Here is a 72,089-nt window from a genome sequence, read left to right on the forward strand (position 1 = left end):
TAGGTTCAAAGCTTTTTGCTACTAAGAAGGGTATATATTCCCCCTTTTTAAGGGGTTATCCCCTTAAAAACTTTTACACCTGTAACTTATCGCTCAGTAAATAACAAGATCGTGTTGGATAATTCAGTTGGCAATCTTACATGATATATATGGCAATCCATATCTGTTGTAACTATTACGTCAATCAAAAGTAGAGATATAAATATGATGTTCAAAGGTCTCCTCTAGACGTTTTAGTGCGATTTCAGCTTGTACAATGTAGTGGAATGAAACTTCTATTATTCATACATTTACCTCTGATTGTTCCATGATACGTGAACAAAGTTCGATTTCTTTACCGAGAATATTACAACGTGATCCGTGCCTTAAAGAATAAACATATCAAATATTGGACCACTTTATCCTTGGCGTTGGGATCTAAGGCAGAGTAAACAGATTCGAACATGAAACACAATATTTACAACCGCTACATAACAACGAATAAGCTCTTACGCACAACGCACGTTATCCTATTACACGTTGCCCACAATAAACATCTAATTCTTTCCTGCGCGCCTCTGCACCTTCTCCCGTCTCGCTCGTGCGAATACATCTCTGTCCGGCAGAGTTCGGGTTCGAGGCTCACTATTCCCTAGTTCATTCCGCGAGCTCGCGGTGGTCGGACGTTTGTGATGCTCTCTCTCGTCCCTGGTAACGTGCGACCCGGGCGTGTTTTTACCGGTATCTTAATGAAAAATTGATGAAAACGCGGGTTTAACGATCCCTACGCGGTAAGGGTGTATTCATACTGTGCTCGGACTGATATCACTGTGAGACATTGGAAAAGGTGAGATGATACCAGATGCAGTTCGTTCGGTGAGTGTAACGTAACACCAATTACAGGTGGATAAGTTTTGCTGAAAATTGTCAGAGACCGAGGAGGCGGAGCGATAATGCGCCGCGAAGCGACAAGTGCGTATTGGTATCAAAATTAAATGTCACTATTTATAAATAGTGACGTTTAATTTCAATATCATAGCACAGTAATATATATTTAAAAATACGAAATTTTAATTCGTCATAAACTTTGTAAAAATTTTTATTCCTTATATATTTAAATATGTGTGTATTATCTCTTTTTGTTAGAATCAAATTGAGCTCCTCATAATGACCACATTATTTAAAACTGCAAGGGTTCTAAACACACCTTGACCTAGAAGTCCACAACAAACTCAGACGAGTGTTTTTTTTTTGTGATCACTTTAAGAATATCATTAATGATTTTAATTTCAAATAACATCTGCTACTGGCGGAGTATTTGTGAGAGAGAGAATTTTACTATCACGCTAAATAATGTCTTGAAAATAAAATATCTACGTTTATTAAAGTTTTATTCTACACATTGAGTTGCACATTACAAACTCAGACGTCGTTTTATTTTACTCACTTTTACAATATCCATATTACAGAATCCTCAATTCTTTAACTATGTATTTAATATTAACAATTGTTTCAATTATATTTCTATTAATTTAGCCGTTATATGACCATTCGCCTTCATTGATAGAATTTAATAGGCTATTACTAATGCGTTTTCAGATAGTCCATAACTATTTTACCTCAAGTGGGTTTATGGATCGACCTATTAAATAAAAGGAGCGATGAAATATTAATTAATTAAACGTATTTTCCAGTTGATCGGTCGCTAGCTCGATATGTACGCGCTCGTGTAACAAGGGCTTCTAAATTCGAAAGTTTATGTCAGTAAACACGTCGAAATTGTTTTTACCGACAGCTAAGTAACCATTATGACCCAACAGATTTGCAAGTTGAAGTGGCAGTAACCAGACTGTATAGAGATGCAAAGAACAGATGACTGATGGTACTTTTAGTTTTTGGTTTTTTAGACCACGGAATGAATAATCAAGTGTAAGAGATCCTTCCACGTGGTGGACAGATGCTGTTGAGGTTGTCGAAAGACACTGGATACTGGCCGCCTCCCACGTATCCTATTGTAAATCTATTGGGAAGACCTATGGCCAACAGTGGGCAAAGATAAATATAAAATTCGTACAGTCAACATTAAAACTTTCAATAGAACTCTTGTTGAATGTCAACTTATATTTTTTTTTTTTTTGATTATACTCCGCTTCATAAAGTTTTAGCTATGGAAAAGAAGCAGAAATAAACTTTACAATAACACATCTTTTATTAAAGTTTAATACAAATTTATACATATATACTTTATCAGATATATCCTAAATAAAATCGAAATAATTAGGCGACCTCACTGCCAAGAATTTTTTCAGTTTAAATATTCACTTATTATAACATGCGCTATAAATAAGTGAATATTAGTAAAAGTACTAATAAAAGGTTCTGTGATATATTCGGGACCTTTTATTACTATGTTATGTACATCATTTAATATACAAACAATATATAATGTTTATACGTATTATATGTATATTATTTAATATACATTTTATATATGTATAAAACCTTGGCGGCGCAATAGTAAAGGACTGAGACTTGTAATTGTAGGTTGTGAGTTCGATTTCTGAGATACTCTGGGATATCTATGTATATTATATAATTCATAAGTTACCAGAGGATGAGCAGCAGCGTCCTCTAAACATCATAATGCCACAATCCGATCGCCAACTCGCCTGCCAAACGTGGCCTTTATGGTATATCTCCACATAGATATCTTAGAAGGAGATATATGCCCAGTGGGCGTCGATGGGCTACAACGACGACTATTAGTGTATTTGTGAAATAAACGGTTTCAATAATTATAAAACTATATTAATAACCTCTTTTGTGTATTTATTATACTAAATAAATACACGGGTGCTTATTTTCAAGGTTTTTTTTTTAATAACTACGACATGTTTATAACAAACGGGTAAAATTGTATGTACTAGTAATAAATTTCGAACCGAATACAGTATAAATTTATTGACACAGATACTTAAAAATTCTTCATACATATATTTTATTAAATGAAACTTTTTCAACGGAAACGATAGATAATATTACTGGAAACGTAGTATCATCTAGTATTCAAAAGTGACTGCGCGTCTAGAAATTTCTTATCGAAAACCGTGTACAGTTGATTGAAATGAATCTTCCATTTATAACGGTCAAAATAAGTCGTTTCCATATTTAAAACAATTTATTTTAATTTCGTATATATGAAAATACCTTAACCACTTCACGAAACTTTAACTAAATAAGAAATTAGCTTTCAACTAAAGCTAAAATTTATTTAAAATGTTATTTGTTTAAAATGAGAGGATATTTATGTATCTCATCTAGCCGGTAGCTGTGTTGGTTTTAAACTGTGTTATAATTGACAACGTGCTTCTTAAAAGCAAAATAATTGAATGAGACATTTATATGTACTAATTAAACAATAAATATTTTATAATCAAGTTAAAAATTGTCTTACTATACAAGGAAAAAATATTTATGTATCCGTTAAAAACGATTATGAGATTAATGTTAGGAAAACCATAAATTATTAATAAAAAATGAGTCCAAAGAGATGTCCCGAAATCACAAAAATACCTGTTAAAAATATGGTTATTTAAAAATCATAAATATAATTAATAATAACGACAAGATATTAAAGAAACCATAGTTTGATCAGAAAATACATTTGTATAGTGAAAGCAATTTTTTTTCGTTGTATTCTGTCATATATTCAATGCTCTATGGTTTAGTGACTTATGCTTGTCTGTCAACATTAAAAAATATAATTAAAAATTATAATTCGTCAAACATAAATATTTACAAGTTTAATTTTCAGTGAAATATATGTAATTATTATTATAAAATTTCATCAGTTCTAAGAAAGTATTCGAATTCACATTAGTGCTGTCGCTATGCAAATAAAAACAATACGCGTACAGGGCGATTACTTATTGATGTAAAAGCTATAAATTGGTAAATATATATCTCATTTTTATGCAAAAAGCTTTTTTACACCTTTTAATAATCTACGGGACAGATAATAAAAATAATTAATTTTAATATATGGAAGTTCGAATTTTGAAAATGATTTTCAAGCCTTATTAATCCCTACGTTATTAATTATTTCTGAAACCACTGATTTGCGTATAGGGTGTTCCATTTATTATTTGATAGCACAAGTGCACACGATTATTTCACGTTAAACGATATTTGTTAAAAACATCAATAATAAGTATTAGGAGGACCTGAAAGGAATGTCGTTTCTGTCGACATATTTTACAGAATTTTTTACAGATTGACTTTTACTGCTCCGGCATTGAAAATTTGTATACTAGATGGCAAAAGGTTGTTGATAATGAAGGTGAATATATTGTTGATTAGAAATAAAAACTTGTTAAAATTATAGTCGTGTGAATTTAACTCAAGAAAGCGACATTACTTTCCAGTCCCGCTAATATTTTAATTAACTACGTAATTTAAACATCAATAATTGATGGTACTGATATTTACGTGTATTATAATTTTATTTTTAATGTTACGATTTGATAAGATTTATTATCATTGTGTATTTCATTAAATTTGACGCCGGAATCAAACTCTGACTCGTGTAAGGAAATTTATTGCACGCAATCGACCGGGTCCACCGCGTTACATTGGAGTGTAAATTATAAATGAAATCCGTCGGGATTGAGCCTCAATAATTAATTGGCTATCGGATTAAAAATTTGTAACTCGATTTCTCATAGAAAGTCTTTTTTTGATTGAAAACAAATATCTCTTGGATCGTACTTTACTTTTCAAAGATGTTACAAGGTTAAACTCATTTTATAACAATGCAACTGAACTAAATTAGAACAAATGATATAAGAACAAAAGTATAACAGAATCCGAAATGTTTTGAATTAATTTGAATTTAGAACACCCAGATCAAAATGACATATCTTTGACCTTAAAGTACAATAACAAAATAAGTACTTAATGTTGAAACGTGGTCTATCGCTTCGAGTGTTACTTGGGTTAATGTGTTCCTTATTAGAGATTTTTCTACGAGATCGGATCAGGAATGAGAACATCCTTATGCAAACGAAAGCAATCTATAGCCCTGTAGATTGGTGAGCTGGAGCGGCAATCGACAGGCTACATAGCGTGCAGAACTGATGGCGTCTGGTACCTTATGGTTCTGAGGTGGTAGACTATGATCCGGCAAACGTAATGGCTGATGTCCACTATTGGAAATCTATGGAGATGTCTATACGAGTAGATGCTCTATGGTTTAAATGATAGCATTGATGAAATTATTTTTAAATTTCAAAACATTTCGTCGGATTTATTTCTCGTTATATATTACTTTATGCTCCGAATGATCTTTTAATAGCTGTTGAAAGCCTGACACGTTCTGCAAAAAAAATTATAAAATTCTATACATCGTGTGTTTTATAAAGCTTCTCAGTACGTCTTTATGATGGCAGCGAAACTAACTAGGTCGTCTTTTTGTATAACCATAATTATCTTTTATTTAGTAATGTGGTATAATAAAAGAGTCATGCGAAATTCTGTTAAATATATTCATTTTTGACGTATCAAAATCATACCGGAAAAATAATGATTATATTTATTGTGAAACTAATATTTAGAGTTTGTTTAGACACGATCTTTTTGCTATTATTTATTTATATAAAAGGCTCACAGAAACAACTAATTGTACAAAGCAATCATCATCGTTGTAATTTCAGTTGTAACGTCCACAGCTGGTAGAGAAATCCCTTTAAAAATGTTTTTTTTACTTTCACTTAAAGTGTTATCTAGGATTATCATAGATTTTAAGTAGTATAGTAAGTAAGTATAATAAATATGAAGTACTACAATATACATCTCCACCCCACCAACATCCAAAAAACTGTGTTGGAGGCATCCACCATTATTCATCCATCCCCTATTTTACAAAAAAGAATGTTACCCAAAATATTTTTTTTACAATCTAGCGATTTTACAGTCTGGTCGCGAAACGTGTTTCCAAAGGAAAAGTAAAAAAATATTGAATTTTTGTTACAAAAAAAATAATAATTATTAAAATAAAAAAAATAAACATTTTTTTTATTAATAATAGTCAAAATAATTTTAAGATAACTTGTGCGATTTATATTTAAATTCACTCTTCACGTAATTTTATTACTATTTTAAAATTTTCACATTTAATTTAGAAGTTTTCAAAACATGTTTGCGTATAACGGAACGGGAAAATAGAATCAATGTTTCGTGATCGATTATTCAGACTCCTTCTATTCGTGAACTTTTCATGGCTGTTAACTATATCTGAAAAGTAAAAAAAAAACAAATGAATATACATTACTTTACAATGGTTGCATTTTAGATCATTTAAGTGAACACTTATGTACATGAGAAGAATGCGCTCAATGTATCAACTAGAACTTCACTATAATGGCATCCTTCAACTTTAAGTTACGATAGTTCCTAACGTGCTCTGGTCTGAGAACTGCCTACAACTAACTTAGACGAGTTTTTCATCATAATCAAGATTAACCTTTTTATCGTTTATAGGTAAAGAATTCGACCTTGATACTATAGCCTTTTTGTAGGGATTTTGCAGACTAAACGCGCGACAACATCGCTACTAACACGTGTTAGTCGTATTTGCAACGCGCTACTGTATTTCGACGGTTAGAGAACGGAGGTTACTGAATTGCGTTTATATCTCGACAGTATCGTGTTTGCATACCGACTGAATCATGGGAGACGTACTACTATCGACCGCTTCACAACTGTATAGATACGCGCGACAAAAAGTAGCCGTGGGCAAGCCTTAAACCAATTCTTTCCCAGCTTATATTTACTTAAAAACTCTTTACATCAGTATTTATTAACTTTTTATGTGCCATAGCCTTTATAAAAAAATTCTTACGCTCCCCTATGTAACATACATAATGAAAAGGTTAAACTCGTGTCGAGTCCACTTTCGAATTGCCCCCTTAGCAATCGAATTGCCCCGCTGTAGATAATGGGTCTCATATTGGGAAACACTGCTTTACAAAGTTCACGATATTTAAGAAGCTTTTGTGTAATAAAGTTTGAAATATGTAAATCGGAAGCTATTTAAATAATTTGCAGTTAAAAACTTTTCTTAAAAACCATGTAAACATCGGTACTGCTATGCATAAAAAATAGTTGTCTTCGACTATCCTATATCTGTCATATCAACAGGTTTCAGCTTGACTTTTATTTACGAAAATACCTCTACATATATATCATTGATAAGTAATCCCAATAAATAAATATTGATATAAACTTTACCTCTTTTATGGTATTATGCTACGTCAAAATCAGCAATGGTAGTCCAGTGGTAGAAGTGGAGTCTTGCGAACGTAGATCGTGAATATGATATCCGGTGTATATAGGATTTCTGTGACTTATAATTGAGTTTCCAGAGGATGAGCAACAGCATTCTCTGCGTACCATAACACCACACTGCAATCACCAATGCCAGGCGTGGTGTTTATAGTGTGTCCTCCCACATTTATATTTGGTAAAGGCCTATTTCGCCTATTTTGGAAATTTTGTTTGTTGTAATGTCACTGTTTTGGTAGTTCAATATATAGCACGGTCTTGTGGAAACTATTAGTCAATATTCAGGTCAGGTCATCTGACCTGAATATACTTTTTGGAGAGACCTATGCTTGACAGCAGGCGTCTATGGGCTGAAACAACAACAATACGTCAAACTGGTGCAATAAACAAAAAGTTACTGGGATTTTTTTACAGATTTTGAATGTCCGATTAAAGACAACGCTACGCTAATGATTTAAAATAAGTGATGTGTATAAGAAACTTTTCTTCGATTACTCAATATAATAGTCGAACTATTTTTACATGGGTAACACTATGGTAAAGAAGTAGAATACAAATGTAAGAAATACATTTCAATTATTAGTAAAACCTGCTTAATTTCTGTAAGCAATGGTCGAATTGCTAACGATAAACTTTAGATAAAAACGGACAGTACTCGCAAGTATTACGTCACGTCTGAGAAAAGCCATAAAGCGCTTTTCGTTGAAAATTGAAAGTGACTTCGGCTGTAAAACGCGGACGGATACGCCGAGCTTAGATATCAATTTATAAATTCAGAGCTTACGGTGTCGTGAAATTTTTATGTTTTTTTCTTACAATTTCTCGTAACATTGTCACGCATGCTCGCTTTACTGTGTTTATTTCATTTAAAATTGAATTTTAACTGTTTTCATTAAGTAATATAATTGAATAATGGATTTTAATTTCTCAGTATTAAACTTCGCCTATCTTCACTTTACATCTTGTCCTTCCAAGTGTAGCTTTGGACATCCACCATCAACATGTAGAGTGGAAGAAAACTGATTCGGAGCAGTCCTGTAAGAAATATGGGTCAGTATTACGTCCAGCCGTAGACGTCATTCTGCTATAAAGATGATAATAATTGTTATATATAATTAACCTCTGCAATTGGTTTTTCATATTAATAAATATTTAAATATTGTTAAAAACGACAAAACTAAAAAAAATTGGAAAAATTACTTTTACAATAAAGATATCACTTGGTTCTCCAGATGTCATATATCATAAATGATGACAATGATGATTTGCAGTACTGGTACGAGTATGATTTAAAATTTGTACAAAATATTTTTTATTTTGATAAATAAATTAGAACAGAGTATAATAAAAAATAAATAAAGAGAATACATCGATGTAGAGAAAACTATAAGATGCAATATAGAGATAAGTTTAGCAAGGAAACCAGGGCCGGACTCAAACGCTGTGAATAATGTGAGGTGGATCGGAAACGGGGTTGATGGTGCGCTCGACTGATTTACATCCTCCCTGGCTCTGACTTATAAGGATAATTTTTTTCCGGCACCATTTTTGTCGCTCCCTTCCTTTGCGCGATTACCCCCAATGTTGGGTAGTTTTGACGTCGTACCTAGTAACAACTTTATCCGGTTATCGTTATATTGTTACGAAAATTTCATCTCCATAGTCAATTTTCTTCGTACATGACATTTTGATTTGCTTATTATTTTCATACATCGTCAAATTATGTTACTATTACACAAGTTTTGCAAAATACCAAAAGAATATCCTTCATAAATTACTTAAGAAATTACCTTGAATAACTTAGGACGCCGATGCTTAACAGTGAATATTCGCCATTTTGTAGTTACAGAGCTGCCAGCATTCACACTTTTATCTACAAACTATTAGATGGTGATACCATCTCATAAGCTAATAATATGCTAAAAACAATATTTAAAACTCTTATTTTTTAATACTTTGTATCAAAGTGGCCAACTACTGGCGCATGGCCATTTACTAGCACTTCTACCTTATAAGAGAATTGTACAACACCCCTGCTGATTGGTGAATACGCTACCTGATTAATTATACCTGATTCGTAAAACTTGTTAAAGTTTATTGTAAGTAATAAGTAGGTAGTATAGGTATGGAATCGATCTCGCAAAGTTTTAAAGCATACCTAAGTTCATAAACACAAAGTTCACAGTGAATAATACATATACAAGGTGTCTGATTGTAGGTGTAAAATTTTTTAAACGGGGGAATGTATAGCGTATTTGTTAGCAAAAAGCTTTGAAGTTTATACACCTATTTCCAAAACCCTTATCTGAAAAATATATTCGTCGACAGCCTTACAAACTCGGATTAAGTTAATTTTAATACATATTAATGAGATTTAAAAAAAAAAAATTACTTTATTATCATTACTCTATTTATTATTTCTTAAATCGTAGATATTTAGATACGGTGTTTCATACATTAATTGACAGCAAATGCTTTTACCCTTATAACATCTATAATAGGTATAACATATAGTGGTATAATACTCTGGACTTCGTGTTCATGAACCGTGGTTTGCATTTTGCGAGATCGACCTCGTACAAATGCGAACTGTGGAAACCAAAAGGTCTTAAATTTGTTCCCTCGTTATGACTGCGAAGCTATACATTCACTCCTAACACGCTTTTATACCTAAAACAATCGTCCCATAGATATATTAAAAATGCTTGTATTTTAATCTACTTATTGTATCAATAAACAAACTATAGTCTCATTTATTTATTAATAAGGCTTTGTTTTATGGGCTGAAAGTAAGTACAATAGCATCAGGTTTTGTTTTTTTAGTCATGTTGACTAGTGAAGCCATCCCGGGCATGTGCCGCAAACTGTTCTTAAATTAAATTCACACGTTACTTAAGTTTCACAAGTTGAGATCTAAGCATAAAGTTTATTTTTAAAGTTAATAAGGCGTTTAAAAATCTTTTCGTTATTTTTTTTTTCAATAACATGTTGCAGGTAACTATATAAGTATATTATGTTAGTCTAATTTATAATTAAAATTGTTCTTAGTATGATTATTGAAAACTAATAATCAATGCAGATATTATGTATATAATGAAATAAACGGATTCACGACATCCGTACACGGTTGAAATTCATTCCACTCGCACTGAGCGTTTCGGCAAGGTGTAGAACAACCTACCGGCGTCATTTTTTTCCAGCCATTTATAACTTAGGAGTCTTTAAGACAAGAGTGAATAGGTTCCTTCTAGACAAGCATTTTCCATCGTAGACATCAACATCGCTTAAAATCAGGCATGACAGAGGTCAAAAGCTTCGCATATAAACAATAAAAATCGAAGTTGAAAATTATATATTGTTTATTTAATTTTTAATTTTATGGAAATTTATTGTAATAATAATTTTTAAAAGCTATAGAAAGTATAGTTATAGCCATGACTTGTTATTTTTTTCTTTATTATTTTTTTTAACTTCGTTCCCCTTGCCTTGTGTGAGACAGGGTCGTTAAAAATTCTCATTACATCCTCCTTCGTCCTTCGCGTTATCTTTCATTAATTCATTTTATGCTTAACGTGATCTGTCATTTTTCGCTTGCAGATCTTCTTTCTTGCACATTCCTAAATCACAGTTAATTATCACAGATTATTTTTTAACACAACCTCTTTATATTTATTTTATTAATTTACATTTATATTTATTGTTACTTTATGTGAAGCTCGTTAAACAATTTTAAAAAACAAATTCTTCACTAGATTCAAAAGATTGCTCACTTATTTAAGCCCTAATTAATATTAAATTAACATTAACTTTGTACTTTGCTATTGTTTTTCTATTTATTTTATACCATTTCTAACTTTCCTATTTATTTTTTACAAATTTAATCAGCGGAGCCAGATGTTCCGGTAGCGGCCATTATGAATAAAAGAATAACTATTATTGAAATATCAATTATAATTGAAAATTTAATGGTCACTTTAGGCTTCGAAAGTAAACAGTAATAAAGCAAAGATAATTGAATATTATTTTTAATTTTAAAGCTTTGATTTGTACTCTTAAAACTTCCCGTTTGGAGGTTACAAGTTATAACTATATCATTTCTGTTAGTTATTTATAAATAAATAAGCATCGCTAAGTGCGAATAACAAAAGAAATGTATATACATTTTTGTTATTCTACTTTTGGCACTATGTCACTACTTTTTTTCTAAAAACCTTACTCTTAAAACTTTTTTCCCTACGCTTTATATACTCTATTTTAATTTTATTTTCTTGACTTTTGCAAGTCTGACTTGATTAGATTGGTGATCGACTACGTGGTCTTTTATTAATTTTTTCATACAACTACGCTATTTATCTTCGAGAGAAGTGACGAAAGTAACGTAATACATGAGTTTTTTTGGTTTAAAAGAGTAACTTTTTATTGTATTACAAAATGACATGGGTAAATCTGAATAAATTATTTCCGTCAATATGATAAAACAGTTCATGAAAATTCTTTGAAAGCGACACCATCATCACTACACGCATCGATAGTTCGATGTTATCATCAAAGCAAAACAAACGTTAAAATCCACCGTCCATTTTGCCGCCGGACAGAAATAGACGCAAAATAGGTCATTGCACGTTGTCATCGGTCGAACGGCGCTCCGTAATATATTTGGCATATGACTGTCACTCCCGTATAACAATGTACCCTAACGGATATTTCCTTCGACCATTATTATTTAAGACCGAAATGGGTCGGACGTCATTAATCTATTTACGTCCTTCGTTTATTTTTTTAATTAACTTTCCACGGGTTATTTAAAACTTTACATCGTCACCTTAAATAAATTAGTACTAGAAAAATGTTTTTATATATATTATGAGTAATAAAAATATGTAAAAATTATTTATAATAAAATAACGTGTTTAGTTTTTTTAATTTTATATATAGTCGCCACACACCTTTACCATTAAATGGCAAAGAATTTGCACTATCTCATTAAAAGTTGTTTTTGTTTTGTAATTATTTACAATATCAAATTACTTAACTTTAGTACTTATATCATAATCATGTATGTGTGGCATCTATTAGTCTAATACAGGGATGATCAAGCCCTTTAAACTTGCGGCCCGCTTAGCATTTCGAAAATTGAATTTATTGTATCAACTCTCTTTTTTATTATAGTGTTAGTATATACTAAACCATTGTAGTTTATTTGTGACAAGCTATTCGCACAGCTACTTGTTCAAACATGCAATACGAACACGACGCTTTTACGCGATTTTTTGTACCGATTTTATATATGAAAACTTTACTCTTATAAATTCAACATTTACTTAATGTAATATTTATTATAAACAAAGATTTGTTTATTATTGTTAAGTGTTACTTAATGAGAAGCCCTCTAAACAATTTTAAAATATAAATTAGTCCTTTGATTAAAAAGGTTGCTCACCTCTGATCTAATAGATGGCATTTATCATGATGGTATAGCTTGTTTGTTTTTTGTTTCACTTATCTACACCTATTTAATTTAGTTTTAATTGATTTAAACTCTATTTAATATAAAATGAAAATTTGCTTTATACCTTGTTATTTTTTTTTCTATTTATTGTATAGTATTTCTAACTTTCCTTATTATTATAAATAATCAGCGGCGTCTAATGATCCGGCAGCGGCCAATGTAATTTAAAGAAAAACTATTATTAAAATATCCTCCTTTTTAGGCTTTACAAGTAATCGGTAATAGATCAAAGAAAATTGAATATTATTTTTAATTTTAAAGATTTGATTTGAACTCTTAAAACTTCCCGTCTGAAGGTTACAAGCTGTAACTATATAATTTCTGTTGGTTATTCATAAATAAATAAGCATCGCTTAAAACGAATTAAGACATAGAAAAAAATCCAATTTATGCGTTTTATTTGTAAAGCATGTCTGTTCCAAAGAATTACTATTTTCTATAACATAAATAGAAAATTAACTTTGATTTATCGTCGTCCTTTCAGCCCTTAGGTACCCACTGCCTCATTGGCTTTGGTCATGGGGTCATACACAATCGTCACGCTTAACAGGCGGGTTTGGCGATTTCCGTATCGTATTATGGTACGCAGAATACACTGCTGCCTTTCCTCTGGAAATTTGTTTATGAGCAGTGGCAATTCTATATAAATAATGCACAAAGTGTAAATTATACAGATCTCTATCCCGGAAATCAAAGGTGAGACCTATGATCGCGAGTCTTGGTCGTCTACCGCTGGGATACCACTGTTCGACTACTTTGATTACAAAAAAATATTACATAACAATTAATATTTAGTGTCATAATTTGAGTGTTAATTTTAAATGCTCGAGTCATATATATATAATAAAAGCACTTATCTACTTTTGCCTCAGTAGTGTTTTTATTTTTAATACAATTGCATTGGTGAATTTATTAGAACTCTTGTTAAAGGTTTTTCTTTATCGATAATAATCTACATTTACAGTAGGTTTTAACGTTATATTAAACCCAGCATGACTGCAGACTTACTGTGATATATCGCTATCTTAAGATTGTACATAATTACACATTCTGGAGAAGTACATTTAGACCATTACACATTCAAGAGAAGTACATTTAGACCATTACACATTCTATTGAAGTAATAAAGGCAATGTATTTATTATAAATCTGCCTATCGCATTGGTATCTTTGTCTATATATATACTCGTATATATATAGACAAAGATACCAATGCCGAATGTATATATATATATATATTCATTCGGCAATGAGGCGGGAAAAGGCGACTACTGCATGTTGAACGCTGTCACGTAATAAACTTTTAAAGCACTCGTTGCATGCTCTTATTACAATTTACCACAGAATACAACGCATCATGAGCAAATTTTTTTGATCGTCTAATTTTCCAAGAACGTGTTGAATTAAAGTATTTCAAATTTTAAAAATGAACGTTAGCTTACTTTAATTATTCTACCAATGCGCTATTCGGATCTCGTTATTGAAATGCTCTACAGTTCTACATTCTTGAGCAGGTTATAGAGAGATGTCACTGTTATACCCCATTCTCTTTCGAATATGTTTTTTCTCTTCTGATTTTCAGCCAATGTACGCCTACTGCAAAGCACAGACCTCCCCCAAACAAACGCAACGATGACGGGTCCTGAGCTACGCGTATCGTATTATGAATTTATTCCTAGCCGTTTCTTTGGCTAGTTCGTAGAATATGTTCATCTTAGATGTGTGATCTTTCGGTATATTTGTTGCAGAGATAAAAGTAGGTTCCACGCGTTTAAATGTTCTAATAAAATTTGGTCCATAAGACAGTCGACATGTCTTCAGAGATTCCATATCGTTTCTCTCTTGTATAAATGATCACATAACGTTCGATTTTTAAATTTTATATCTTGACATAAAATCGTTTATTAAAAAAGCACGGATCAATAACAAGAGGCAATATCGACGGCGAAACAATAAGCTAATCGAATAATCGCCCTCTGAGGGAGAGGACGTCGGTAAAAACAAAGAGGAGGCGAATTGGGACGAGACACGGAGATGTTTACAAGGGCCCGTGAATGGTCGGTGTTTTATCACCGGCACGGGAATTGCGGGAAGCTTGGAAATAGGTTAACGTTAAGATTTAAAGTTTCCGCCGAAATGTATTTCCGTTAAATACTAAACTAGAATTGTCATTTCTTTTTACCAGAAAGTAAACACGTGTAGGGTTGTCAAATAGAATCAACCCTTTTCAACCTCTTTTTTTTAACGATGTTGAAATTCGTTGTCATTCAATCATTAAGAATAAAAATAATTTCATGCACTAAGTTTCTGTTCTAGCTAATATTTTTGATATCTATATGGAGGGCATGAAAACGTCGATGTATATGTATTTTATGTAGCTGGTTATCAAAAATTATTTTAACAGCCCTTAACAAAAAATCAACAGAAGCTGTGAGCAACGTTTTTCAAACATTACTAGTACAGTTCGTAATAAACGTGGAAGCTTATTATCAAGTGCTGATATATAGTTACAATATTGATTTTCAATCATAAATACGATTCGTATATTTTTATGCATTTTGTAGTTAGGAATGAAATTTTCACTAATTTAATTATTCTTTGTAATGAGCATAAATAGTTTTTGATATATAAAGTTTTCACGATTTTTTTAAATGATCGTATATCACAAGTTTATTTTACATGAATTTCATACGTTTCATACGAATTTGAAAGGTATGTATCTAGCATGTAAAAAGAGAGATTGAAATAGAGATGAGTAGGGTATACAATATCACACAATGATATACGGAGTAAAATAGTCAGCAGATGGTATCCCAAGGATCGTAAAAAGAAGAAGGGTAGACCACAAAAACGGTGGGATAATGACATCAGACAAGTGGCAAGAGTGTCCTGAAATAGAGTGGCTCAAAACAGGATGTAATAGAAGCGGTTGGAGGCTATTGCCCACAGGCCAACAGACCTCAGAAAAGTTCATAAATAAGAAAATTTAAGAGATATAATAGATTTACAATACAATAGATTTTAATTATAGTTATTAAGTTCATGAAATATTACTTTTGAAAGATTTAAATAAAGGAGCTTTCAATTATAAAAATATTTATGGCGATGATAATGATTATTATTATTATATGATATTATTAATATGTCTTATAAATCAACGTCAAACAAATGGACAGATTGTAAATATCAATTGATTCACTTCGAAATTTATTCATGATAAAAAAAAATATTTATTCAGATGTTATACAATAAAACCCAAAACTGACAAGTCTTTTTTGCTTTACACGAAAACGTTATGGACTTATATTTTGAAAGGATAACCGCCCTTTTATTAAAGTCATGTAAATATCTCATTCAATAAGATTGAAACGCCTTTAGTGAGACTCTGCGTAACGGTGTGCTAACTCCTTGGTTTTGCATAAGCTATTGGCTATTCGACCATTGAAATCCTTTGATTTCTTATAAATGTCAATTTCGTATAATATTTCGATTGATATTTCTGAAATTTCTTTTATTAAAACTCTTGTCACTCAAATATGATTTTTGATAAATTTGCAAATAGATTTAACATTAGCTTTTCCGTGGTGTGTTTCTTTTGTATTAGTATTGAGCAGTACAGGGTGATTGTTTATGGATGTATGCTTTAAAGAGTTGAATTTGTTTATGACTATATAGGTCACAGTTCAGCATAAAACTTTTGTACCTTTTTCCAATTAATATGTATAAAGTGATCGCTAATGAATACATAAATAGTATGTTTGAATTTTGATAATTATTTTACATGTTATCATTAATTTATTATTTCTAAAACAATTGATTTAATGGCAATAACTTAGCTATATATGCACCACAGTAAAGCCTTTACATCTGTCACCAATGATCTTCTATATTTGCATTATTGATGGTAAAATAAATGCTGTAATGTTTGCCTTCACAACCTGCAAACATTGCAGATCCGGTTTCCACTCTTCCATTTAATTTAAATCTACTTTTACCGTACAGAAAATTTGTCATTATTACTTAATTCTAACGTTATATTAATTTCAAAATTCTTCATTTATTTAATTGCTACCGGTTACTTGATAAATGTAAACATAATTATTAAAACTTCTCATTAAATTAGTAAACAATGTACGCTTTTTGGAATAAACTATTTCGTAGTGAATAGAATATCATAAATTTGAAAAGTATTTAATAATACACATATATTTATGTGTGTGTGTGTGCTTGTGCGTATGCGTGTGTGTGTGCGTGTGCGCATGCGCATGCGCGTGCGTGTGCGTGTATGTGTGTGTGTGTGTGTGTGTGTGTTTGGGTAAAATAATCATATTACTGTGTATTGCTGTATATTTTTAATTTATGCAGATTAAGAATAAGTAGCTTAAACTACTATATTAGAAAGTTTGTGAGTTCTCCGATCGGGTAGCTTGGGAATCAACGTTATTTTAAGCAAATACGAGTATATGTCAAACTAGCCTCATCTGGTATTTTTATCTAGACGTAAATAATAACTATGTACGATTGAAAAATATAAAGTGGATAAATTAGTCAATAACATACAATATTTAAAAAAATATAAAAAAAATTATTCAACGGATAGATGACTAAGTAATTAGTTTTCTAATTGTTTAAATAAAGAACAAGCCGTGCCGGTTTTGGATCGGTAATAAAAGTATACACATTTTAGGCTTTAAAGGCAACCCTTATTAATCCCATAATGCCTCGCTGACACGAAATGAAAAAAACTACGGCCTGGAGTGGAAAACGTTAAATATATTTTGTTAATCTTAAAACAATCCCGGCTTTGTTCAAGTTTGGGCAAATATTTTAAGAAGGATATATTATATATTATATTACATCTCTCGGAAAAGATTTATTCAATGCGTAACATTATTTAAATTCAAGACAAAAAGTCGTTGTTCAACATACGATGGATTACGTCTCTTTTTTACCTCATCAGTTCAACAGTCAGGGTCAACAGTCGAAAGAAATTCAGAGGGAATATACGTTTAAAAAATGTAAATAATATAACATGTTTAATATGTATTTGAAAAGCCTCGAAGCAAACAGATTGTTCCCAATGTAAGCTTTGTATCTTGTACGAAGTCATTTACAGTGGAATATCACACAAGATAATTCTCGATGTTAATTTACTTTTTTCTTTTTTTTTTTTAAATAGCGTTCACATTCCTCATAAAGCGCAGAGTTGGAAGTAAACACTACTAACGAAATAAAGAACAAATTGGTTTTACGCCATTTTCCCGGTGGAGTAAACTGGAAGGCCTATTGCTGTAATTGGATCCACCGTTTCTTCCGCTCATTCGTTAAGATAGAAAAAAGATCGTGATATTTTCATATGAGGATCATATCGCATTGGGAAATTATTTTATTATATATTTTTTCTCATAACCGTATTTGTAGAGAAGTAAATACAATGCGTAAAAATCATTATCACGGTTAACATATCCGTCTTTCTTACCTTGGTAGAAACATTACACTAAATAAACCATATAATTCATTCTAATTTTTTTTTTCAAAGATAAGGTAATGAAAACAAATTACTGTAAATTTCGTATTTGTGTGTCTTCTTTTAACGAGCAAAGGTTTGTTTTGATTTCCCGCGTATGTTTATTATTATGTACTTTGTATAATAGATATGTATGTACATACTGTGATCAAAACTAAGGTGATTTTTTAATGAAATGTAAACTCTTTATTTATTCTTCTAAATCAATTTCACCCCTTCAAAGTAATCCCCTGTCGATAAAACGCACTTTTGCTAACACTTTTTCCAGTGATCAAGCAGTCGGAGAAGTCTGTTTCCGATATACTCTTCAAGACTTTTTTCGATTCGGTTTTTATATCCTTAATCGTGTCAAATGGGCTTCTTCTCATTGTACATCGTCCCTCAGGTGAATACGATGGTTGCGGAAGGATATAAGTCGAGTTTTTGACGCTTTTTTCCAAAAATTGAGCGATTTTAGCACCAATCGAGACTTGACGCGTTTCAGACACAAAACATCATCAAAATAGTTAGGGCTGAGTTAAATAATATTTCAAATTTTGACAAACAGACGCTTGTCAAATGTTATAGACAGTCCCACTAACCTAGAAAATAAAAGCATTTAAAAGACTTTTAAGTTAAACGGTTTTTTGATACTCAAATTCTGGTAGTTGTGGAAAAATATGTACCTAGTCAGCCATATTGGAACGGTGTCCATCTTGAATTTTAAATTTTGACATAATCATCGTGTTTTACTAGTGTAGCCCTTTCATTTGATACCCATATTGAAGGGGTTAAGGAAAAATATGTAATCCGCCATTTTGTATCGGCGGCCATCTTAGATTTATAATGTTATTGATTTTATTATATTGTATTGTCATCTAAATTAAATGTGTGTACCAAATTTCAGATCAATCTGACAACGGGAAGGTGCTTAAAATTCAATTTCTAATTTTGACCCAAATAAACAAATTCTGTACGGGTCGAACTAAATAAAACCGTTTAATAAAAAAGCATCTGTCTTTCTAATGCCCCGGGAGTTTTAAATGACAATTTCACTTTCCTTTTTGTTAGTTGAGGTTCAAGAGGGGAGACTAGAGACCGGCAGACGTTGAATGCATTATGATGCAGCAGTGAGTGTCTTACGGCTGGAATTAAAATGATATATTTAACTTAATACTAAAATGTTTCAGTCTTATTTCTAACTATTCCTTTGAGTCAATAATAGGAAAGAATCGCTACTGAATTTTTATTTTATTTTACAAAGCTTCATTTCATGAAACTAAATGATCATCGTAGATTAAATACGAAAATATAACAGAAAAATATCAACATTAGTTTCATTTATGAAAAAAAAATTGAAGATCACATTTTTAATAGAACAGACAAGTTACAATTTTCTCATTAGAGACACGAATTATTGTGGCTGTCATAGTATGGCGTAAGTCCAAGATATTATTAAAGCGGGCATGCTAAACCCATTAATAATTATATACTGTTGGTTGGGACGCGAATAGAAGTATTTTGATGTAGATAACGCGATATTTTCTCGGACATTCAGAAACCTTTAGTTCTCTAAATAAACTCAAGTTTCTTTCACATTTGCATCAGACTTCTCACACGTTTGAGTATATTTATAATTTAACATAACAATAATTTTAAATCAATTTTTAATCAGTCAATGTAATCAAAATGAGTGCTTATATTTTTCATGTAATTATGTTAAGGCTAATAAACGAAAACTAATATTCATTGAGTCTCACATTGATTCTCCTGCGGCGAAGCTTTGTGCTGCAGCTTATGTCCTTAGTAAAATAGAACGTTACTCTGATATTAATACTGCTAGGATAGTGTATTTTAGTTATTTCCACAGCATTATGTCATATGGATTAATGCTTTGGGGTAGAAGTGTAGATATTGAAAATATATTCGAGAGACATTTACGGCTTAGGGCTACGAATCACCCTGAGAAATCGGTTTAAAGAGGACAATATTCTTATAGTGGTCTCACAATATATTTATGATAATATTTTGTACGTTTGTAATAATTATAATAATATCAATATAATAGGGGATGTCCATAGTGTATTTACAAGACACCGCGAAAAGCTGTTTGTACCAGAGTTTTGACTGCAAAAGTCTCAAATTCATTTGTAACAAACTTTTATTCACAATTCATTTGTAGCAAAACATTATTGGACTACCGTGTACAAATTCAAAATGCATATTAAATATAAATTGACGATAAAATCTTAGTATAGAATAAACGAATATTTAAATGATAGAAACCCATAGCAGTAATGTAGGCGACATTATTCATTACTGATTTTAAAAGATGTGGACTATCTTCCTGCTTCCTATCTACAACTATAATACGTTACGTAGCAGAATAGAGAGATAAAATAGATTGAAAATAAATAGATAATAATTTGACAATCAATAAAAGACCTGTTAAAAATATCAATGTTAAATAAACGAATTTTATCTCTATCTTTATTACTAGATTTAAAATAAATGTATGAAAAAACGTTTCTTGGCTAAGAGTTACAATAATGTCAATGACCTCATAGATGATTAGACATTTTGGATAAAAAATATTCGCTTCCAGGCTATTTCGATGTTTATTAAATGCGTAGTTTTGTATTACTTAAAAAAATATATTTAGTCTCGCTGAATTTCTTGTATGTTGTTCTCAAGTATGTGATATTTATCATCCAGTAAACTTAACTTGACGTAAATAAAAGATGTAATTTAATGTTAATTTGAATTACTCCTTGTTTTTTACACAAAGCCATAATACCAGCAATATATCTGGTAAAAGTATAAAAACTATAATGACAACAAATTTGTACAATTAAATTAAAAAGGTTTTTGCACCGTTCTACTTCTGTCTTCTCATTTCGTCTTTTCGTTGCTTGTAGTTCATCTTCTTTTTATTATTATTACATACAAGAATATTGTTGTAATTATTGTGTTGTTATCGTCCTTAATTTTTAAATTTCTTTTTATATAATTGATGTTCTTTTTTAAATACTAATATTTTAATCGTAATCTATGTAAAATAATTTATTCCTCTAAATTATTTTAATTATTTAGATTTATTCAATTTATTCATTAAATCGATGTCGAACTATACGGATTAACATCCATTGGGATCTTATGGTCATAGAAAAGACAAGTCTTGATGTACCAAAATAATACAGAACTTTCTGGAATTTCTCTTGAGAATAGCAGCGATGATTTAAGCGAATCGGAATCCAAGCGTTTGTACTTCTTAGTCTGAACTATGCGTTGACTCTCCAGCATGTTTATGAATAATAACTTAAATTTTAGAGACTGTCCCGATTTAACACCAGAGTGTTAATTTTTAACGCATTCGTAGGTCGCCCACTTCTAGGTATAGGCTTCTCCTATAGGTTTCCCATAAGACTGGTTGGTAACAGCCAATATACAGAGTTTCTGATGATCTTAACAAAGACATATGTCCATCTTCTGGGCTCAAGTAAACAAGGTGAAAATATCAAAAACTTTTGTTAAATGATAAAATTTACATTTTGTAATTATATGGTGACTATAATACTAGAAAGCCACAGGAAAGTTCACAAATGCAATGTAAGAATAACATATTGACGGTGGGAAGCGATTGAACCCTCACTGACCATAAACAAAGAAAAGTGAAGAGAAATGAACATGGAAATTAATTGTATAGAAGAGGAACGCTAAAAAGAAAAAAAAAAGATTTATAATTCGAAGCGTTCATGTGATAAATATCACTGGCCACTATGGTAACAATACTTTTAGGAATTGATTTATGATTGTTGGTTTGAATTTAAATTCGAACACCGATTTGAATTCGGGCGCTGGCAGTGAAATAGATACTATCGTTGCGTTTGGGTCAATCATGATTGTAAATATCATCTGTAATATACACAATTACTTAGATCAAAAATGTCTTTTATTTTCTTCGCTAATGAAGAATAAAAAAATATTTTCACGAGTGGTTTCGTTATAAATTCACGATTCACTTAAAATTGAATTACGTAAAGTACATTACTCGCTGTATATGGACATACAAAGTGATAAATCTACTTTAAACGCTTTGTATCTTTACTTTAAGATAACGACCAACCTTGAGAGGTTGAAGCTAACACATTCTGGTCACGAGTGCTGGCTTTCGCTCGAAATCCCTAAAGTAATTGAATGGTTCGCTTATAAAGCGTATTGGGAGTCGATTGCCTATACAGCCTTCGGAATAGTCCCGCCTGTACTATTTCGTTGAAAAGTTTAACCGGCTTCCATGTTAAGGTATTAGGAGTTCAGTTAACAGTTTAGATAATGATCCCATACAGTAAGGACAGTAAAGTTTAACGTTCCGTACGTATCACGCTTGGGAAATAAAACGTATTAGTTCGTTATAAAGTGAATTGGAATGTGAATGCTGAATGTAGTGTGGTGCAATTTCTGTAATTAGAAACTATAGCTCCATTTAAACGATCTAATAATTGTTTACGAAAGAAATTTATACAAAAGTGTACTTCTGTATGTTAAACCAATTACAGTTTATTTTATAGCCCGTAAGTAATGCAAGGAGTTTATTTTTTATAAGGTTTATAATTGTTCCAGATTTTGTTTTATTTTTCGTCTCTCATACTTTTCATTTTCTTTCACACTTTTATTTTTAAATTTGTTTATTAACAATTTTTTGTACGCCATAGATAAAAATTAAAAAAAAACATTTCACGGCTTCTATTATTATCTATTTATTGACAGATATGTTACTACTGTCGTCTCATATCCTTCTCCACAATTTGTATAATATCACAAATATAATACAATTTACTTATTTTCATTTTATTTGGTTTACTTATGTACATCACAATACAATTGTCTCTTTTATGTTGTTTATTTAACTTCATCTATATTAGTTAGAGTATTGTTAAGTTATTTATAATAAGGTTTACTTGGGTACAAAAAAATATTAATAAGTTAGAAGAGAATTCGCATGTGATTTGGCACGTCGATAAATATTGTTATAATTAGCCATAGAGCGCGCAAAGCAGATGACCTAGTTCGTCGGAAGACGTAAGATATATGCAGCTTCCATTGAGTCTTATTGGAAGTCCGTTGGTAAGTCCAGCAGTGGACATTCTTCTTCTTTGTCGTTGCCTCATAACTCAGGGTCGTGACCAAGTATCTCAGTTTCTGCTACTATCTTTTACCAGGCTATTTTGTTACTAGGAGTCGTGAACGGTGGTGCTGCACGCTTTTGAAATTGCGTAAGTCCAGTGAGTACGTGACTGTTCTCTGTCTCTTTTTCCCATTGCCGACAACTGATCTCAAAGTGGTTGAAGTAATAGACTAGTCTAAGCAAGCAGATTGTGGATAGTCGCATCTTTATTCTAAACTATTTAATGACGGAAAAAATTAGGGCGGCTCGATACAGAAATTAAAATTTTATAATTTAAAGTTAAATATACAAATAACGATGTACTATCGCGCAAATAGTTTTGTTTTTACGAGACGAAACTATATTTAATTATAAAATATAACCTTTAAATAATCTGTCACTTTATAGTTTATAAAACAAATGTACAAAAGACTAATGTAGCATACTTTATAACAGACGCCGATGTAACTGTTTTAAAATATTCAAACGATTCCTCATTCTACTTCTACGCCGACACATGCGTCAACAGTCCGTTGAGTTAATTTAACTGACATCGCACCTCAAAGGAACTTAAATAGATGAGGTCGTTGTCCCGTCTCACGTGGATTGGTCGGAGCGAACCCAGCATCCATTCATAAGTCTTATAAGATAAAAAAAGCTTTGAAAACTAACTGTGGCGTTAAACCAAAATGATAATTACATCAGGAACTTTAGGTCGGAATTGAAAAAAAATAATTTGAAATTAGATCTTAGATCGTCTTTTAATTTCAGACAATTTTTGAGTGTCAAGATGAGTTCCGGTATGTTGTAGAAATTCAACAGAACTATGTATTTTATAGAGAATATATATATATTTAATTAAGTATTTAATGGAATCAGACGTTACCTTGCGGAAGTCGATCCTAAGTAAGAAAAGGACCAATATTTAGCCACTTCCGCACATGCAGTGGTAGTTGTGCAACAAAGAGACTCTGTGTTTCTCTCTGTGTTTGGCACTAATCGGTGTAACATAACTCCTGAAGATGCCCCGTGGAGGGGTGAAACACGTGTTGAGTAATTTTGCGGTGGCGGTTGTGTGATTCGCATTGTTTGTCGTATACGCATTTATAAGCGAACAGGCGGGCGGTGCACTTTGTTGCACGACTACCACTGCATGTCCGGAAGTGGCTAAATATTGGTCCTTTTCTTACTATTTAATTAAGATTGAAATAGTCCGTCGATTTAAAACAAGTAGTAACTATGGACATGCTTTGAAAATATTTTTAAATTTAGCAGAAAGAGTTTTCTACTATTACGTAGTTACTAGTAAGATCTACTAATCCGATGAAGTCAAATATCAAGAATTCTTGAAATATATTTCGAAAATAGTTTAAAATTTGTTTATATACTCAACGTTGATATTTCTGTTTTGTCATGAACAAATGGTGTTTGCGCATTGGCTTTTACAGCAGAGCGTTAAATTAAGTCCGATGGCTCCCTCAGGAATATCCGCTATGAAACATTACAGTAATTATTTTATTCGAATTGGAAGTCGCAAAGATTTTCAGTCGTTTCATAGTACGTCCCACGGTATAACTTGGCGCGTTAGCACTAAAGACTTTGACTTGATCTATCACTTGAATCGCATTGAGCAAAAAAAATATAAAATTGAATAAGCTTGAAACAAAGACATATTTATTTAATGGAATCAGGCGTTACCTTGCGGAAGTTCATCCTAAGTAAAGGACCAATATTTAGCCACTTCCGCACAAGTAGTGGCAGTCGTGCAACAAAGTGCACCGCCCGCCAGCCCGCGGATAAATGCGTATGCGGCAAACAATGCGAATTACACTACTGCCACCGTTAAATCACTCAACACGTGTTTCACCCCTCCAAGGGGTATCTTCAGGAGCTATGTTACATAGATTAGTGTGACTCTGTGTTTGGCACTAATCGGTGTAACATAACTCCTGAAGACATATTTTACTAATAATTATATACCCAAACTTTTTAATTTTATTTACCAGCTATGGCTATCTGGTCACAGAGACGGTTATGCTTGGGGTTGCTATGAAATGGGCTATATGTATATATATGTTTGGGATTTCTTTACAAGATCGCATTAATAATGACGAGATTCATAAACAAACGTATGACGAAGTGACAGTTGGATGCTTTAATATCCTATAATAGATATAGCAAGACCAGCAAGCGTAAAGTATGATGTCCTCCAACAAGATGGTTAGATCACATTCTTAAAGTCGTTAAATAAAATTATTTTTATGTATGTATTGATCTTAGACATTCTTTTTTTTATGGCTCCTGCTATTGGCTCTCATACCCCCTATCTAGTTCGGGACAGGGACTTCATTTACACATAATTTTTTTCAGAGTTTTATCTTTACTTGACACTTTCATACTTCTCAATTCCTTTCCTTTTATCCTTCACAATATCTTGCAATTTTTGGTCTTTCATTCCTTATTGCTTTCATCGCCTTCCTTTCCTCATCTTTTTCACTCTTAGGTGGCTAGGTACATTTTTATTTTCCAATCTTTATCTTTATTTTTTGACATCACAGATTTCTTTGGATTTAAACTTTTTAATACATTGCTAGACTTGTCTTATATTTTATTATTATTTGATAAGTTCGTTTACATGTGTATTTATTTCATTATTGGTTCCAGTTTTTCTATTTGGTTTTGTTCCTTTTAATAGCATTACTTGTCGCCCATCGTTAAAGCGATGCTTCCCACATCTACTTTCAGTTTAGTCGACGTTTCCAGGACACTGCGTTCCCTGCATATGCCCACGATCTAAGACATTCACCCAGAGAGCAATAAAGAGGTCTATAGGCGGAGCTTCACTGCGAGATCACATCAGAAATGAGATCGGGGGAAGAACCAAGGGTATTGACGTAGCTCGAAAAAATTCTAACTTGAGGTAGTAGTGAGCGAGGCACATGACTCGAGTAGTGGACAACCACTGGGGTTCTCGAAGTCCGACCACAACTTGTTATACGCGGTGAGGGTAGGCCGCCCACTAGATGGATCGACGATATATTCTATCTACAGGGGTGATAATAATCACAAAATTATTATTTGTGATACATTTTTGCATACATATTAGATGTTTATCTATTTTTTGAAAAAATACGACCGTAAATGTGAGTAAAGTACATATTTATATTCAATTTGTCTCATCTTCGCTTCATTTTTATTTCTTTGCAAATATAATTTAAAACTTGTACTTTGATATCTGAAACGTATTTACTTCGTAAGCATGTTCATGAATAAAATATTACGGAGCACATTAAGAAGACATAATGTAAACGTAAATTCTTTCAAACTTATTAATAGCATTATACAGACACGTTTCGATATTAAAATATTTAAACGAGATGAATGTATTTTGTTAAAAATATTTTTAAAGAACTTTCTAGATTAATAATAACAACAGATTCAAATTAATGTATGTCTTTAAATGTACTATCGTGAGGACGAATACTTACTTATACCACAAAATATATATTTTTAATTAATTTTTCAAAAAAAATTCAAACCGAAATATAGAAATATGTACAAATATAAAATTGAATGACCCGTATTTGTGGACAAATATAACTGACGTAAGCCACCATTGGCAAGATGTAAAGGCAGTATGTACGCCTCATAGCTCGCAGAACAACACTGGGGTCTTAATATTCTGAAGTGGAGATCATGGACTAGTGAGTCCAGCGAAAGACGTTTACCCACAAGGTGGACAGATGATTTTGGTAAGGTTGAAGACAATATATCTTAGTCAATCAATCCTATTGGAATTGTACGCGGGAGATCCATGTCCAGCAGTGGAGTTCTTTTTGGATGGCTTAAACGTTACGTAATGATCGTATGGTTTTCAGTCATTGATTTATTCATATATTGATTATCTTGAGATTCTCTAAGGGAAAGGCAACCTTCGCACGGCTCCGTTCTGTATGGCAATCACGGAAGCTGACTAGGAGAGTTAAGCTCAAAATATTCCAGTGCAATGTGAAAACCGTTTTGCTTTATGGATGCAAGACTAGAAGGTTACCAAAGATATCACGCGTCGGCTCCAAGTCTTCGTTAACAACTGTCTTCGACGTATTCTCGGTATATACTGGCCTGAGAAAGTCTCCAACGTTGACCTCTGGAAACGCTGCGGTGAGATACCGATCGACCAGCAGATCAAACACCTCAAGTGGAACTGCGTAGGCCACACGCTTTGAAGGGACCCTAATCACATACCGAGGCAAGCCCTAGAATGGTATCGTCAAGGGAAGCAAAGACGTGGCCGTCCAAAGCAAACCTGGCGGCGGACGATCACTGCAGAAGTGAAGGCAGTTGGAATGACGTGGAGCGAAGTAAAGCGCAAGGCTCAAGACCGCTCGGGATGGCGACGTACTGTGGACAGTTTCTGCCCCATCTTGGAGTCATATTAATAAATGAATTATGAATGATATTGAATATACTTGAATATAATTTTGGTTTGCGTTTTTGAGCTGTACAAAAATGGTGTTTATCCTTTGGCATTTACCGCTTCTCTGGTTTTGGCATAGCACAAAAATTTTAGTACTTAAACTTGACAAAAATAATAATATTTGATTATTACAATATTGTAACTGTTTGTCTATGTCTTGTTACAGATATTCCGGGAACGACTGAAATGATCTTCAATTCTAGATAATGCTAGACGATACTTAGTATCTCGCCAATCATGTTGATCGAGAAGATGACGTTACTAGCGCTATTGCTGATCCCGATGGTTGCGACCGCGGCACTTCCAGGGGACACGGATGCCTGCAACCCGGACAAGATGACTGTATACCGGATGGTTTTACACACGTACTGGACTAGGGAGAAGTTTCCTAAACATTACCCGGATTGGAGACCTCCTGCGCAGTGGTCAAAAATATATGGTAAGTTGTTTTTAAATACTTTAATGTTATGCATAATTTATACTAACATCAAGGCACAAAGCTTTACCTCAATGAATGTTTCTTCACGGCGCAGTAAACTGAAATATATCGATGCCATATAAATGTGAAGAAAAATGTTTTGGGTCATTGACTTAGCACCACATAATAGCGCTACTGAAACTGCTGTACAACGTCTTATATGCGATACTGAGTATAGATCACTCCGTTTCGACACTCCGCCGTCAATACTTGCGGCGAAGCTTACACTTATTTTTTCTTGTCCCCCACCTCGCCGCCCTCCAAGACGCGGTACAGCGGTTTCGGTTGCATTACAATGTCCCTTCAAATTCATAAAATAGAGTTACTCCTCCCGACAATTGTTTGCTTTAGATTTTTGATATGCCTTTGCCTAAGTGGCAATACGTCTCTAGAGAGACTTGTTGTCCAAGTTGCGAATGGCTAAAGATTCATAAGAAGCCTCATTACACCATCAATGAATTAAAAACCTCCATGACATTAATTTCTTCGACAAGTTGACTTGATATTTCTCAGTGTGTTCCTATATAGGTTCACACATAACATAGCTTCAGTAAATTACTAGTTGTTCCTCGCCTTCTTCCCTTGGTCTACACTGCCGTTTGTGAGTGTATTTTCGTTAAATCTATTCTTGCTAATTTATATTCGAAAATATATGTTATAGCCAAGTTATATCTACAACAGCTAGAGTTAAAAAAATTCATTCCGTCAACACCCCTTGCGGTTGAAAATTCGTAATATCCATTTTAACTGTCGTAGATTCGACATAAGAAATATTCGTACTAAATTTCATGTCTCTTAGCATTGCAGTTCAACAAATATCGTGATGAGTCACTACATAGTATATCTCCCTTTATCTTTCTTTATATATAAGTTTAAGTATATATAGATAAACAGATGGCACGTGAGCTCATTAAACTAGGGCACAAATTTGTAATACTTCTAAATTAAATAAACTTTTTATTGAAAACCTTTTCATTTACGGTAAGATTTGTGCTCCAGGCGTCTGAACCGAGATACAAAATCCAATATAACGTGAGTTTCTTAGACAATTATTACAATATAGTTCAACGAACGTCATGATGGCTGAAATGAATATTTTCATTAATAAAAGTCAAAAAATACTTTCGACTAAGGAAGCGGCCAAATAAAATAACTCAACAACAACATCGGCGTACAAAGAGATGTCTTAAGAGATTAGCTATTGTTTTCGATGCCCACGCCGAGTTGAACTGGGTCGGATTCGTCAAGCGATCCGCTCTCGACGTCAAAGGGAAAATTGTAAATTGAAGGCATTAAGGAATCTTGAGGAGGACAATTTCGGCGCTATGCGATACGTTTATGTGAGTCTCGGCTTTGTTGTGGTTTTATAAAGAATTTATTTTGGCTGATAAAGCTTTGTTAACGACAACGCGGTGGAGCGGGGCTTAAATGAAAAATATACAACGAATAATTCGACGTCGGAAACTCAGGATTTACAAAGTAAAGTTTACATCAAAGATTTCTAAACTATTTGAGAGAGTGTATATCCTCAGATTCTAATAACTTTATTGTTGTTCGTATTGATATTGATTTTAGTTACTTTTGTTTATCCACGGATCTCCTCATTTTTTATTTAAATCCGTAAACAAATGCCAGGATTTTGATTGATCCCTACATAACCCGTTGTGTGAATTTACCAATAAGGTTCAGAGTGAGAGACTATCTCTCTGTGCATTAAATCATCACAGGTAACACACATGGTTTGTAGACTTAGTGTTAAGACACTAAGGTTAGTTGAAAGTAAGAGACATAGCCTAGTGGATTGGTATGTTCTAGTAGCAGTGAGTAGACCACATAGTACACAGAATAGATAGATGCTGGTACCGTAATGTTCTTAAGTGGAGATCAAAGACCGGCAAGCGCAGCTTAATACATCCGCCCAAAAAGTTGAACCCAGACCGCTTTATACCGGTCCTAATGTCAATAAAAAATACTTACCATTTCAAAAACATTGCGATTGGTTGATTTAACTTAACATTATTATTTCAACAAAATATTTAAATATTCGTCAAAAGTCCATAATTATTTAAATAAGGTAGTCTATTTTACAATTATAAAATATCAAAAATAATATTTCTTACTAAAATATTGGTAATTTTTATAACAAATTGGTTCCCGTAATATAAATTCTATAAGATAAGAAAAAGACTAATATATAGCTACTACCGATATGTAGCAGTAGTCGTGCAATAAAGTGCACCGCCCCCCAAGCAAAGCGTGGAAGAAGATGAATGAAGATGTAAATGAGGAAAAGTAGATCTTGTGAAGTAAAAAAGAAAATGTGAAGAAAGGAAGAAGGATGTGGAATAAATACAATAAATATTGAAAACTTATTCACCCGAAACTTTAACATCCCTGCCCAAAACATCGCAGGGAGAACGAGATATCCCTTAAAAGGGGAGGGCCATAAAAAAAACATAACTTGTACTTGTATAATATCACCAAAGTTTCAAATTAAAATTTTACGTTGATTAATAGAGGTAAATTTTTAGACTGTTGACTCTCAAATTCAGTTTTCGGTTAAGTCGTCCCCTGGGAAGCCGATTCGAAGGGGTCGACATTGACTTTTGGAATATTTGGTTTTCACAGTAGACTTTTGGTGAAATATTGCTACTTTAGTTCACAAATCACGAGATCGATTTTAACTATAAAGTAATCAGGACATTACGAAAGTATCCGTTCGAGTGTATTGAGGGCTCATACTTTAAGTGGGTTTGGAATTCTTGTAGCTCTATGTTGAAATATACTATTATAATGGAGTTCAATTGTTACATTGTTTCTAAGAAATTGGGCCCTTTTGGTACACTTCTCATGACAACATAAGATGTCACTGTAAATGATAAATGAGAGACGTTACTGCTCACCAACAATAATTAAAATCAAACCTCATAAATACGGTATATCCTGCCACCAAAAATCCTAAACAGGTGTGTATATTTACCAATCGCACTGTATGGTCTATTACGGCCTGTGTATATTAGAATTCTTATATCCCTTCAATAGACATATACTCTTACATAGACCTAAGCAAATATAGCATAAAAATTAAGACTAGCATTAACTTGTTTTTATATTATATAAGAAAGCATACTCCTTAGAAAATTCTACATCCCTTTCTTTAGTATGATATAATTCTATAAACCTAAGTAAATATAGAAAAAGATTAAAACTGTAATAAATATAAGGTATGACATAAAGAATGACAAAAGCTCTATTAAAGAAATGAAAAGCCAGACAATAATAAAGTATGACAGATTTTGTGACGAATGAAAGAAGAGTGCAAGATCAGATGACGTATAAAATAAGAAATAAATGTGTAAAAATGAAAAAAATATTTTTCCTGTAATATTGTAACGCCCTGCCTTTAACCGCGATAGAGGACACGAGAAGCCTCCAATAACAGAGGTAAAAAGTCAATAGACGGATATAAACATTAGTTTGGCTAATGGTTATTACTAGAGACTGGGAAATTTAGTCTACAGTGTCGAGACTCATAGGCAAAACCACAGTAGCTCAACTAGTCATGGAAATAGATATCCAATTAGGCATATTGAGGATTAGTAACAGCGGCAGAGGAATGAGATTTGCATTCGTAGGTTGCGGGTTCAATTCTCAGGATGTAGTTTCATATACAATTCATTTCGTGAATTAAATTTATAAGATAGCTTCACTGACAAATTTCAAGTAGATAAGAAGCAGCGTCTTATGCGTACGATAATATTACATTGCGATCAACAACCATCATGCTAATCGTGGCGATTATCTTTGGGAGAGTCCTATGTCTTCTGTAGATGTACGAAAGTAAAATAGACCAGCGAATTAGCAATTTAAAGTAGCAGTAGGCTAGGTCACATAGCGCGCAGAGCAGATTGCAGCTGGGTTCTTTAAACTCTGGAGTCGATACTACGAACCGGCATGCAGGGCATAATACATTCACCGACAGGGATGACAGATGACCTTAAGGTCAACGGAAGACTTATGATGTAGACCCACACCCAATCAGTTATTTCAGAAATATATGAGAGAAGCAGTGGTCGCTCTTCGGCTTAGATGATGATAAAGATCATACATACGTAAATGGGATGCATGTGTTTTCTTCACTGTATGATCAATGCCTATGTTATTACATTTAAAGCAACTTACACGCCTGCTAAGCGACATATAATAATAAAACGCAGTTATAACTTATGCCAACAGACACAAGATATATAAAAAATTAAAATAAACTCGTAACGCCAAAATTTCGTATTCAATAAGTTAACAAATCCTTCACGTGTCTGTGTGTACGCATATATTATAAAGTATCATGTAAATGCCCAATTGAAAAAAAGATGTTTTAAATTGTGAAATTAAGCATAATAATCCTTAAACATATTATTATGTAAAACTACGTAATTGCATTACGTACATACACAGAACGGTACGAGTATCGTTGTCAGGAATTCATAATAACAACTATGGAATGGAGTATATTATAACTGTATTACAACTGATAACTTAATAGCATTCCCACTAACCACTTGATTACGTTAAATTCAGATTAATAGCTTAATATAATTATCCGATCGCGTTGTAAGTTGTAATATGTAAGTATGACCGTATTGATTGTCAAAAATTAATCGTTGATGGTAGAAGTCTTGTTGGTGGGTATTAACTTACCATCGACACAGACAGACGGTGGTCACTTAAACCACCAGTGCGTTCGTATATCTTACAACATTTTTACTCTGATAGTCCAATATAAAATTTTCTGAAACTGTATTGTAATGTAAATTTTAAAATATAATATAAATATACATTAATGACATTTTCCAATGGCCAATTATAACTATAAAGTTTACATGTTTACAAAGATTATTTGAGATTTAGGTTAGGTTAACGCGATTTTAATATGAATCCTATCTATATTATTATTTGAATACTCTGATTTATTTGATTTCTGTAATTGCTCTAACGTTCTACTGTTTATTTTTAACAGAGACGCGATCGTAGGTCGCTGATTCGATTACCGAGATACAATCCTATGTAATTCATTATTATTTTAATTTCTTATACAATTCACAGTTTGTGTACGATTCTGTATATTTTCTCTTATTTTACTTTCCTTTATAATTCACAGTTTGTGTATTAATTATATAAGATTGCTCATAAACAAGTTTTAGTAAGGGAGGAAACTTGACTTAGTTTCGGTTGAAGTTGATGCTGTTAGCCCTGGCCTTTACAACTTAATCGGAACTGAGTTCACAGAGCGAAAGGGTGATTTTAAAAGGATGGAAAGCAAAGTCCTCTGCGGAACACAATATCAACTGCGATCGCCAATCTGCCTGCCTAGCGTGGCGATTATAGTATTTTCCCTAAAATAACTTTGGAAGAGGCTTCTACCTTGCAGTGGACATCTATGAAACAAATTACCATATCTATATTATAAAATGTTACATACAAAATGTCAAATAAGTCTGGGTATATACATACTTAGTCTTATTTGATATTTAGTTTGTAATATTTTCGTAAACTATTGTTAGTATGGTATGGATAAATTTATAAAAAAAATAGATAAGCTTCTACACAGCCGCAAGAACCTTATGTTCATAGAAATTCTATTATTATAAACACGTTTTTTTTTAAATATAGCTTATAATCTATAATCAATTCAAAAGTTACGATGACAGCTTTCAAAGTGTTACAAGAATCACATGAAGCACAACGTCGATTTAGCAATAAGCTTTAGCAATAAATAAACATTTCTCTTTCATCGTGTCGGTTGCTCGCGGCCTGAAAGGGATTTCGTTAAATGTACCAATACATAAGGGAAACGTTTTATAGAACGATAAAATATAACGCGATGTGTATTTTGGGCATACTTTACTGCCGTCTCTACCATGTTTTTATAACATCCATGCGCGCCGCCTATAAATCTTTTAAAATATTAAACTCGAATTGGACACAGATATTTCGATGATGGAGCCATAGATGTACTCGTAGGGCATGCTCATAAAAATATTCTATAATATACATCAGTTAATTAGTTTTTAAAAGGTGTTCCACTTTTAAACTAACACAATATTTTTAAAGTTACAATAATAAACTTCATAAAAAAAATAATGTAACTTTAAAAACTTACGTAAACGTAAATATTGATGATATCATCTTTTAAGGCATAGAACGTTAATATAGGCCTTCTCTATAGACTTTTATTAAGACCAGTAAAAACCGTGAAACCGGTATCTAAATATGACCTTTAATTAAGTCCTCTGTCCATTTTGTTCATGGACGCTCTACGCTGCGCATGTCCTTGGTCTCCAATTCAGATCTTTAAGGCACTAGAGGCTGTTCTTCATGTTCTAGAACCTCCCCGCTGGCACTTCAAATTGCCAATCGACTGCGTTATTCGGTACTTTTCATTCATCTACCTTCTACTTATACTTTTATGCTACTATCTACAGATAAAACTTATCGGCATTTCTATAAGGTCTTATTATATTCCGTCTTCAGCCACGTAATCACAATTGTGATGAAGAGAACAATGGAAGAAGAAGAGGAATCCAGTAGCAGACGAATGTAGTGATATCTTCTCGTCGATTTTTATTTATTTTTTTACTTTATAACGAAAAATAGACACGTCTGAAGTGAAATTTAGCCAGTGATATGCCCAAGTGATGTGTCACTGGGGAGACCGATTGATTACTCACTCCATCTTGGCTCGGGTTCAAATCCCGAGCAGCCGTTTCTGGTACAACCGCCGGCCCATTCTATCGCTACAGTATGACTAATTTATTTTTGACCCAGAGCTATATTTTTCGGACGTGCATTCTATTTTAAAAATATATTCTAACGTTTAAAACATTTTTATATGGACGCTCCATTTCGCTTTTATATTCGAATACGTTTTGATACGCTATTATTTAGTATTAGATGGAAATATTTTTAGTCTATTCCAGTTAAGTCAACAGACACACTGCAGTAGTATTTTTACTTATAGTCTATAGTTTTTTTAAAACGATATAATCATTATATTTGTAAAGAGATCTTAATGATAAATCTGGAACGTTGTCACGTTTTTTATTTATTTTAATTTACGATGATCACCCGTCTATTCATGCGGTTCTGTGCTAAATATAAAAAAGCGATTTTTGCTTAAAAAACATTTTCTCTAATATACTATTATTTATATTCTCGTGTTTATATCTCACGTCTAGATTGTAACCACTTGAATTAAAGCCGAAATGCTATATCGTGAATATTAATAAAGAGTAACAAATATAATCTGACTTCGCAGTTAACAATTACTAATGTTGTTCAAAATTAACACCATCTCTACAGTGCACAAACCGAAGATCTTCTTGGTAGAGTTTATTTTATTTTATTTAATATTCTTTATTGTACACGTTAAGATACATTTAATAAGTTTTACAATAATATACACAAAGTACAATAGGCGGTCTTATCACACAAGGCAATCTCTTACAGACAACCATAGTATGGAAAAGGTAAAAGTACTAATAAAGGGTATTTTACGTGTACAAAAAAATACATAGACATACATACTTAAACATACATACATACGTATATAACATATATACTTATAATAAATAAGGTTTAATACATATTATAAATATAATACAATAATAAATAAAAGCATCTAACTGACTTCGATCAGTATTGGTTCAGAGTTTGCATAAATAAAAATCTTTTTACATTTCTATATGACGGTTGGGGTCGAAAAGTTATTGAACGGCGACCACGAGGCAGTAAACGGGTTGGTGGACACCTCACTAGGAGGACTGGCGACGTCGCTAGATGTGGGCAGTACAAGACTAGTAATTACAGAGGCCTATACATTACAGTGGTGTCTAACGACTGAAAACAATTTAATCTAATATATAAAATTCTCGTGTCACGGTGTTCGAACTTGAACTCCTCCGAAACGGCTTGACCGATTTTTCCCAAATTCTATATGCGTATTCAGTAGGTCTGAGAATCGGCTACTATCTATTTTCCATACCCCTAAGTAATAAGGGTGGTCCACCCCTAAATTATTTTTATTTATTTTTTAGACAAATTTTTTGGTTTTTATTTTATTATGATACAGCATACCAAAATACATACAACCCTAAATTTTCACCTCTCTACGATTAACCCTTATTTTTTATTTGTTAATTAAAAACTTTAATTTTTTTTGCAAAACAACGTTTGCGGGATCAGCTAGTAATACTATAAATATGCCTCCCCCATAGATTTCTAATAGGAAGCGGAACGTAGCGTCTTTTGATGACCTTAAGGTCGTGTTTCTTCCTTGTGCGTGGACGTCTTACGGTGCACTATAGAAACTAAGTTCCCAGCAGCCATCTCTTCTGTGTGCTCTGTGGCCTGCCCACTGTCTCTCGCCAACCCGCTGACCTATGTCAGTTACATTCGTTCATCTACAGATCTCCTCATTCATGATTTGATTTCTTTAATTAATTCCGGGCGGAACCTTCAGACTTGCGCGAATTGAATGTCAACCAATGGCAGACGATGGCGCAAGGTAGAGGAAAGTGGAAGTCTCTCGCTTCAGAGGCCAAGACCCACTTTGGGTCACTGAGCCATCGGATTTGTTGAAATCTTTTACGTGAGTCAAGAGATTCTAGTATAAAAATACTTATAGTGTCTACCTATAAGTTAACGTTGTTTTAACTCAATATAGATAAAATCGAAAAATAATTCACTATTCCTTAAATTCGCCAACATTGATATAGTAGCTTAAAATCAACATCAACTACACAAACGTCTATGATCTTATTGTTAAAAGTTTAAAAAAATAACACATATTTTGACAATCATTTATGACTAGTATCCCCATTACAATTCCATCCGTAAAACGCCCATCGCCTGATAGCCCACTAAATAGATTTATAGGTAGATTTTCAACTGGAAATACCAAATACGGCTATTCCTTCTATATGCTATGTGGCACGCTCCCTGCCAATTCAATTTGCCAATTCACCGGGATAGCTATATATTCAACGCTTTAAAGCTGATCATCCTGTATATAGTATATCAAATTTATATTTAATGTAATTGTACAAAGTGAATGAATATTTAGAGCAAGATTACTAGAAAAGGTACAGTCACCTATGTTAGGTTTAATGTTGGTCCAAAGAAACTTTGTACAAACAGTGTATAATCGAAATGAATGTCGTCGTTACATAGATCTGGCTATTTTTCCGAAGGGGAAGAGAAATTAGGGCGAGCGTGTTGTGTGGTAACAAACCCATTAGCAGAAGGTGCGCCTTCTTATAATTGGCATCGTTTGTCTACTTACGAAACGGACTAACTAATGTGTCAATAAAGTTGTTTTTATATGCCTCCTCTATAGCAGACACGAAAGTTTTATGTATGGTTCAACATAGACACATTTACGTTTAATAAAAGGTTTTTAAATACACCCATTACAGCAAGGTTATATTCTTTTTTGGGCTTTAATGTGGATATATCGAATCCCAAACACGTAAGCAACAAAATTAAAAATTGTATTCCATTATGATGAATTTTATTAAAACGACAAAACTCTCCACACTAAGCACAGCCTGTCTTGTAGAATGAATTAGATTGAAATGTTTTAGATGAGCATTAGTAGCCCAGCCGTAGAGGACTGAAACTTGCGATCGTAAATCGCTGGTCCAATCCCGGGATACAATCAATGTAATTAACACATTGTGCGTTAATTACTATTGCTACTGTACAAAAATTACCCAAAAGAATGGGCAGTGATCAACAACTCGCCTGCCGAGCATGGCGATTATGCTATATCCCCCCCATAGACATCTTTGAGAAAGGTCTATTGCTGCACGTGTATGGGCTGAAATGACAGCGAATATTTTGGACTGGTGTTTAGTATTGGTCAATATTAAAAGAAGGTTAAGATTAAGAAACAAAAGATAGAGAATCTTAAAAGCTATAATATAATATATACAGGATACTCTTTATAAAATTCTGATAGCTTATTGGCTTTCTGCTTTTAATCAAAATGTAACTTAAGGCCAAATTCTTTCAACTAGTTTATAATTTTATGAAAATTGTTATACAAATACAGTATCTTTAAATACTAAAACATCGAGTGAATTATATTCGTATTGGAGGCACTGGAACAGTAAATATACATAGTGGTTAATTTTCAGGCATGAAAGTATATTCTTAGTGACATTCTAAAAATGTTCCAATGTTCTAATGCTCTAAAATTGATTAATTAGCCTTTGAATACTAGTGACTTAATTTTTTTTCGTTTTTTTTTCTTAAATACAACCTTAACAGGGTTTAAAGTGAGGATTTGAAGATTCTCCAGTGGCGACCATGCGCCGATAAATGCGGCATGAATATGCCCAACTACTAGGTCTAGAAGCCGCTGGATACAGGCAGCGCAAGCACAGAAGGTCTATCACTTGATATGATGATAATAATGATGATGACAGTACAAGTATTGCCTTTGAAACTTACCAATAAGAATAATAGCAGATGTCGACCATTGTGAAAGATATGTTATCTGTGCACACAAAAGTTTAAGTAATGTTTATAATGTAAATTTTTGTATACACAAATTTAAACTATATACGTAAAAATACAAAAAGGCCTTAATTTCCTGTTGTCTCTTCTAGTTTTAGTTGTTCCGTGAATAGTTTATTCACGAAAGCAATTTACAACGAGTCATAACGCGCCCAAAGTGATACGGTCTTGTTACTTCGCCAATTGGCATCGAACGAGTTCAACACACCTCGCTATCGCGTATGAATCATGGGTTATGTAAACAAACTGCCACTGCTGTAATAAACATGCGACTTACACATAACGAAGTAAATTCAGGTCTGTTCTAAATTTAAAAATTCGCAAAGTATTTTTTTATTTTTTTTTATTTTCCTCAAAGGGCAGGTAGTCCTGTGGTGGTGGTGTGTGGTATTTGAAATATTTATGTAAAAGCTTTAAAGAAGTGAATGTATAGCACATTATTTTGTATAAATAGAATGCATATTAAAATAATGTACACTTTTCTGAAAATATAGGGTTTCGAAAATTACGAATTACGTAATGCTTACAAAATAAAAAGCCTTTATGTATTTGGGATTACATATGTAGTTAGTATTATAGTTAGTATATGTAGTTAGTTATTAATATTAAAATTAATTATTGTTACCTATGCAATGTACTGCCAAACGTTAAGTTTTAGAAATAAAATGTACATGGTGTTTCGAAATAGATAAAACTTTAAAGCTTTTAGCTTGCAATTGTGCTATTTTCACCCCTGTAAGGATTTCACACTTATAACGTAATCCATCTAGTAAAATATCCTCTATCTCTCTCTTTCTCGGTCTCTAAATTATGAGACCGCCAATTGCATATTGCTATAAATATTAATAAAATACAGTTGGATTACATGTGACATTTACAATGAAGAGTATTTTAAAAAGAGAAATGAAACACATAAAAACATTAAGACTACGTCGAAAGGATTTAGAATTATTTATTGCATACACAAAAAACGACTTCGATTTGCGTACTCGTTTTCTTAATCACTTTATTTGGGACAAATGTGAGCTGACACAAAATCATGACGTTCTATTTTTGAATTTAAAGAAATCGTTTCTTTTTGCAGAAGTTGAAGAACAAACAAGTTGTTCCAAATTTAAAAATGATCGCGTCCTTGCTCTTAATAAAGTGTAAATTTTTGTTAAATAATGTTATTTATTTTTACGTTTACGGTATAGATTCCTCGTTGTTGAGGGATGTGACCGCCTCCACGAATCAGTTTCTCCTTTTCGAAGTAATAACTGTATACAGATAATACTTTTTTTTTTCATTGTTATAGTAATTGACACTGTCATTTAGTTTTAAAACTGGCCTGTCATGAATGAAAGCGACTATCATTTTCGATTTAGCGTATAAAAGGCTTAGATTCAAAATTGCTCTGAACGAACCGGAATCGATTCAATCTCGCAGACCTCGGTCGAGCGCAGTTAATCAACGGAATAGCCGAAACAACCGCGAACCTTTTCTGCCACAACTTTAACCTCTCTACGGATACCCTTTTCTAGCCATGGGACCAGTTAAAATGATGAACACATGTTTTTCAAATGAGGGTCAGACATAAAATGTATACAATCTAGTCGTTTTTCAACCATATTTGATATATTTCTTTCGTTATTGGAAATAAAAATGAAGAATGTATTAATGATTTAGCTGTCATCTGTATGGACTGCTGTCCCGTGTATAGAAGGTTTCAAATGGCTTGTGAAATACAAATAGGTAAGATTATTGCTTGCATCACTTCCCTTTTGGATAAGGTAGAGAGCCGTCACACTTTCTTGCGGTTTCGCTGCAATGTAATTAGTGGTGTGAATAAGCGTAACTAAGCCCTGTAAGAGAATACTGTAAAATATGAAGCAACTTAAGATTTTGAGAATAAATTGTATGAAATAACACAAAATGGAAAAATTGAGGAAAAGAAATGGTAAATAGTCGATTGGAAATGTGTTTAAGAAATATGGCGAGGAATGGGAGGCGGTGCGTGAATATAATTCAAATGAGTGCTGTTAGAATGATGAAAATGTAAATAATGAAAGAAGAAAGCAAGAGAGATATTGTGAAGCTTGCGAGAGAGAGAGAGAGAGAGAGAGGGTGAAAATAGGAAAGTTTGTGAAAAAATCATTATACAATATATTTCTGTCCCAAAAATAAGATAGGAATGAGAGGCCCACAATAATGGGGTCTATGTCCAGCCGTGGACATGCTACGACTAAAGTGATGATGACGATGACCTCTTTAACGGACGCGACCCACAGTTTAAGAACCACTGATCTAAAATTATTAACTACGTCATGTCCTGTAATTTGTCTTGCAATTAATTATTATTCAATAAATAAAAGCTATTAAAATAATTGTGGTATAATTATAAAAATTTTTAAGTTATAACAATGCTTGGATATAAATTGCACTAAGGGCTTTTGTGAAAGGTAATCATAAAATTAACTCGAGATTTAGTGATATATTGCTTAAATCAAGGCATTTTTAAGGTTTTTTTACTGCCCTATTTTTAGTACCTCTCGTACGTAACCTGCCATGGGTGGACAAGGACAATATTTTCTTAAGAATTTATTCACACAATATATTTTTTTCCGCCACATTCTCTTTCATTCTTTTCCGTAGTAGGACGTTTAAATTGACCGACGACATAGCCGAGATCGACGGAAGCCAATGAATCCGGGCAACGCAAGACCATTCATTGTTGCGATCTTTCAGGAAGGCCTATGCTTTGCAACAAGCATCTATCGTGTGATATGATGATGATAAGAAATTTATTTATATTTCTTTACAGGCTTTTCCAGAAATCTTCTCTTTTCGTATTACAACAAATAACTGTAACTGATTAGTGTTAAAAATAAAATAAATAAGTTATGATATAAAAGAAAAATAATTTGTTGAATAGGTCTACATCATAACTTTCAGCACATATAAACCCCTGCAAGGGATATGCCTCCACCAAAGAAGATATACTTGTAACGCTTGGCAGTGTGGTTTTATAGTACGCATAGGTCGTTCCTGCCCATCCTCTGGAAACTTGTTATTATGTTGAATAGATTTTATATGAAATACAAAATTGTTAGCGTCTCGAAGGATGAAGTTCCACTTGTCTGAAAATTGAAATCGTAATATATTTTTTTCCATATAAGTCCGTGAAAATGAAATAAGCAATTCTTCGAACGTAACTTACTTTCTTTCTATTGTGAAAGTTTCGAGAGAAATAAAAACGTTAAGTATGACCCGCGACGGTATTTTTAATATAAAAAAATATGAAATAGCTCCGGGACTGTTGCGAACATAAAATTGCTGAAACTCACAGATTAAAAAGTTTGCCAACGGGGAGATCTCACGGAGTAACAAATTCTGTAATATTTCTCAAGGCTTATGTTTACAAAGCAATTTGCTACCCTTTTTCGCGCCTCTCGCAGTTCATCTGAGATTTAATATAACTTCATTAGGTGAACACCAGTTGAGCGTAAATTTTCATCTTTTTTCTGCAATGGCACAAAATTGTGCGGCGGTGTAATTCGAAAACTAATCATTTGCTATTTCTTTTGGAAAGCTTAAAGCAGTTTTTTCCCTAAACAAATAATAATATAAACTCGTAAACATTTTCTACGAAAGATAGATTCTATCTAAAGTATTTCCCGGGGATATCTAGTTCTTCTGAACCACTACCATTAACATTTTCAAAAATATTTAAACACAAGATATTTATAAAACTTACTGTAATGTTCGAAATAAATACAGTCAAAGATCACATAACTAATGTGAACAAATACTATGATCTATTTATAATCTACATATGATCTATATATTTATATATATATAAAATAATGAGGAATAAATTCATAGTGAATTTGTTTGCGGTGGGCATACAAATGAGAAGTATAATATGGACATCTCTCTATAAACTGCCTAAGGACTTAGGTCTAACAAGAGCGAATATCAGCTTATATGTGGAACGGATTTATAAAGCAGCATTGGTAGGCTTAAAAAAATATTGTAAAATTGAATTCGGAATCTGGTTGATAAATAAGCATAATAATTTATTGCTAGGTTTTTCTAAACATGCTGCGCGAATTGACAGCCCGAGCATCGCTATTGCTTCTCTCTACAATGCTATGAACCCTTAGTTAATCCATGAAATAAAATTGGTTACACCTTTAAGTTTATCTTATATATAAAGGCACCGGCACGTTCCATGAAATACAAAGTAATTCTATAACAAGAACCAATCAAATATAGGTTAACTGTCACGTATGTAATAAGTTTTTTTCCGGTTAAAAATCGACGCGTTTGTTGTAATTTCTACAGTTACTTTTTTCTTCACCTTATCGAAGTGATCTACTCTAGATTTTTTTTCGATAATTCAATCGAAGATCGAGCCGATGTTCAGCCCTAGGTAGTTTTGAAGTTAAATGCAAAGTTACCTATCGCAAGCTTTTGGGCTCGGACACTGCAAGCGTTCGTCAAAACGTAAAAGACGCGTGGTTTCTAAATCTGGTGATATAACAACGCAAAAAGAAGTTTTTTTTTTCAACTTTTAAACAAAATGCCATTAAACATTATTGAAAAAATAAATTGACGGAAAAGCTTATTATTCAATAGACCAATTTTTAAGTAATAGAAGTCCTTAACAGTAATGTCGCCTGATTATTTCGATTTTATTTAGGCCATATCTAATAAAGTGTATATGTATAAATCTATGTCAAATTTATTGAAAGATGTTGTGAAGTTTCTTCCTGCGTCTTCTCCACAAATATATCATCTTACGAAGTAGAATAGAGACAAAAATAAAAAAGATTAAAAAAATAAATACATAACAAGTTGACGATCAATAAGCATTCTGTTAAATAGATCCTATGTTGAATTTAACGCTTCGCCATCTTAAAAGATGACCTGTAAATCAAAATAAAAACTGTCAGATATATCATTGCTTGAAGTACATTTATAGTAAACACACATGCATAACTTACATTTATATTTCATTCTATAAGTTAACTATGTATTGAGAGAAAATTTTCATTTCAGGTGTATCACACAACAGACAGTATGTGCTGTTTCGACTAGGCCGGAGAGTTTCTCTGCCGGTTCGACAGTTCGCAGAGTCAGGACGATCTGATACTCTTAGCTCCGCTCCTGGAACTCTGGATGTCTTCGGCGCACCACCTATAGTACAAGGTGCTGGGAGAACTGAAGCCGAGTTTTTCGTCGATGGAAATCACTCAAGGGTAAATAATCATGAAGCTACATAGAAATCTTTCGTAGTAGTCGCTATTATAACTATAAGTCAAGATAAGTCAATAGATATAATACATTACGTGTACTTAGTAAATATTAAAAACTTTCTTGTTACATATATATATATATATATATATATGTAGTAAATAGCTTTTAGCTACTGCAACCGGCTGCCATATACAGGATGATTAATAATAGGTGTAATTTAAAAGAGTGAATGAATAGTTCACCTACTTTTACAGTGTGGAGTTATCGTAAAAGAGTAACAAGTGTTTCTACTGAACTATTCTGAATCGCACAGCCCAAGTATGAAACGATAGAGCTTCCTTATTTCCCGAGAATAATGACCCAGGTCTCTTCAGGCTTAGAGCGAGTTGGTCACTTTCCATCAGGCGAGTTGGTGGCCCAATGCAACGTTACCTGACAATTTACATATGATACATACTAACCAAAAACGATATCCTGAAATAATAAATAACATTATAATATTATTTTAAGTAAAAGCGTTTTCAATATTCGGATTACTACATATAGTGTACTGAAGACTATGTATTGCGAGAATATTAGCCGAATGCGACAGCATTTGTAGCGAAAAAATAATCAATGTAACTTACTTCACATTTAAAGTAAGAAACACATTGTATTAAGAAATAGGTGTAAAACCATTAAAATTTTTTGCTGACAAATTAGCTACTTTCACCACTAAAAACCTTTCACACGGGTAACCAATCACCGTATATATTAAATTGTTATAAAAAAGCCTTATTTTTTAATTAAATAGACGTTATTAAAACAAGGAAAACCGACAGACAAAATGTTGATATTTAGTCAGAATATAAAAACAAATACAACGCACCGCACGATAACAATGTTCCGTGAATTGGATCGCAGTATCGGAATTAATAATAACAAACGTCCGTCAATTTCACAGTGTAATAACATGGCGGTTATAAAACTACTGTTATGTGGCAATAGTCGAATATATCTGTATTTGGACATTAACGAATGCCCCAGAGAGCAAACAATTACAGGCCAAGCAATTCGAACGGTATAAAAAAGCGTAGGAGTAAATTCAAACTGTATTACGTGGGGGAAATATATCGTGTTATCTATTTTATGGGCACTTAAAACTAATTTCGCTTAGTTAACTTTTATTATAAATTGTAGTGAAAGGATATCATAACGAATCATAGTGACACTTTTTTTAACGATATTGATATTCATCATTTTTTCAACAATATGATGTTCACCGCTAGGGTGCCCTAACTCTTAGATTTACAATAGAATATCAACAAAATAGACAATCTTCACGAGGTGTCTATTCACCTTGTAGATTGTTATCCTATACTGCGCATGCATGCCTATGGTCTCCGCTTTAGAACCTAGCCCCTGCGGCTATCTACTCCATACGCTGTGTTTGTTTCTTTGGCTCTCATAATTACGGGCCTCGTATATATCCCCTGTCTTGTACATCCATCTTGTACATCCCCTGTCCTGTACACAGAGACATTATTTTTCTTATTTAATGGAATCAGTCGTTACCTTGTGGAAATCCATCCTAAGTAAGAAAAGGACCAATATTTAGCCACTTCCGCACATGCAGTGGTAGTCGTACAACAAAGTGCACCGCCCGCCAGCCCGCTGATAAATGCGTATGTGGCAAACAATGCAAATTACACAACTGCCACCGTTAATTAACTCAACACGTGTTTTACCCCTCCACGGGGCATCTTCAGGAGTTATGTTACACCGATTAGTGCGATTATTTTTCTTAATAGGTTTTTTACTTAATAATTGTATTTTAATCCTCATCTTTTGTTCTTCTCAATATTTTCCGCACATCTTTCTTTTATTCGTGACATAATCCATTTCTTGCATCCCCTTCCTTTTTTTCACCTCAAGAATACTACCTTTTACATTCTAATTTTTTGTTTTATCTTTATATTTACTATTATTGATTTTTACATTCAAGTTATTACCATGCATTTTTTTCTATTTTATTTTGTTTAGTTATATATTCCATAGTCTCACAATTTGCAGTTCATTCTACTCTTACACGAGTAGGACTTATTTCTTTTAATTACGTCACATATAACCTTTTTGCAGTACTCGAGCATAGCCCTCTCCATAGCCCGTTAAGCGACAGTGAGCGTATATAGTTTAAAATAATAAAATATTTCGACATAGCTATTTCCAGAGTTTTACAAAATAGTAACTGTTCTTTAATATCCGTTTTAATGATCTTTGTGATTAAAATTTACGATATAACTTGAACACATAATAATTTTTCTCTTAAACATAGACACACAACAAAATAAAATATCGCAATAAAGGTTATTTATTTAGATACACCAGCAGTACACATAAGTTAAAAATACACTAAAAGATACCGTATCAATAACGGCTCTGTTATGTGTTGATTTATAGGTGACACAACAAAAGTTACTTTTTGCTACATTAAAAACACTAAATACGAAGATTAAAGTGGTCGTACGTAAGAAACATCTGGTTTACTACTTTAGACACCAAAAGATTTCTTAATGTGAAAATTTTCCTCTTGCATCTTCTTTAAGAAAGTGTAAAAATACTCAATACATCACATATATTTATATAGATGCAATGACCAGTTGTATACGGTGGGCCAAAAATTTTTGCAAATAGCAACACTTGATTTCTCCAAAACCGCGAGAGTGAGGGGCCAACAGCGAGACGGAGCACATCTCGACAATGTAATTTTTAACAAATAAATTTTAATAGATGACAATTACGGTAAATAAATCATAAACAAAATAGCATTTGTACTTTTATTTCTACACATATTTCAAAAGTGCAAAAATTTATGGCCCGCCCTATACTTCGTCCCGCCTTACAGCAATGTAGAGCTATATTTCGAATTTTTAAATTTATGTAATATTATTATGTTCAATTATTTATACGACTGGACTAATGTTTTAAGTGACGATTTTTAATTACAACTTTTAATATCTTAATACGTGTTATTCAATTCCGAACGGGGATATATCTAAGAATACAAATTAAAATAGTCCGGACGTTTTAGAATTATATTATATGTTTTATTAAAACTAAAAGAGATGGTAACGTACAATATATATGATAGGATAGCCTTTATTAATTACAGTCATCGTTTATAACTTTCGATATTTTATCCTATTTTTAACAGTTAACTCATATACTTTCTTATGTTTCTTATACTACCTAAATTCTTGTCTATATTTGTTTATGTTCTTCTTTATTATTATACACATTGGCCAATCAATGTAGGGATGATTCATAAAGTAAAAATAAAATAAGATATAAATAATTTATAAATTAGAAATAAAATAAAATAGAAATAAATCATAAAATAGAAATAAAATAACACAGAAATAAATCACAAAGTAGAAATAAAATAAGACGGAAATAAATCATGAAGAAGAAATAAAATAAGATAGAAATAATAATAAGGTAGAAATAAAGGACGATTGAGTTGGCGTGCACTGATAAGCTGCTAGATACAAAACTGTTATTAAGATAAATGACGATAGAGACTGAAGTACAAAATAGGGAGCTCCACAAAGCCTTTGTTTTGAGACAAAGTTGTCTTAAGCGTGAGGGCTATAGCTGCAGACGAAGATAAGCTCGGTGTTGTTCGCTCTACTCGGATATAACAGTGTGTTTAAATCACAAAGGAAGTTTGCACAAGCGAAACAATCCTCAGCTGTTCTGTATTCTTGTTGCGACGAATATAATTCATTTGTCTCAAATATTCTTTTGTTCAATTCAATGTTTTATCTGTCAAATCGAGGTTCTACATTATATTCATAAATATATTATCATAGAAGATACGTTTCTTACTTTTAGACAAAAAAAATAATCTTGTCAAAAATAACTGAATATTCGTTATTACACTATATGGCTCCGGGATAAAAATAAAAGCAAAGTAAGATAATACTAATAAAAATAACATTGTAACGATATAAAGGAAGATCGGTACAGTGGAGGTAACTACTCAATTTTAATAAATGAATGCCACTTATTCAATATACACCCTAATTATCTAATACTGTTATTTGAAAATGTTATGAAATTTTTTCTTATGTCATCTGTAGACCTTTGACTTTGGCTGTTGTTGTAAGAGCCGGTTAACAAAAAAATATTCAGGGGAAAAAAGCCTGCAGTCAAGTGTCGTGAGAATTGGCACCCATAATTATATGATGGGTAACAAAAAGAACATGCTCCTAGATCCTGGCAGCTCCACTACTCTCGTATTGGAAATCTCTGAGGAGGCCATGTCCACCAGTGGACGACGTTGGAATGATGATTGTTGGCAAATGTAGTCATTACTGTGTCCACTTCCAATAGGAACACATTCGTTATATGTATATATGTGGAGTTGTCAAATAATAAAGACGGCGGTTCCGAGAACTAGTTTTTATTTTATTTTTAACAGCGTAACAATCTTTTCACTCTATATTTCTTGTAGTACATCGACTTGACTATTATATGTCAATAAAACAAAAGTGACAAGTAAGGTACGTTAAAAACTTAAAAATAATTTTAACTTTAATAAAAAAAAACTTAAAGGATAAAAAAGTCACATAAACAAATTATTTACATGAGTGTATGAGAGTATTTATAAGCGTGTGTGTGAATAGTTGCTATTAAGTAAATAACGTTATATTTTGTTTTTAATACTGTAATGTTTTTTATAGGTTTCCGTAATGACCAAAATGATACCTTCACCGGATTGGTTCATCGGAGTTGACAGCTTCGATCTTTGCGTGGATGGAAATTGGTTGGATAGCATCACGATTGAAGTAAGTATCACTATAACAGATGAAGAAAATTGTCCAGATTGTTTATTCAAGACTTGCGCTTTGTGTCTCATTTGGCGATTCGATTTCATTTTTAATTTTACTACAAAACACTATTACGATCAAGATTTCTATGTATAAAAGTTATAAGTTTCTCTTTCCACAAAATTATATTGGTAGTTTCTTTTACTAATTACTGTTTGTATATGATATAACCTTACAGAAAGGTTTTACGAACATAGAACAGATAGAAGCGTTATGACAATGTATTCACGAGCGACGCACGAGTCGACAACCTGCTCAAAAATAATTTTACTTTTAAATAATTTGTAGGTAGTGGAAAAGATTTAAATAATATTAATTATTTTTTTATTGAATCTAAAGAGAATTATTAGTAACTATAGAGGAAAAACATAAAATAAGAAAGCCAGCGATGATAGGTGAAGGTGTATACGTAAATGCTCACATATAATTTTACTTTTAAGTTATTTGTAGGTAATGGAAAATATTTAAATAATATTAATTATTTTTAATTGAATGTAAAGAGAATTACTAGTAACCGTAGAAGAAAAACATAAAATAAGAAAGCCAGCGATGATCGGTGAAGGTGTGTACGTAAATTGAATTTTCAATTTATGTTACATCTATTGTTAAATTCTTTGCCAGTTGTATTTTATTAATAAATAAAATAATAATTAATATTTAAACAAATTGTGCGTCTACAGAGAATTATCATATCATAATCAAAAATTATGTAACATAGTTATCCTTAAAAGTGACTTAATTTTTGCCACGCCTTATATATATATATATATATATATATATAAGGCGTGGGCCTCCCTCAAAAATCACCACAGTAAACGGTCATGTCGCCGTACAGCAAATTACTGCGACTACGAGTATGTCGTTGGTCTGACCACGAGAGTCACACGAGAACCTTTTTAATTATTTAATTTGTAATTTAATAATAAAATAATCATACCTTATACACATGTCTCTTTATAACTCAGGTCGACCCACTAGACGCCGGCACGGACAATGGCTTCACATTCACGGCACCGAATTGGCCGACCGCACCCCAAGGAGTTGCGTACCGTATAACATCAAAGTACCCCTCCCATCCCGCCGGTTCCTTCTTCTACCCTCATTTGAGAAGATTACCACCTATAGCTACGTTTCAATTTATCAAAGTAAGTAAACAAAGTGCTTATACACGGTTTGAGTGAAAGCGAAATCACGATTAACATACACTTTACGTAATGCGTAAGACATTAGCTTAAATAAATACAGTGAATCCATTCACAATATCGAGTTGGTGAAATCTCAAAAGTTTTACGTTTATATTTCAGATTTAGGAAGTTTACGTATTCGATAAAACTAGTTGTAAGCAACTATACAGCGTCATTCGACGATCTAAAAATAAATAATTTTTATTTAAAATGCTAGTAACGTTTACCCAAATTTTTACGCACTTATAAATTATTGTATAATTTTTTAAATATATTTCAAGGTTACCTTCGTCATAATTTTCATTACATGTTACGGGATTCAAACCTGCGACCTATGATCATAAGTCTCAATTTCCACCGCTGGCCTACCACTAGACGTAATTACAAATAGCTTGGAATCGAAAGAAATTTTACTGTGCCACGATTTCGATTAAGATACTCGATTTATTTAGTTTAAGAGAAATTTTCGCCGCGTGTAGTAATCTTGAGACACAGTATATTCTTTACAAAAATGTTAAAATCTATTCAAGTTATAAAACGCAGCTATAACAAATGGTCACGGATTCATTTTATTTATTTAAAAGTGATTTAATCAAACTTATTGTGAAATATGTCTATATGTATTAGGTTTATTTAGTTTCTGTACTTAAAAATCCTGGCTATGCTCCGTGACTTCGTCCGCGTGGAATTAAAAAAAAATTAATATATTTTTTTTTCAATTTAATTTTAGTTATGATACAGACATGTACTTCACAATTTACATAAATTCTTATCTCCCCCACAACTCGAAACGTCATCATTCGTTCGCTGTTTTCGTTTTAAATTAAATCAGCATGAGCTGTCACGGCAATACATGAAATTCACTAGAATAACAATGGCGACATCTGTCGGAAATTGGTCATACTAACTTAGGAATCTTTGTGAGCGCATGCGCAACAACATTTCTGAAGATCGTCACATGATCAAATACATAGTTTACGATTCTATAAATGACACACAGACAGACATTTATTTTTACATATATAGAAGTGAATGTGAACATTAACACAAATAATTAATTTATATAGCGTAATATTTAAATATACTGTATTTTTTGTGATATTTATATACGATTTCGTTTGGAATTCTATATTTAAAACTATTTTCCAACAGCTCCGAGAATACGAACTCTCTGAAGTGTTCCACCGAGAGAGTGACGATCGAAAGTACGATGTTCTACAATTAGACAAATTAAACCATAATAGCGTCGATGTACTGGACGGAAATAGGGCGCTGTCCATTGCGGAGGAAGTCGAGAGAGCGGAACAGGCGCCAAGGATATACACAGAAGGTTCCATGACTACACCCGATGGCGCTTATTCATTTTATTCTCTGTGAGTTAACATCTGATTTTTTTTTAATCATTCCGTAAATACAAAACAATTTCAATAATAATTTGTTTTTCTAATAAAAATTAATTAAAATATTCCTTTCAAAATTTTGATTATTTCAGAATTTTTTTAAACTTTTATGCCTGTTTCAATAATCGTGTATAATGTGATAACTCTGAAACTCAATTGGAATGCGACAAGCAAAAAACTTTTCGCACCACAAAGTTTACAAGTACAGATAATTAATTGTTAAACCTTAATCAATTATAATATGTAGTAATTCAAATTTTGAAATGAATTTTACTTACTAAATCATCATTATATATTTTATTTCTGAATCTATTGATAGAATAGAGTTTACTATACGTGTAATTGATAGCAAATAATCTATTAATTCGCCACTCTAAAGCTTTTGTACCTACGGCCAACCATACCATAAATTGTATGAGTACCACGCAATTGTGTGAGTTTTTCTGCAAAAACTTTGTTTTTGAAATTCGAATAGAATTATGAATGAATAACGTTACTTGTTATTTTATTGAAAATGATAATTAATCGCAATTATGAAAAAAAATATTACATTTAAATTTCGAATGGTGAGTTCATTTTGTTAATCACTTTAATTATTTTAGATACTGTTTTGTTTTTTACACACTCAATCTTTAACATTACGTAATAATGCATTCCAATTTCAAATAATATATAGAACCAACACAACTGTAAGCACAACAGAGGAACCACGTTCTGCTAATGAATTGCCTACTTCCGGACCTACTGCAAGCGAGCGTTCTGCTTTGAGAAGCCTGGCGCGTCGCTATCGTGCTAGAAGACGACGCAAGCTGCGAGCTGACAACACGGACCCTGCTGAAAGAAGAAAGCGGAAAAGAACTAGTAAGAATATTATGTTCTTCTTTCTTGGTGTATAATGTACATATACTATAACACTATATTTTAACGTTGAGGCCTTTTTGAAATGGAAAATTTGTATAAATATTATTTTGTATATATTTTATGTATATTTACTTTTATTTAACTGTAGTTAAATATGTTTAACTATAGTAAAATAAAAGTAAATTAAAATGTATTCGCTGATGTTCATCGAGTTCCGAAATGAGACAATGTTTACATAAAAGATCTTTTTTTTGTTCTCTCGTAGTTCCCGATAGCAATATGTAAAAAATATAAGTATCATAAATAGATAAAAAAACCCGACAGCAAGCATAAAAAATCAAAATTGCAATAACAATAATACTTAAATGTAATGATTGTGATGACGGTGTTCATCATTAATAATTTAGTCGTAGGATATGGGTCTTCCCCATGGATTTTTGACATCACCGGTTGAGAGTGGTCTGCATCTAGCGACTTCCAATGAACTTGACAAAGTAATCTGTCTTCGTGGTGATAGACTTGATAAATAGAATAAAATCTTTCAGGGCTTTTAGATTGCCGTGTTTCGGACTGGGGTGAATGGAGTCCTTGTCGCAGCGACGGGGGTTGTGTTGGATCAGCTCTTAGAACTCGACGCATAATCCGCAGGCAACGCCCGGGTGGATCGCCTTGTCCACCAACCGCACAGTCACGCTGGTGTGCCACAAATTGCACCGCATTACAACAAGAAGACTGGCACAATAACCTTACATAACTTTTTAACACTTAATTTTCTCTTAACGCTATTCAGTTTTATTATTTATAGCTGAAATTTTACTACATATTGACTGACAAAGGCAAAGTGCGAATTTGTATTGTTTTAGTAAAATTTCGGCTACACCCGCATCTTTTTGAAGTTTTCTTAGCGTCTGTCTGTCCGTCCAAATTTTTTCTTTCGATTCCAATCTTGATTTACTTTACAGACTCGAATATAAAATGATGTGTAAAAAAATAATAAAATCACTGTGTATAATATTTTATTAAGACGTAACTGCTAAAGTTTCAGCTTTACGAATAAAAATAAATAATTCGATTTCTTATCGCTGTATCTATGATTGCTTCAACATGATTTGTTTTCACAATAATAGATATTTCTAATATCTGTTAGTTCTTAGTCATTTTATTTTATTAAAACGTGCTGAAACCGTATTATTCGTAACATTTTTTTGTACCCACCTTAAATTAAGAGAATAATAGGTTAATTATAGATTAGTTGCGTAAGTGCAGGTGTACTAAAAATTATTTTTTCAAGCCTAGATGTTTATTTATACAAATGCACTAGTACAAATAATATCGTGTCTTATGCTACCATTAAAAAATTCTCCTTAAACTCACTTTTGCAATGACAAAAGTGTGAAATTGTTATATAGTTAGATTAGCTGTCTCCGCCTCATGTGGCCCGCACTGCCTTTGGGTGTTAATTCATAAACTCCATTTTTGGTAATTCTTACCATGCCGGAAATTTATTCTGACTAAGTTTAATAGTTATAAGCCATATACTCTGATTTTTTCTAACGCAATCCACCTAGACCCTCTGTTCCTCGCCCTTGCGGTTATAATTTCAAAAAATTTGTTCTTAGTTGACCTAAACTTGGCATAAGAAATATTTTTTTAACCTCAAGTTTCTAAGCCTTATGGTTCTATAGATATCCTGATGAGTCAGTATATAAGTGAAAACTTTTTTAACATATATATAAGCTGAAATGCTATTCATGCTTGTACGAAAATAAGACAGTAAGTTGACCGGAAATATGATTAAAAACTCTAAGGGCAATATTTTAAATTTCGTTCTAATTTCGATTAGCCGATGACGGTTGGTCAATTATTAGTCTATTATCACAATAGTGACATACATATCGCTTATTTAAGTCATTAAATTCTTGACAGTTACTCAATAGCGTAGTCGATTTAGAGATGTGAATCCAAAGATGCAGCTTTTATTTTTAATACAGTTAAGTGTAAAAATAATTTTAGATAAGTAAACGTAAGGTGTTAAATTTGATCAAAAACTTCATCGACTAATTTCACAACCATCTAACGTAGAAATATCAATAACGAGATTAATGGATTTATTTAAAGAAAGAATCTTTTAACAATAAATTGAAACAATAGTATAGATTTAGGTACAAAATTAATTTATCAAAATAAAATGTTTAATGAAACATGTAGTGCAATCCCGAATGTTGAAATTCAATTAATATAAGTAAAATTCATAAAACCAATTTCCTTTAGTTCAAGTATTGTTCGTAAATGTCTCACAAATGAAATTTGTCTCTACATAGGTTAAAAAAAAGAGATTTCGAAATTGTATGATAGTATAAACAAATTGAAAAGCCACGATGCTGATTATATGTAGAACGTTGCGAGAATCAAGTTTGTTCCAAATTCGAAAAAACAAATTGAAGCCAAAAATGTTAAATTTAGAATAATAATTATTGAGTATGTGTATTTTTTACAATGTAAAATATTTTGATTTCAATAATAAAACTCTTAATAACATAAGTGTGTTTTATTAATATGCTATAAATTCATTGTATGTAAACCGTTTAGACACCGTACGTGGATTTCAAAATAGTAAATAAATAAAGAACTAAATGAAAGTGTTCTTAGTGACATTAAAATTTAATGTTGCAACATTTCTTTTTTAAGTTATACATCTTTAGGCGTGTTATGAAAAAAACGATCACGTGTTTCAGTTACACACAAGAGCCAATAATACTCGTATATCTGGTAATAAATCAGTAGTAATTAAAATTGAATATTTTAATAATTATCATTTATTATTTGTAAATTTCAGAGAAAATAATTGTTCTTGTATATTTTTTCAAGTGCGCCAATATAATTTACGTTAACTATTCGTAAGTATTGTATACATATTGAATACCAAATATACATAAATTATTAATGTTAAACTAATATTTACAAAATAAAGCATTTAATTTAAGAAAGCACGTAATAATTTTTTTTTTTATTATTTATCAATATGAAAATCAATGACATTATTTAATAAAAATTTTTTATTAAAAATTAAAAGTGAATTTAATTAAGATAATAATAAATATATAAAATATTAATAAACTTAAATTTGAATTTTGAATTTATAATATTAAATTTTTGATATATTATACTTTTAAAATATTGAATGATCAATAATAAACATTCAAAAGTAAGCAAAAAGCTAGTTTTAAATAAGCTACTTTTTTCGATTCTGCCATTACCGGAAGATGTTATGGCAGTGGACATCATTTAAAAATAACATTCGAAAGATGAGGGAATTGGTTACACTTAATGTAAGAAAATAAATATTGAGTTATTTAATTTTTTGATTTAAACAGAACATTATTAACTTAGTGGACTACCTTTTTCCTTAATATACCATTTCCGTATTATTGTAAATAATTATTAGCATACAATTAAAAACTATTTTTAACATCACCTAAGAAGTATAACTTCTCACCTGCGTACATGACTACAAGCAACCATTTTTATTACTATTAAATACAATATTTTTAATAAATATAATTATATAAATATAACATAATTATATAAACAGCAGCACAGACTAAATTAGTTATTATAATATGGCATGCACACAACAGATAACAAAATCAGAGATAATTAAATTATAAAAAGTTGAGGTTAAATATTTTCATTCATCCTAATAGCAAGGTTTTTTTTTAATATTGTGACACAAAATTTCGATAATTCTAATATTTTTGTACGGAGATCCACTGATATTAATTATTTAAAAAAAAAAAGTACAGAAATAAAAATTGCTTAATTATATGTCTGTGTTTTAATTTTAATAAAATACTTCATATTTTAACAATCAAGGTAAGTTAACAGAGTACATATTCATATTTCTGTAATTTGTAAAAGGTTTTTTATAATCAGTACTTTTGACTACCCTATTCTTAAAGCAAACAGTCTCCATTGAATCTACCTGAGCTTTTTTTAAAATGTAAAAACTCCAAACTCTAAATACACTCTTAAGGGAATAAAATTTCGCTTGACATTTTTTTGTTTTCTCTCCCAACTAAGTTAGTAACGGGCATTAGTGCATGCAATAAAAGCTGGTACTGTTAAAAAGATAGCGACGAAATTCGCTTGTGTGTTTTAAAGGTGACATTTAATACGAAAATTAGCTTGTCGTGCTGCGTCACGAGCTGTTGACTTCTTTCCTACCGTATACACATGACACATAATCTGTTCACAGTGCAGCCAAGAACCTCTTTAACCGTGTTTTTTTTCCGCATTTAAAATTGTTTCTATGTTGAAACTGAGGTTTGTTGGAACACGCTATCTCCGGGGCCTACTTTTTTATTTAGCATCGTGACCCCGTACACTCGAAATGGGTCGTTTAATGACGTTACCGGATGTCGCGCGGGGAACTTTTTTCACGAAACGGAAATTGGAGAGACTGCATGGACGGCAGCCACCGGAAATGAATATTAAAAAGTGTCGGATGTGGTTAATTGTTAAACATTTTTATGACACGATAACTCTACAGCAAGTGATATTAATAATTAAGTATATCTAGATGCATCGCATAAAGAGACACAGGATCCACAATTATTACATATTTTTAAGTAAACCGTAAAAGACGTTACTATTTACGGAACCTTAGAGTGCAGCTGGAGTCTATACAACACTTCAATGAACATAAAAGCTTTTTAAGGCTTATAAACAATAACCGATATATTATTTGTTTTATCGAAAAAAAATACAATTTTCAGAAAGTTAAAAATTCGAATTTGAAAATACATAGAGTTATATATAAAATATCATAAATATACTATTAATAACAGGCCTTTCGAATTTCGTTCAACTAGGCGGCATCTTCCTATTCCTAAAATTAAAAAAGACGTTTGCAAGCCGTAAATAAAATGTTCGAGATAGGTAAAGATTAAGATAATACTCTATTTTCAACTTTATTGTTAACGTAATTAAGGTCATATCATTAACTCTTTCGATAATAGTATCTAGTCTCCAATATCGGGAGCTTTTGTGAAGAAGTGACGGTGACAGTATCGAAGGAAATTAAAGATTGAATCTCCATAACGAGCGCGACTTGCCATAGAATTAAACAGGGCAGATATCGAAGAAGTTTATCGTCAAGCAATACTCGCCGTTAACTGCGTTGCGCAAGGTAAAAATTCGCATGGGTTTAAGCAAAAAATAGAAAATAAAAATGCATCTAAGAAAAGAACGGTTCTGGAGCACGTTCTTTTAGATCTTTTACTGGCGAGACCTTGAGGGACTGCTATTAAAACCATGCAATGTTGTCATATTTATGTCTAGCTTAAAATATATAGCATCCACGAAAACGCTTCGTATAACTGGCCACTACGGTCACAATAATTTAAAAAATGAAAGAATTCTTGCACGTTCGAATTTAAAATTCGAACGCTAATTTAAACTTGTATGCCATCATGGTATCTATATGTATATAAATATATACATATAAAGATAGGTAGATAGATAGAGAGATAGTCTCGTCATCAAAGGCATAAAAGCATATGTCATAAATTAACACTTACTTTTTAAAGTATTTTTAATTAATATTTACAATTACGTCAGCTGTTATCTACATGTCTAGAACTAACTTTCGAACAAATCTCGTACTTTTAAAAGTTTTTGTAAATTATTATTCCTAACTCGACTTTTTATTCTGATTGACATTAAACGTTTGACAGCTGGAGACAATTTTTTTAATTTAGTCTGTGGTTTGTATTAAAAAACAAAGCCATTTTTACAAAAAAAAATCAATAAATACAACAAAATGATCGTAGAGGTCGAGTAGTTCTCTACTTATGAGTTTAGTATTACATTTGATTTTTCATTTGTATTTTTTCAGAATGATTGGCTATAGGTTTTAAATATATAAAGAGATGATTGAATTTGTCAGCAATAACACTAAAGCTTGAACACCGTTTTCCAATGATCCCATATAAAGTAATAATTATGAAATATGTAATATTAATTTATTTTTTTTCTATTGGAATGAGACATCCCAATAACCTATTAGCAGTACGAATTCTACAGTAACAAATAGTAAACAAGTTCTTTATTTACTTTATTTTTACTGTCATTTATTATTTCTGAAACAATCGATTTTGAATGAAGTGTACTATACATTGATTGACGGTAAATAAGACATAAATTCATCCCTTGAAAACTTTTACACATATAAACAATCACCGTGTTTAGATAAATGTTTCATATTTATTTATCGAAGATCCATTTACGTTTAAGCTTAGAGTTAGTCTTGAATATTAAAAATTGTTTTGAGTTAAAAAAAAATCTTTTTTACAGTTCTCATATAATAAACTTGTATATCTTTAACGTGTAGGCTGAGTTTTACGTTTAATTTATTCCAATTAATAGATAGACAAAGAAAGTACTTTCTGTGTATTTATTGAAATGCTGTGGAGTATACATTATTTCTTGTTTTCCCATCTGGTACATAAGCGAATAAATCAGAAGGTTTTCCGACGCGTGAGCAGACCACATAGAGCTGCTTATGTGAGGAGCATGGATTTTCCAAATTTAATCCACGCACTTATATCGATTTTCCTTGCGCTTTTTTGGGACCTGCAAACGTTTTAATTCAAATGGCATATCTGACGGAATCGTTGGGAATCGTGGCAATAGTATGTCCTAACCTTTGAATTTTTATTTGTTAAATATGTTGTAGTAAATAGTGCGATGCGTGCGTCCTCGTATCAAATTTAATGTTTCGTCCGCTCTAAGTGACACACAATGATACAAAATCAGAAGTATAATCATCATCAAGTCAGTCAATAGACCTCCACGGCAGGGTACAGGCCTCCGCCTAAAAATGCCATAAAGTCCCGTCTAGTACAGTCCGCATCCAGCGACCTGCTGGGACCTTGACAATATCGTCGGTCTACCTAGCGGAGAGCTACCTGCACCGAGTCTACGGGCTTGTGATCACCAGCATAGAACATTTCGGCCCTATTCATTACTACTTCAGATGGGCCATTCATCGAGCTACCTCGGTGACCTTGGTTCTTCTGCCTTATTTCTGGAGTACATTACTGTCATATAAATATGAAATTATTACTGTAACAAACCTATGTGGCAATGAATGTACAAAAACAGTTTGAATAATTTATTATAGAGACAGATGTTGTTATTTTAGTTAGTATGTGAAAACAACACGATTTTCAAAACGAATATCGATTTATTAAAGTAGTTTTTTTTATATATAAACTTCGTCGATAACATCACAAATCAAACGGCCAGAGCCAAACACCATAAATAAATCTCGGATAACGTTCAAACGAAACAAGTTTTGAATTCCGAAACGATCAAAGTCGCGCGGCGGGCGCAGTGCAAAAAGATAAGGCGGAGCGCACACGAGGCGGGCCGTCGAACCGTGTGCCGGATGCCACTTCCGTTCCGTCGATCGGACATTATTCATAGTCTCAGTGCTGCGATGAAAACTTCCGGCGTTCGCGACCAAACTTCAGAGGGATTTTTTTGTTGACTTTAATGCCCCCGTCTCCGATCTTATACGCATAAATATCGTACCATTTTTATTACGGTATAGCTATAGCACGTTATTTTTCACTTTGTTAAATCAATATCATCTATTATCACTTTTTTAACTGTAAAAAATTGTATTAATTTACACGATCGGATAGATATTCGAAGGCAAATTTAGTTGAATAGAAGTTGTGACGTTAACTTATTTTTTGTAAACCTTTTAAGTACCTTTCTATTACTTTTTATTCGTAATTGATATAGTTAATTTTCTTGCAAATCTTTAGTGATTAAAACAGAACATTATTAATACGATTATCTACTTATTTCTGCACCACTCTGTGTAGACTAGCAAAGAATCAAGATAATAATTCCATCATTAAAATATGTATAAATTGTCGTCACAGGTCTGCCTAAAAGATATCTATGAGGGGATATACCATAATCGCCATACTTGATAGGCGCGTTGGCGATCGAAGTTTTGAGTTATGACATTGTTGGCCATATTCTGGAAGCTAATTTGTGAGCAGTGGCAATCCTATAATCAATGCACTAAGTTTGAATTATAATATTGTATCCCGGGAATTGTATCCACAAACCTACGATCAGCAAGTCTTATTCATCTACCGCTGGGATATTGCTGTTCTACTTATGTGTTATATATAATAGATTTAAAATGAAAGCATAGACTGCACTCTAAGAAATAACTCTTGCAGATATTTCAATCATTTCTTATGATTTTTAAAATATTTAGAACTGAATTCATCAAAAAGGCCTCTGTGAATGTTATAGATATCAAACTAACTGTACGTTAGAAAGTGAAAATCCAAATATGTTTTTATAATTGGTATTTTAACAAAATACAAACTGTTCTTTGTTATAATTTCTACACACATGAACACGCGCACATTGTCTCACGTATACAGATCCATACACTAGTAATTGTATAAATGGTTAAACTAACTACATCTAAATTTCTGTGAAATTTATGAACTCAACGAAAATGTAGCTAACCGTCATTTACGACACGTACAGTGATCTACAATTAAGTTTAAGTAAATTAGGAAAACCTGAAACTGGCTGATTTTCTTAATAAATAAAAAAAAAACTTGTATAGTTGTTATCATGCATACAATAATCGAGTTACGAAACATATTATTGTCAATTGTTTGCGCGAAACGAACATAAATTGCTACCCATTGTATTGTTCTTAAACACCGACGACAAACAAAGATATAAATCGAATAAACGCTCAATTTATTTCTATTCGTTGTGGGAATTAATTATAAACCTCATGATTCTAGCGAAAAGACGGAGGAAGCCTTTGTTGTTAGGAAAAAAAAAAGACAAAACAATACCGCCTTTTGTCTCTTTTAGAGGGCGTTCTCTCTAAGTTCCCGGAATTCGTAATAAAAAACTCACAAATTGAATTTGCCACTTTCGCAGGTCGGATGATTTAAGAATAAAGAAAAACCGAGCAAAAATATATATACATACACCGTATTCTATTCTTGATATAAGATTGTAAAGGAAAATGCGATGATTGATCTTCTCATGGTTATTTCGTTAAAAACGGCATTATACGGGATGAAATTTACGTTCGAAACATAATTTTCTTCATCATTTCTTTGAAAGCTCAAGGGTACGTCAGAGAAAGAGCTTGTAATTTATTTATGGCTGCTATTATTGCCTACGAAACGATTTAGTCTTAATACGTTGATTCATATGTCTTTTACGAATACGTTTACCTTGCAACAAGAAATACATTGGTCTATGCCTTTAAGTGGATGGCGATTGCCTGATATGAGTCTTTAAATGAAAATTGAGATTGTCGAACATGACTAATGTAATATTTATAAAAAAAAAAACTTTAAAAGATACACTGCAAAGAGAGAGAGGGAGACGGATAATAACGAAGACAACAATAGAAATAGTAACATTTATGTATTCTTGTGTATGGTTTTGGTCTACAAACCGGCTGTTGGAACCTAATTTTAAACATTGGCGCCATTATTAGAAATTCCTCACACAATTTAATTATGTAATTTTTGTTATGTTTAGTGCACGTGTACTCGATATCGAGTGCATGTGTAAGTGCTTGTGCGTCTGTTCGTTTTTTTTGTAACAGTATTTCTTTCTTACCATAGGTGAGCTAACCTATCCAATATATTTTCTATATTTGTTATTATTTTACCATTAATATCAAGTACATTATGAAGTTTCTTATATACTCTATTATGTTGAAGTTGGGCCAATTGAGTCATCAATGGTTTAATTTTATTGTTATTCTTTCAATAACATGATTTCTTCTTGTTTTTCTTCTACAGGTACTTATTTCTTGGGTACTTGTTAATATTTATTAGTGAGTTTTATTAACCAATTGCAATTGCATCTATAGCAATATTGTTCTACATTTGTAATCTTCTACTATAAGGTCACAGCTATCTCCTCTAAGAAGTCGTTTAGTATATGTACATATGTTTTGTGTTTTTTTTGGTCACAGTATAAACCTTTTTCCTCACAATGTTCATGTTTGCTATATGTAACCGGAAAAAGCTTTGTATGATAGATTAGATACCAAAAGAAGAACGCACCTTAATGTTTTATACACGATCTTTAGTACCACATTTTATGTTTTTACAATTTTATTTATCTTCAGGATTTTGTTACATATTTTTTTTATTCTAATTAACAATTTGCTACCTTATCCATATTCTTACCGGATTTACGTTACATATTTATTTATTACTTCTTTTATAATTTTTCGGCAAAACTTCCTTCTCGTATGGCGGCAACAATCTTTGCCGCCATAAGAGAAGGAACTTAACGCTAGCTCAAATGTAACTGCAATCAATATATGTATATAGTAAACTTGTATTTAGGAAGACGACATAAATAAGATCACGTGAATCACAATTTTTTTTAATTAAAGAAAAAACCAAAAAAAAAATTTTGTTTATAAATAATGAGATTTTTTCGTATTTAAAATATAATAAAACATAAATACTTTAATCAATTCATATAAAAAGATTGAAAACATGATGAGTTATGAAATCGTGTTAAGTTTAGCAGCGAATAAAAATGTAAAACAGGCAAAATTTGATAGAAGGGGAAATTGACAGTGTTGTATTACAGCGCATATTTCAAGGGGAGGCCGACTTGATTCAATAATAGTGTAGGAAGATATCAGCTCCGGTAGCGGCTATATTAAGTAAGTAACAAAGACGTTTCGACTCGGCAAGAATTTATTGTGTCATAAGCGATTTACTAAATCGGTAGAGATATTTTTATATTTGCAACGTGAAGTCACTACACACATAAATACTTTGTCTCAATCAATTATCTAATTTGTTTCTTTTTTAAAACCATTTATACTAAAACACTTAAGTACATCAAAATAAAAGCCAGAAGAACTGAACAGAACAATTTGAAAGAATCTAAAAATCTAAAATTAAAAGATCTTGTATAACTACATTTTTATTTCGGAGCTTAAAATGAGAATAATAGAACTTGACTTGAATTACATTAATCGGTGTAACATAACTCCTGAAGATGCCCCGTGGAGGAGTAAATCACGTGTTGAGTGATTTAACGATGGCAGTTGTGTAATTCGCATTGTTTGCCGCATACGCATTTATCAGCGGGCTGGCGGGCGGTGCACTTTGTTGCACGACTACCACTGCATGTGCGGAAGTGACTAAATATAGGTCATTTTCTTACTTAGGATGGACTTCCGCAAGGTAATTCCATTAATTATTTAAGATGGATCCAGTCTGATATAGATACAGAGATTATTGTATGTAAATATATAGTTAGCAAAAGGAGCCATACTATACTAATAGAATTTAAGTTTAATTACAAAAATCTTAAAGAAAATAAAAGGAAAAAACGCACAAGAGTACGTGTCAGTTTATAGTGTGAATGTGTTTGAGTGTGTGCACAAGAGATATATTATTAAAGACAAACATAAAAATAAAATTAATTCACTGGAACTTTTAATAGAACTCCTATTGATCAATAACTTCTTTTTAAATCTATTTTATCTGACTCTCCTCTGGTTCGCAAGAGTGTTACAGTTGTGGAGAAGAAACAAAAAGATTTCAGAACCAAATATCTTTTCAAAAAACGTTTAACAATACCGATTATATTTACACTTTCTGTCAGATATAGCCTTAATGAAAACAAAACAATCAAGCGATGTCATCGCCAAAGATTCTAGTCACGTAAAAGCTAATATTTAAGGTTAATAATTCTACGTGCCAAATCGAATGCCGGCACCATTTTTATAATGTCACAGTCTACATATTGTCCATATATATTACCATAGTACTCCAGCTAAATTTGTGTATACTGTTATTAATTGCAATTTAAAATTCTATACATTATCGTCTTGTGTTGTTTCGTCTAATTCAGCCAAAGAAGTAAAATATTTGAATATTTGTGCATTTTAACATTATCTGTGTGACTACACTTTTTCTTGAAAAAATATTCGAATGATTCAACCTACCGGTACATCAATATGCGACGCGAAACACTTCATTAGTGTATATTTTCGTTTCTTGAAATGTGACTACATTCGTAACACTAGTGTGAAATTTCGGCGCACGCCCCTTAAACTCGATTTTCAAAGAAATTTTCTATTTTTAAAATAAATAGAACACGTACTATAAATCATATGCAGGAAAAACATAATCACGTATTTATTGGTTACTTGAAAGAAAAGTTTTTTCAGTTTTCCGAAAAGAACTATGTTTTTTCAATATTTATGTATATTGACAAATAATAATTTAGTACGACCCTTCCATACATTCAACTACCAAAACAGTGACATTATAGTAAACTAAATGAACTATTAATAACTATTTATACATAAAATATATAAAAAGTTATTTTATAAATAAAATAAATTACAATTGTTGTCAATTTGATATAATTCATCGTAATTTCATACAATCTTTTTTTTTTATCTAAAACTTTTAACTCTTATTCCTCATTAAGTTAAATGTATAAAAAAAATCCGCGCATGTCACACAAAGATGAAACAAGAAATTCTTTTAAGACAAAGCGTATGTAATACAGTTAAGTGCGAAAACGTTTCTGTAGTATCACTTAAAGTACGCAAGAAAACCTCTGGAAACGTATTTAATGTTTCCAGTGTGAGTCCTCAGGCAATAAGAGGTCGCGTAACTAATCTTTGTGATCGCCGCAAAGAGGTTCTTGCATGTTTTTTTTTTTTAAGTAAAATGAAAATTCACTATTTACTGTGACTGTTGAATATATTCTAATATATAATTTAGTTTTCATTTAGAGCTTCCATATCTAAGATGGCAAAGGGCTAAGAGCTTTTGAAACCTAGGCTCGGGTTTAACATCGTTTCTTTTATTGGATTGAGCTAAGCCGCTTTAGTTAAAGTTTTTAGCCACTTAGGTGGAAACTCTTAGCAATGATTGATATCAAGGGTCTCGTTCGAGAGTACCTGAGATATCGAACCCTCAGTTCGATCGGCTGCAATCATAGGATATTCGGAAGAACTTTTTAAGGTAATTTCATCTCAATATGCGGCAGAGTGTTTCTCTCTCTACTCTGTGTTTGGCACTAATCGGTGTGACATTACTCCTGAGGATGCCCTGTGGAGGGGTGAAACACGTGTTGAGTGATTTAACGGTGGTAGTTGTGTAATTCGCATTGTTTGCCGCATGCGTATTTATTAGCGGGTTGGCGGGCGGTGCACTTTATTGCACGACTACTGCTGCATGACGGAAGTAGCTATGTATTGGTCCTTTTATTACTTAATTATACTGTCTCCATAGTTTCTCAATCGCTAGGTTATACCAATGGGGACATTATACCTGGCGAAAGTAGGGACTTATTTACTTTAGGTCCTTCCTCCACCGTATTCTTTAATGTGAGTAGGCGCGAACGCACTACCCGACTCTTCAAGGAGATCATGAAATTGTAAGGCTCATTCACTTCACGTGCACGCTTGCTTGGTTTCGGTTGAAGTTGATGCTGTTAGCCCGGGGGCTTTTACAGTTTTATCGGAACTGCGTTCACGGAGCGAAAGGGTGACATTAAAAATAAAACAAAAGCTAGACAGACGCATTTTAGTTTTACAATGACGTTCAAACGTAGTAAACTGCTCTACCGGAGTATAGCTTTGTAGTATTTATGTTGTATACAATCGGCTTGCGACGGCAGCGGGGACCACAGGCGAGCAAAGAAGGGATCAGAATCTATCCTCGGTTTGCCCACACTGTTCGCGGTTAGGGACCAGGCGTCCGACCTTTAAAAACGGGTGTTGTGGTGCGGTGAATAGTGTTTTGTTCAAATGTGAATGACGCGATCAATTCACATACACTCACAAAGAACGCACTAACAATTCAGTCCTAGCTAGCCAGATAAATTTCCCATATTATCTGGATATGGTGTTGGAGATATTGGCACATACACTTTCAGATTCCCATCACGGCATCTAGTCTAAACTACACCCGGCTACGGTGGGTATTATCTAGTACTATCAACTAAAGGCAGTAGTAATGAAGACTCCAGTTACTTGACTTTACTAGTAGGTGATCGTCGGTATTTTTAACCGTTTACTTTCTTTATAGCCAGTACTTTTTTGAAATTACCTCATTGTCTGCCGTCAAAAAAAAGTGTTATATTGTAATAAAACAAACAATATTACGTACCATGAGGCGTTACAATAAAAACACAATTTATTAATGACTACTTTCTTGGACTGTTCGAAAAATAAGTAATTGGTGTCTTTTTAAATCTATGTTCTCTATTGTATTGAGACAAATCAAATATTTTTTACAGTATGACTGACAAGGCAGCTTGTAAACAAACAAATGCAGAACTTAAAAAATACTAAATACAAAGATGATAAGACATATATCATTTGCTATCTACATTATCTTTACTGAATCCAAAACAAAAAAGCGGTGCGTAAAGCGAACAGTGCGTGTAACGTTGAGAGGGATCCCAAGCGTCATGTCGTGTTCATTATCATTTGTATTCAGAGTCGAGAGGAGAGTGCACCTGGAGGGCTGACAGCTAGAATGATTTATGTCCGTAGAAAAGTGAACAAAACTCCGTCGCTTTGTATGGAAATGTTCATCCTTCTCCCCCAGCATGCCTTTGTGTCGTCTTCAAATTTAAATATTTCCTCATCGAGTTCATTTAATGCCTAATTTCCGGTGTTGCTTGTCAAAGTGTAGGTACAAACTCTTTTTTTATTGCAGATTAGCTTTGTTTCAATGTAATTATTTTTTATTTTATTTTCCACATTAGATCGATGCAAAATAACAGAAGACAACAATTTGATATACATTATAGAAAATTCCAAATAAAAATGTTGAAGAAGAATTCAGATATCCTTTGTGTAGTTGAGTGTACGCTTTTACAAATTGATCACGAAGCCTGTTTTAGTCTTTGTAGATACGTTTAAACATTTCCAATTTTTTAAAAACCATTTAATTGCTTGAATGAGAAAGATTCTTGTGTACCATCAACTTCGCTCCCATGTGGTCTTGGGTTATCATTGTTTTTTTTAATAAAAAGTAACGAATTATTTATACTTTATACTATATACTATATACGGTATACTATATGCCATACTTATAAAAACGACAAAAATGAAAGGTATTTTTCTACCAAATAAAATGTATTGTAAATGTTTGGGTAAATCTAAAGTATCAAAGGCCAGCGTTATTTTAAACTGTTTACCTATTTGAGTGTCGAAACGCGCAGAACACCAAAACCAAGTATAAATCATCTTTGTTTGCTATCCGCTGTCTGCCAGTTACAAATAAAAACATCGCTGTAGTTTCTTTGTTCACTTTTCCCAGCACTAACACTTTCCGAAGTGATTGTTATGATAGCTCAAATATAACAAGCAATTAAGCCAAATTTTAAACTTTTCGGGTGCCTGTCCAAGCAAGAACACCCCTCTCCCTCCTTTGAGCCTGGTCACTTCATGGAATATCCACTAAAGCGAAATGAGAGCGCGGTGTAGTAACGACCGGAGCTGAGGTTTCCAAGAAAGCCTTTTCTGTCTCTTTCCAAAAGACGTAACCACGTGACCTTATATGAAAACCTTAATATACCTCCGTTCAACTTACCGGACCTTCTCAAGAAAAAATCTACAGCAGAATTTTTTTATGAGTTGGCCCGGCACATTGTCCTAAATTTCAAGGCACTTAACGGTCTGTAGCGCTTGGGCAGCGACTTGAAATAAAATAATGTACCAACTAATATATAATTGAGTAAAACTTCCAAATTGTATTGTTAATGTGTATAAATTTTAGCTGTATTTACCCATGAGAGAAAATTGTGTAAGAAAAATTATAAAAAATTCTAAGACAGCGTTTTGTGCCTCGCAGCTGGGAGAAGAAGGATCCGTATCAAATAGCGGCAACCCTCTCCTAACTGTCTCTGCGTTTAGTAAAAGCGAAAAAAATATTATAAAAAAAAGCTGCGTTCCATCCCCAATCGGTAGGATCTGTCAAAGTCAGTAAGATAATAAAAAAGCCATCAATAAAAATGAAAGTATTATAATTTCACATTTTTGGATTATCTATACAGTGTTAAAGTTTTTGTAGCTATGATTATTGAAACAGAGTATTGAAATACATTCAAACGGGTTCGAATACGCGACTTTCAATAGATATTAACAGGCATCATCTGCTCCACATTGATGTACTATAATGAAAAATAAGTTAATTATACCTTAACTTTCAAAAATTTACTAACTCTTTTGAAGGCATCACACTCGTGATACATCCCTGAATTGTCAGATAATAAACATAAGATGTTTATTCAACAACATTTATAGAAAATCCTACTTCTGTGTGTTGTAAGTGACAATAAGGCTTTCTTTGTTAAATTAAATGCTTCGTTACCGTTTTAAAGATTTTGTGAAAGTTACCACAATAAAATTTGTCGCTTTAAAAAGTTTGCTGTGGACTCATTACAGATCAAAGAGCATTTGGAACACCCTTAGCTTTAAGTTTGAAGATGTCATTACCGAACTCAATTTGATTCTGGTTTCTACCAAATTGTGCCATTTTGGCATTGTTCTCATATGGAAAGTGGTCAATTTAAATATGGAATGACAAAAAAAAACATGATAATCAAAATTTAAAAAAAAATAATAATAACTTTTGACAATGTACCATAAAATTACGTCTTCCGTTAGACTGGTGTGGTTCAAATCTTGTTTATTCCTGTAGGGAAAAGCCTCGGAAAATGATATTTCCATATTTAAAAATATTAAGTTACAAATGCGAAACAAAACATAATACATTTTAAACATTTCTGGTACGCAGATTGAAAATTACAATATTCATGATACATGCAAACAGTTTAGGTATACAAATCATATTTTGAACGGATCTGATCGTTTCTGTCAATGTTTTACAGAAAAATCGATTGATTTTTAACGCTCCGGTATTGAAAATGTATATACTAGATAACTAAAGGTTGTTAATAACGAAGGCGAACATATTGTTAATAAGAAATAAACACTCGTTAAAAAGGTAGTCGTGTGAATTTTACTTAAGAAAGCGACATTACTTTCAATACATAAAAATAACAAACATTTATTAGGCTTTTACATATCTCAATTTAAAAAAAAATATACAGTTTTTAGTAACAAAAAAGTGTTGTAGTTGTCGGTTTTTATCTTTTTGTAAATGGTTAGACACTATGGAATATATACTATGGAATGGAATATATTTATTATATAATCTTAGGGAATAACATGTTAAAAAATGGTTGCATACGTCATGTCAAAAAAGGCAACGACCCTCAGTAGAGGAATGTACGACGTTAGAAATAAAAAAATTATAAATTTTGTTATGAAATTTACAAGTATAAAAACTTCACACAGAATATTCTAAAAGAAAAAAAATGTTAAAGGAACGCGTTCGTTATCGTTCCTTTTCAGTAAAACCCACACCTGAGATTTGCCTTTCACACAATGTACGGGAAAATGAGCTATAAGGTGAGAGTAAAAAAGACAGCGTGCCTGACCTAATTTTCTTTCAGGGGACATTTCACGTTATGACGTCGAGGGACTCACTTCAGAATTGTTGTTTACACTTAAAACGCAAAGAGATACCCGCGTTGTTTAGGTGAAGTTTACCCCAAATTTTGTGTAAATTACACTTTTAAACGTAGAACGTAGAACCATTTTGTCGCAAAACTAATTTTGTGTGTAATAAAAGGGTCATATAAATTATAAATCATTTAATAACGATATAAAATGTGTTTATTATTTGGATACATTTATATAAGCTTAATTATATGAACATGAAGTTATCTCTGTATATATATATATATATATATCTTCCTTATTTTAGGTACATCATGGCTAGCCTATTATTTATTGATTTCCTAAAAAATGTGTTGTGCTTCTGTAACTTACGAGAAAAATGTCCCATTTGATAGAAAGTATTATACACATATATTATGTATATATATATATATATAAATATATATATATATATATATATAATGTCAAAGCAGTATGACTTCTGACGACATTTGACATTTGGAAAAATTAAGGTACAATCACATTAAAACATTACTTTTGCGCCCCCTGTTATATTTATAACTGTATTATTTATGTATTACATGATCACTAAAAAACCAACTCACTGTTGAAAAAGACTATTTTTAGATACCTTTCTAATCCTAGGAGCTTTAATTTCAGATGAAGGACGCCATTACAAAGGTGCTCAATTTTATAATACTTTCTATCAAATGGGACTTTTTCTCGTAACTTATAAAAGAGAGCATTATATTTTTTTTTAGAAATGAAAAAATTATAGACTACTCATGATGTACCTAAAATAAAGATAGAGATATCATGATGTTATTTCTTAAAATTTGCTGCGACTAGTTAGTCAATTTTTACACTTACAAAACATTAACTTTTTTCTTAGAATAATACAGACTTTAAGATCAAACACTTGTGAAAGTATATAGTTGTTTATTTACTTAACATTCAAGACATATTAATATTATGTTATGCAACTGTGGGCTTAGCAATTAGGCCAGAAGTGGCAAACCACGATTTTATACTGTACACAATCACTGTTAACAGTCATTGATTTTTTTATTTTTATTGAATGGCACCCGCTATTAGGGACTTCTTGTACCCCTATCTTTGGGAAGGACAGGGTCGCTTTTGATATTTAATTCCTTTTTTTTTCTTTGTTTTATTTTCATTCTCTTCTATCATTCTTCACGTGATCTATCGTTTTTCTAATTACATTCTACAATTTCTATCTTTCTTATCCTTACTAACTAACATTCATTCATCGCCTCACTTCCTTCGCCTCGTTACTTAATATCACAGGTTTTGTCATTCATTCACTTAGTATATACTTATTTACCATTTTACATTTTTAATTTACTTATTATTATTATAACATAGAATAATTGGTTATTTGTTTAATTGGTTCAACCAATCATGTATTTATTTATTTATTTTCTATCGACCTGTATCTTTGCAGTAATTGATTGTTGATTTCGTTATTAAGACACTGGGGGATTTTTTATTGTCTCCGTTTATGGGGGCCACTCGTACTCCCCCTGTCTTGGGTACACAGAATATATATCCTCATCTTTCTTCCATTTTAATGCGAATTATTATTTCTTCTTTTATCCCTCACACATTCTTTCATTCCTGTTTATTCTTTGTTCCGTTCATACCTCACCTCACTTTCGTCGCCTTACATTACCATTTTCTGTATTGATTTATTTTTTCCATTTAGCTTTTTTATATTACTCATTTATTTTAAATTGTATTAGTCTTTATTTATAAATACTTTTTATATTTTCTTAATATTCATGTACTATATCGAAGTTCTGTACAGATTTAATTTATTTGTTTATCCCACCTATTTATTCCATATTATACACTCTACTATGACCTTTATGCAA

General features: G+C 32.2%; 1 protein-coding gene across 2 annotated transcripts; it reads left to right on the top strand.

Annotated features, from left to right (window-relative positions):
* The first annotated feature begins 640 nt into the window (after window positions 1-640).
* Window positions 641-55,068, top strand: mspo (M-spondin). 2 transcript variants are annotated; one of them, XM_068777797.1, is made up of 8 exons: window positions 641-855; window positions 28,143-28,415; window positions 44,076-44,275; window positions 48,998-49,102; window positions 50,110-50,289; window positions 51,481-51,701; window positions 52,405-52,589; window positions 53,135-55,068. In XM_068777797.1, exons 2-8 carry the CDS (start codon window positions 28,214-28,216, stop codon window positions 53,341-53,343), a joined length of 1,302 nt encoding a protein of 433 aa, XP_068633898.1. In that variant the 5' UTR covers window positions 641-855; window positions 28,143-28,213; the 3' UTR covers window positions 53,344-55,068. The 2 variants fall into 2 exon arrangements, with proteins under 2 accessions (XP_068633898.1, XP_068633899.1); XM_068777798.1 differs by having other exon boundaries at window positions 641-826.
* The last annotated feature ends 17,021 nt before the right edge of the window (window positions 55,069-72,089 follow it).

Source organism: Battus philenor, unplaced genomic scaffold, assembly GCF_028537555.1.
Source record: "Battus philenor isolate CCGP_79_NKW_IND1 unplaced genomic scaffold, ilBatPhil1.0.hap1 SCAF_14, whole genome shotgun sequence".
Classification (NCBI taxonomy): domain Eukaryota; kingdom Metazoa; phylum Arthropoda; class Insecta; order Lepidoptera; family Papilionidae; genus Battus; species Battus philenor.

Excerpts from the sequence above, each read along its gene's own strand:
- mspo (XM_068777797.1), top strand. The coding sequence starts at position 28,214 with ATGTTGATCGAGAAGATGACGTTACTAGCGCTATTGCTGATCCCGATG. Across the intron at positions 28,416-44,075 it reads GCAGTGGTCAAAAATATATG|GTGTATCACACAACAGACAG; the intron begins GTAAGTTGTTTT and ends TTTTCATTTCAG. Across the intron at positions 44,276-48,997 it reads TCGATGGAAATCACTCAAGG|GTTTCCGTAATGACCAAAAT; the intron begins GTAAATAATCAT and ends TGTTTTTTATAG.